At 38.1% G+C, this 64354-nt stretch overlaps 1 protein-coding gene across 4 annotated transcripts; it reads right to left on the bottom strand.

Moving 5' to 3' along the window:
• Positions 1-9434: 9434 nt before the first annotated feature.
• gng12.L (guanine nucleotide binding protein (G protein), gamma 12 L homeolog) lies at positions 9435-50066 on the bottom strand. Of its 4 annotated transcripts, XM_041589399.1 has the most exons (5): positions 49882-50064; positions 40639-40731; positions 30072-30134; positions 10948-11052; positions 9465-10743 (listed from the first exon to the last, which is right to left on the bottom strand). In XM_041589399.1, the coding sequence occupies exons 4-5, from the start codon at positions 11038-11040 to the stop codon at positions 10618-10620; spliced, it is 219 nt and encodes a 72-aa protein (XP_041445333.1). In that variant the 5' UTR covers positions 11041-11052; positions 30072-30134; positions 40639-40731; positions 49882-50064; the 3' UTR covers positions 9465-10617.
• Positions 50067-64354: the final 14288 nt, after the last annotated feature.

Raw genomic sequence — 64354 nt, 5'->3', positions numbered from 1 at the left:
CACTGTATATATTAGATTGAAAGCTATTCTGTATGATTATTATAATCTTTAAATCCATATGATATTTTTAACTCTCTTTTAAATAGATAAGTAGATGCATAATTAATTCTTTGACACTAAGTTCTCATTTATTATAAAGGGATATAAAACCGAACTCTGATTACATTTACTTGATATGAATTACCTCTCATAATATTCTCACTTATATTTAATTATCCTTATTGTATGACTTGATATCTATACGCTGTTTTAAATATTTATTTCAATCCATATAGTATTTAATTTCACACTCCTTATTTAGGCCCTGTGGGTTCACTGTATATAGAGTGAGTATCCGTTTAAATTCCTTTTTGGATAGTATCTTATCTATGTCACCTTTCCTCCTCCCCATTTTCACAGCCTCAATCACTTTGAAAGATACAAACTGTTCATTAGCATTATGTGTATTTACAACATGTTCAGCTATTGCTGAAGAGATATCTGATCTATTAATACATGCTATATGTTCCAACTCTCGACCTTTCAATCATCTTGTTGTTTAGCCAACGTATTGTTACCCACATCTACACGTGGCAAGATAAATAACATTTTGTGTTCTACAGTTCACATAAGTTCTACACTTGTATCTTCTATGTGTCACTGTTCTCTAGAATTGATCAGATATTTCTATAAACCTACAGCATTTATATATATTGGCTCCATATTCAGGGCTGCCATCAAGGGTGATGTCCCGAAGTGGTGAAAAGACCCGAAGTCACGGAAACATCCGAAGTTGAAGTCCTGAAGCGCCAAAAAGACCCAAAGTCACGAAAACAGCTGAAGTTGAAGTCCTGAAGCAGAGAAAAGACCCGAAGTCACAGACACAGCCAAAATTGAAGTCCTGAAGTGGCGGAAAGACCCGAAGTCAAGAAAACAGGCAACGTTGAAGTCCTGAATCGGCGAAAAGACCAGAAGTCACGGAAACAGCCGAAATTGAAGTCCTGAAGCAGCGAAAAGAATCAAAGATACGAAAATAGCCAAAGCCGAAGTCCCAAATCGGTGAAAAGACCCAAAGTCACGAAAACAGCTGAAGTTGAAGTCCTGAAGCAGAGAAAAGACCCGAAGTCACAGACACAGCCGAAATTGAAGTCCTGAAGTGGCGGAAAGACCCGAAGTCAAGTAAACAGGCAACGTTGAAGTCCTGAAGTGGCGAAAAGACCAGAAGTCACGGAAACAGCCGAAATTGAAGTCCTGAAGCAGCGAAAAGAATCAAAGATACGAAAATAGCCAAAGCCGAAGTCCCAAAGCGGCGAAAAGACCCGAAGTCACGGAAACAGCCGAAGCTGAAGTCCTGAAGCAGCGAAAAGACCCAAAGTCACGGATACAGCCAAAGTTGAAGTCCTGAAGCGACGAAAAGACCCGAAGTCACGGAAACAGCCGAAGCTGAAGTCCTGAAGCAGCGAAAAGACCCAAAGTCACGGATACAGCCAAAGTTGAAGTCCTGAAGCGACGAAAAGACCCGAAGTCACGGAAACAGCCGAAATTGAAGTCCTGAAGTGGCGAAAAGACCCGAAGTCACGAAAACAGCCGAAGTTGTAGTCCTGAAGCGGTGAAAAGAACCGAAGAAACTAAAATAGCCGAAGCGGCGAATAGACCCGAAGTTCAGAAAACAGCCGAAGTTGAAGTCCTGAAGCTGCAAAAAGACCTGAAGTCACGAAAACAGCCTAAATTGAAGTCCTGAAGCGGCGAAAAGACCCAAAATCACAAAAAGAGGCAAACCTCTGAACACCAATGTGTTTTTTTTTTGTTTTTTTTAATCCCCTGGCCACAAATGTATTATTTTAATACTCAGGCCACCAATGTTTTTTTTAAAAAATATTCTTTGAGGCCCTCATTTTTTTTTTAACTTGTAAGGTGGGCCCTGGCGCCATTGTTTTAAAAAAAAAAAAAAAAAAAAGTCTTCTTTGGGGCCCCAATTTTTATTTAACTTGTAAGGGGGGCCCTGGCACCAATGTTTCACCAAAGCTTTTTATAACTTGTGGGGGGGGGAATTATCTTTTTTAACGCGGATGTCTGTGTGGTCTTTTAACTGTGATGTGGAGTGGACTGGATCTGGGATTCAGTATTTGTATGTAAATTTGATATTATTATGATTAGTGCTACAATAGTCTACAAACCTCTGGAGTTGTGACTCTGTGCCCTTCCAAATTATGATTAAATCATCTATATAGCAATGATAGCTTTTAACATTGTTCCTAAATGGAGCACCATCTGCAAATATGTGGTTCTTTTTAAACCAACCCATGAATAGGTTGGCATACAAAGCTTGCCGCCATTGCTGTGCCACACCTCTGCAGATAATATTCACCTTTGAACATAAAATAATTACAGGTATGTCTCAAAAGCTAATCCACTGAATCTTCAATGTATTGATTCTGTTCAACAGTATATAGACTCATTTCCTGTAACCAAGAGGAGAGCATTTCCCATCTTCGTGTTTTATTGAAGATGTAACATAATTTATTGATTGCATCTCCACTATCACGTAAATAAGAGGCTAATTGGAACACAATTGGCTGTATCAACTCCATATCCACATATTCTCCAAATCTTTAATTTAGGGAGCCTATCCAGGCTACTATAGGTCTACTCTTAGGTCATTGGGGGTCTTTGTGTACTTTAGGGAATGTGTGGAATACAGGCAGCTTTCTGTAGCTTTTTCTGAAAACATACTGTGGGTCACTTGTCAATTTACAATAATAATTCATATCTCCTAACAGTTGAAATTCTAAATGTAAAAATCAAAACACGCCCATGTAGAGCAGGGATAAACCACTTTATTATATTCCCTGTAAAATCTATTTTGTCAATAGCTTTGCACATTGTTATTGGTATATATCCAACAAAACACACACAGAAAAGAAAGCGACATATTTGTATGGGTAGGTTAACAGATTCATAGGGGAGTCTGCAGGTACAATTCTATAAAGTTTGCCTGAGGCTGGTAAAAATGATTTTAAAAGAAAATTAAAATAAATCTACACACATTGATAAACTGAACAAAGCTTTGACGGCAATAATTCAGAAATGTTACACAGTTTGTCATCGCTGCTGAAGGACTGCGCAGCGGTTTTCTTTACAACACAGGATGAGATCTCTGCAGTCCTGAACAGGTTAAAAGTAAAAAGAAAACCAGGTTTAATCCTAAGTGTTATTCAGCATCCAGCGGGATTCCTACTAGGAACTATATAATCAGCAAGCACTTTCCATATGCCTGTCCGGTACATCAAGTGCTGGTACGCGGGAAACAAAATATAAATTCTTTTGAAAATGTTTTTCTTTGTAAATTGTTTTCATTTTAGAAAAACTATAATTTACAAAAATACTATAGCTGCAGAATTAAAAGGGGGAAAAGTTCTTAGATCAGCATATTTTAAGTGAAGTAATCCAAAAAGATTTGCTACATGTCATGCAGAGTAGTACATGAATTCCCTGCAGTGAGGCCATGCAATCACCTTCTTGTCCCACCAGCCTCCAACATGAAGAGGAAACTGCCAATAGTTTTATAAATCCCTCACAGGAAAAAGAGATACAACCAACAATTAACATTCAATATTGGAAAAATATCACATTCAACATTTTAATAAATCAAGGTTTCATTTTTTTCTATTTAAACGGCAAGGCTACTGTAAATGAGACAATACCCCACACCCAGTTAATAAATGGCTTGTTTCTGGAGTGTTTTCAAATACTTAGGAATTACAGAAAACCCCAATATTTCATTTTCTGAAGGGTTAATAAAAATGCCCCTTTTATTGGCAATCCATCATAGTATGCAAGAGATTTACACATAATGGGAGGTTTTCCCAAACATTTCTATGTTCACAGATTTGCCTGATGTTGAGAATGTCCATGACTTTGACAATCAATCAGTACGACATGTTTAACTACTTCCATTCCGTAGACAGAGTCATTTAGTGGCACATGGGCAAATTCGGCCAGATTTAGTCGCCTGGCGACTAATCGCCTCTTCTTTGGGGCGACAATCTCCCCAAATTGCCTGCTATAATGAGAAAACGCCAGCGCAATGGCACTCCAATTTCCAAAGTCAACCGAAGTTGCCTCACAAGGAAAATTCGGGCAACTTTGGGTAGTTTGGGGAGATTGTGGTCCTGAAGAAGAGGCGATTAGTCACCAGGAGACTAAATCTCCCGAATCTCTCTGTGTGCCCCTGCCCTTAGAGTACATTCTATCTAAAACAAGATAAAGGAAAACATCAAGGGAGCGGATTTGTAAGCATTTCTCCTTAATTTCTAAGAATCTCAGGAAGAACATTTCCCAGATCATTTCTTTTATTTATTGTAACGTTATTTCAGGAAAATGCAAAAGAACGCCAAAATTTGAGAGGAAAAAAAATGCAGGAAATGCTCCATGTGTGACATTACACAATTTTCTTACTAAAACAAGTATTTAGCATTCTAAAACGGTCCAATTTGGCACATTTTTAAAACAGTATTATTATAGCAATTGCTTTATAGATGGAAACAGGATCAAGACAATAATAAAGGAAAAGAAGACACACAAAACTTTGGTGCACTTAAATCCACTAGTAGCCATGAAATGTTACATAGCATTTATTCTAAATTCCTCTACCACTCTATCGTGGCATGAAAACAGCAAGTAGTGAATAAATACTCCGTTTACAAACATTTTTATTTTCCAAATGAATCATATAAGCCGATTAGCACTCCATCTATCATCAGTAAAATTGTACAGCAAACAGGATTCAGTATTTGTGTCTCATTTGCAAAATCAGCATAGCAGCAAATTTGCACCCCAGTATGTAAGAGGGAACAGTGGAATATATTTTACTCTGTAAGATTCTCCAACAAGGCCGGACAGCACACATAACTGTATATCTCTCAGGTCTGAGTACAGAATAAAGAGACAGGGCCACATGTAAGGCTGGAAGCAATAGTTGAATTTGACAAACGGAAATACTGTACACAATTCAGATCTGTAAGTGTCCTTCTATAAATCCTCAGCAGATGTAATGTTAAAGGATAAGTAATCCCCCTAAAGGGATCATTTTTAGTAAGCCTTTCAATTGAACGCACAAGTTAGGGCTCTTACAGACAAGTGTTACTTGTGTTTGCGGTAGTGGATCGTTCATGTATTACATTGCAAAGGAATGCAGAAATAAATGCAGCCTAGGCTATGGAATGTAATTTGGCATTCCACCTGCATTCAGTGTTTGCCTGCTTAACAATGAGTACAATCACAAATGAAATGCAGGCCTGTGGTTTTTTTCCTGCAATCCCCTACTCTGGAACACATGGACGATCCAGTGCTCTGTTAGGGGGTTATTTATCAAAATCCAAAAATATCGGAGTATTTTCGGAAAACTACTCCAACCAGATCCGCACAGGTTTTTTTCCCTCTTATTTTATCAATACATTTTTCCCCGAACATTTCCTGTGCGGGAAAAAATTTGAAAAACGAAATCATACAAATCTTCGGATTATTGCACTAAACCCAGCGCAGATCAGGATATCTTCAGGACTTCTCCCATTGACTTATATACGACATCTGAGATGCCTAATTTTCAGATTCAGACTTTTTCCATCCTCAGGGTATAAAAAATCCTGAAAAGTTTTTTTTTTTTTTTTTTTTCCCACAAAAAAAATTCAGATTTTATATAAAAACCAACAGAATTTTTTGGTGTTTTTGGTTTTAGTATGTTAATAAATAACCCCCTTATTCTGCAAAGGTAACGGTGTAGCCATGAGAACAGCTACTGAAGCTAAAATTCAACCAATGAGTATGTGTTTACACAGCAGCTAATAGACAAGCTCTGTAGGATACAATCATTTCAGTTCTTACACAGGAAGATAAATGTCATTCATGGCTCTTTATAGGACTATGAAATAACAACCTCTCTCACATATAAAATAAAATGTGTTGCCTATATGTACGTGATGAATAAACAAACTTTTAAAAATACTTTGTCTATGCTGTTAATGGTCCTTTAAATGTTATGTAGCCTGACTTCAAACCCAAAGAATATGTTTACATGAAGTTTACAGGTAGATGGGATATAGTAACTACTCAATGCACAGTGGTTATCTCCCCTTTCTATATTCAGAATTCTCAGTTTCCAGATTAATTGCAGTATTACAGGTCAATGTTATTAGTGTGACTGTTGCTGCATTATTGAAGAATGTTACCTTTATACCATGGATATATTTGTAGACCATAGTAAAAGCACTTGTGTCAGTTAACTTGTTGCCAAGAGGTATTAAATCCAAGGCTAGTCTGATCTCCAACAATTCTTACTTCAGTGGTGTTAAAAATATACTAAAAATAGTTGATTTGGATGGCTGTCCCCAATGTATATAGATAGGGTGCAAATGACAGTATATGAATGGAGCGCCAGGGCTTGGTTTGACACCTGTACACGATTCTTTCTTAAAAACATATAAATCCCCCCTAATATGGTAGTTATACATAAGTAGCCAATACAAAAATCACAGAAACAGACTTGTGCCCAGTTACATACTGTAACCAAAATTAAAGCTAAATTGAATATACATTCATATAGAATACATAAACCTGTCACTGCTGGATATAGTTGGTTGAATCTCTCCAGTCCAGGAATAAACCATACATAGCATAAACCTCTATGGCACATAGAGCGTAATCTAAAAAAAAAAAAATATATATATATATATATATATATATATATATATATATATATATATATATATATATATATATATAACAAAACCCCCTCTGCCCATTTAAGCAACTTGCTAAATATAAGCAAAAATGTGACTTTACCTGCCCAAGAGAGCTCTGCTACTTCTCTCTAGCTCCCAGGAGGGTCTAAACACCATATAGTACACGACTACAACCCCCCATCTTGACTTTGTACCTTAATAAAATAGAATTATTCTCATTTAGTGGCCATGCACAAATGAGGATATAGAATTCATTTGTATAGGAAAAATAAAATCTAAAAATAAACATTTTAGGAAACACAAGATATATATATATGGCATTGTGTCAGAGCACCACTATCAGAGCAGATTCGATTTGTAACAATTTTAGAAAAGAGAATTTATTGCCAAAGCTTCACAAAAGTATTATTTACTTGGCTGGTTTATGGTTCAGTAAATAAGCATACACTGGCAATAGTAAAAGTGCAATATTTGCCTTTTATAAAAATACTTATTAACACAATATCAATGGCATTTTCTGCTGACCATTACTGCAGATGCAGAGCTGAAAGGAAACGACAAACCTTCACGACTCAAAAGTTCCCTGTACAATTTATCTAATCCGCCATCTTTTTGTCAAACAATAATTAGCAGAAATTCCAATGTTATATTTATTACTTGGCATTGAAAGAGGTGTGAATACACAAATGGTTTTAGATCATCTGGAAGCCCCACAAGGGTGCCAAATACAGTGGTTTCTTAATGTAGTTTTAGAATGTTACTTTTCTGGGAATACCAGCTTTCATCTAGTAAATTAGATATTTTATCCAATCTCAGTGTTTATACTTCAGTGGTACACAATTATGTACAGTAAAAAGAAAAATATTAAGTTAAAAAAAAATCTTTGGTGGCAACCTTACTGTATTATTCTTTCCTATGGACCAGACAATAAACAGTGAACATATTCCTTAAACAAAAGACCATTATTATTTTTTTAAATGTTTACCCTATTCTGCTGCTTGTTTTATAATGAGATGCCCTAATTTGTATTTTAATATATATATATATATATATATATATATATATATATATATATATATATATATATATATATATATATATATATATATATATATATATATATATATATATATATATATATATATATATATAAAGTCAATTGTGGTGAGCGCACTCTTACCGGATTTTTTAGATGATGGGTGCGTTGGTCAAGTTTTTTGCATATGTAGTAAAGGATGGACCCGCACTCCATTGTGGATATATATATATATATATATATATATATATATATATATATATATATATATATATATATATATATATAAAAAATACAAATAAAAAAGGCATCACAATTTAAGAGGCTGTATTTTTGCATGGAGTAAAATGGCTGTGGCTGGTATCCCCTTGTACTATTGTAATTGGAATGTTTCTCAGCTGACTGCAAAGCTAAGCCATGAAAAAAAATCCTCATTTAACCCCTTTAACTTGAAACGAATCAAACCCAGCAACCCACTGATCCCCCATTAGCAATGGTGCTTATAATGTACTCTACTAGATGCTGCCTGAAGTGTTTGGCCATCAGACACACAACTGGACCTGTCTGCTGGAAGTTACTAATGTTGGTACAAGTTGGAAGCCAATCCAAGGCTGTTGTTGGTGGCTGGTTGTCTTTATTGGCTTTGTTAACCAGCATTGTTTTGGCAAAGCTTACAAACTTCTCCCAGGCTTGTATAAATTGCATGGCTGATGTCCCGTACACAACATTCAAGCATTGTGTCAATAAGTGAACTTATTCCTGTGTGCATAGGGCCTAGGGAAAGTGTGAGAAATGTACCACTTCTACTTATATGGCACCCAATGCCTTTTGTAAATTTAAATGTAGCTATTGTAGCACATGGTGTACAAAATGCTGGGAAACTCTGAACAAGACCTCAAAAAGATGGGTAAAAAAAAAAAGAAAAATCAAAACAATCACAAAAGGTAAATAATTAACATCATTTTGATGGACCCCCCTTTTTTATACATATGTTGCAGATTTTATAATGCTGTAAACAAACTGCACAAATCGTTTCTCTTTTTTGATTTGTTTTGGAAGTGAAGTTTGCCTTTGATTCAAAATTATATATCTTGAAAGGCAATTCTGTACAAAATAAACACTTATCATATACCTATGTGCAGTCAGTACTAAAGCATCCTCTTTATGCAGGATATTGTATAAAGGAACATCATCATTAGGAAATTCATTTTAACTGATGCAAAAAGAAATAGAAACTAGTTTTCATGTAGAAGGGTTTCTAGAAGGGTTTGTGTATCTCAGGCTGCAAGTTCGACCAGAATTACAAATACACCCCCTGTTTAAAGGGATGCTGTCATGATTTTCATGAGTGCTGTTCTTATATCCACCAGGGGGCTGTTATCTTGTGTTAGGGAACTGCTATCTGGTTACCTTCCCCATTGTTCTGTTGTGGCTGCTGGGTTGCTGGGGGAGGGGGGGGGGGGAAGAAGGGAGGAGGTGATATCACGCCAACTTGCAGTAGAGCAGTAAAGAGTGGCTGAAGTTTATCAGAGCACAAGTCACATGACTGGGGGCAGCTGGGAAATTGACAATATGTCTTGCCCCATGTCAAATTTCAAAATTAAATGTGAGAATTTGAGAAATGGATTTCAGTGCAGAATTCTGCTGGAGCAGCACTATTAACCTAATGCATTTTGAATTTTTTTTTCCCTTGACAGTATCCCTTTAAGTATAGCTAAGCTGAGGTGCCAATCACATAAATGACATCTAGGTTCAAAGGTTAACCCAACGCTTGGTCCTTAACTAACCTTAAAGTAGGTTATTTTGGCATTGTAGATTCTTGTTCTAAAATATGAATTTAGAGCATACATGTTCCGCTAACTTGGTCCAAAAAAATGTATTTAAAAAAAAAAAAAAAAAAAATAAGCAAACTTGTACACTCAATAATTCCCTCATGAAGTTGCTAGCTTGGTTTAGGTTATTATTTTGATTAGAATAACAAACTTGCTGCAGGGGCATGTGTAGATTCTATGTTTGTCATGCTTGGCCCCATTTGTTTTAGAACTGCTTGCTCCTGCACTCAACCCTAGGCACAGATGACAAATCAACCACTGCAACTGATGGTAATTCAACTTCGAAGATGCTCATAACTAAAGCAATGTAGGTCTAACATTCCTAATTTACCCACATCCATACCTGATAAAATGTGTGCCCTCCCTTTCCAGCAGCTCCATCTAAAAATATACTTCCTACCCCATGACATAAGATAAAATAGGGGTAAACAATTACAAATCTTACATATTATGGTTCTAAAATGATAAACCCAATAGCAACACAACAGAAATATCTTCTGAAAAATAAATGTTGCTGTTACATTCATTAAATTGGTACAAATACAATTTGGCTTTTGCAAGATCCTGAGAAGCAGCCCATAGTGTTCTAGGTTCAAAAGCTTAGAAAGAGGGACAAGTTAACAGTCCATGGCTGAGGCTTGCCAATTTGACTTTTGGGTTGAATTCAGCAGGAATGTGAGCTCATAATAAAACTACATCATTCCTTGCCTGCAATGATCAGACCTATGCAGCAAGTTGAGGCAACGTTGTCTTACTTCAATTTTCTAGAAAGGTTTAAAATGACAAGTAAACACTGCTGACAAATAAATATGTATCCGCCTCATTCTGGTCAGACATTTGGTAAAAAAAAAAATCTGTTGCCATGTGTAAGAAAGCTATAAAGGGAGAATATATAAAAGAATCATTGGTATATTTTTTTTTTCTACCCATTTTTTTCTCAAGTAAATAACAGATTTTAGTTGGGATCTGTTTTGCTTTGGAAAGAGATAAAAGTTAAAAAAAAAAAAAATGATGTTCACTAGTAATGAGACTACAATATAATGCAAGGCTTTTTATCCTTGAAGGGGTTTTCGGATGCCGGGATACCCATGAGCAAAGGATCATTCTTGGCATGTTCATCGCAGTAACGCATGAGATCAGCCGACGCTTTTGAAATCTAAAAGAAGAAGAGAAACAAGCTAATGCTAATGCTGCAACTCAGTACATACACGAAAACACATATTTTTGGTGAAGTACACAGAGTTTAATACAGAAGTAAAAGCACATTATGGGGTGAGGAATCAAATGCACCATTAGTGAAGAGCTGTCACGTTTTAACGGTTACAGAAAAGAAATCAATAATAATTGTACAGGTCTTTACCTTTATTCTTTCTATGGAGGCCTCTACTTTGAGTTGCTGTACAGTTCTTCGTGCCTGTGCTATGTTATTTGTGCTGGTTGTTTTTGCAGACATCTTTGGTGAGGTCTAAAAAGGTAAGAAAAAAAAGAACAGGTTGTCCTCAACCATTCCAAATAATCATAGCAGTCCATAGATACCAGCTTCTTGTACTCCACACACCCACCAGTCCTAGGAGAGCTACAATGCCTCTAGAAGCACGGTAAATACTTCAAATAAAAGATTTAAGTATTGCTCTGCTGAACTGCAAATTTATACATTAAGGGGGTTATTTATTAAATGCCAAAAACCAGAAAAATTCGAGTTTTTATAACTTTAAAACCCGAATTTTTAGTAGAAAAAAAAAACCTTGAATTTTTTGGGACTTATGCCCAGAGGATGGAAAACGTCAGAATCTGAAAATCCAGCATCTCAAGTCAATGGGAGAGGTCCCGAAGATATCCTGACCTGTGCTGGGTTTCGTGCAAAAATCCAAACATTTCTTGGTTTTTGGGCAAAAATCCGGAAAAAATCTAATTTTTCGGGCGGAAAATCCGAAAAATTTGTACGATTCGAATTTTCGGACGATTTTCAACATTTTTGCCCCCGGAACTGGAAATTTTTGGGAAAATTATAGATATAGATATAGAGCGCAATAGGTTTGATTCCAGCCAGGGTTGTATTTGCAAGGAATTTGTATGTTCACTTATTAATTGGTTCCCTATACTGTAAGTTCTACTAGGGCAGGGGCTTACATGAATGATGCCAATTCCTTGAACAGTGTTGCAGCCGTCCAGTAATGTAGATGGAGACTTTCATATATATGGCGTAAAATTACATTTCATTTGTCTTTAGTTAGTTGTGTGGTAAAAAGGAAAGTCACATGAGCACAGAAAAAGTAGTTTTATCATGAAAGAATAAAAGGGGACCACCCTTTTTCAAAACATTTTTTTATTCTGATAAAGTATCACTTTAAATCTATAGGCAAACTAGTTTTCACTATTTAAGTGTGATTTTCAAGTCACCTGGGGAGGAATGCACAAAATGCTGGTACAAAATTTTTTGTAAAACTGTCATTATTGAACTGTGGAACAGTGAAACATGTCATTATTGAACGGTGGAACAGTGAAACATCCCTGTAATACAGGTACAGTGTATTTCTGAATGGCAGAGGTGCTCACTTTTTAACACAGATGCGTATCTTGGCTCCCTCACCATAAATAATGTAACTTAAGAATAGAAGAACAGATTGGCAAACTTCATGTGGTGACAAGGAAATGTTACCAGAATCTAGGCTGGCAGGGAGGGAAACTTTCACAGCTGTCATTAAGAAACCCAGTGGAATGCAGTAACGTAGTTAGGATTTCACAGGAAAATGACACAGAAAACTCACCCAGACTTTTACTGAAATAGATAAGAATTGATCTTTCACTCAGCTGGATTATCTGTCACACCTGAAATCCATCATATCATACACTGGGCCAATGTGTGAGCCCTTTACAACAGCATATGTTAGAATATGAACCATATTACTAGTAAAAAATACTATTCCGCACACAGTACTCTTATGTTAATCCTACAGAAGAAAACACTGCCCTTTGCTTTTCCTGTTGAGCAACTATGGAAATAAACTCTGATGCTAAGCACTGCTTGGATTTCGGGAATCACTAGGGCACAGATCCAACACAGAGAAGTAGAGGAATTAAGCTGCAAACTTTCATAAAACAAACCACAAGCACTGTCAATTGCCATTGAGCACTGGATGCTTTATAAGAACTAATTATTAGAAATGTGTACTCGTACTAGAGTCCTGCAGCGGGCCGGGTACCTAGGGGATCAGATAATTGCGGGTCGGGTAGTGGATACAACCGGATAAGTATGCGGGTTGCAGGTGAGAGTTTAACAAATTGGTTCCATGCAGGACTCTAAGAGTAAGATTCTATTGTCAACACTTACTGAGGTGGTCAGAAGCTGTTCTGAATAACACACGCAAGGAATTCTAATAATGGTAACCTACACTGTGAAATAAACCGCATGCATTGCTTGTGTCTACGGGCAGCATGGGGGCTGTAGAGATGTAAACAACAAACAAAAGACCATGCCTTATTATGAATCTTCTGATTCATCTGAAAAGTTTGCTCCACTTGAGTAACTAATAGCAGCCTGTTAAAGCGGAATTCCCTTTTAGTATATTGTAGGAAGTGATATCATGAGACAATTTGCAATTGGTTTTCATTTTAATATTTGCCAGCAATCTGGTTGCTAGGGTCCAAATTACCCTAGCAACCATGCACTGATTTGAACAAGAGACTGGAATATGAATAAGGGAGGGCCAAAATAGAAAGATGGGTAAGGAAAAATAGCAATAACAATAAATTTGTAGCCTTACAGAGGATTGTTTTTTAAGATGGGGTCAGTGACCCCCCCATTGGAAAGCTGAAAAAAGTTATAAGAAGGCAAACAATTTAAAAATTATAAAAAATTAATGAAGACCAATTGAAAAGTTGCTTATAATTCTATAACATACTAAAAGTTAACTTAAAGGTGAAAAGGGATCCTAGTGCTTAAACCTGCCTTGAGCAGACAGTAAATACCAGCTACCTAATGTACTTTATAGGGATGCACCGAATCCAGGATTCGGTCTTTTTCAGCAGGATTATGATTCGGCCGAATCCTTCTGCCCGGTCGAACCGAATCCGAAACCCTAATTTGCATATGCAAATTATGGACGGGGAGGGAAATGACTGTCAGAAAACAAGGAAGTAAAAAAATTTCCCACCCCTAATTTGCATATGCAAATTAGGGTTCGGATTCGGTTCTCGGCCGAATCTTTCACAAAGGATTTGGGGGTTCAGCCGAATCCAAAATAGTGGATTCGGTGCATCCCTACTTTATAGCCACAGCTGTCCTCTTATGAATAAGCATCAAAAACAGGTCTAGATATTATATCGGAGCTCACCCTTCTTTGTGCAGCGTCTCTCCCTTCAGTCGCAGCTCTCGCGGGATCCTCCTCACCTCGTTGAGGAGGTAACTTCAGTGCACAGATTTACCCCGTTTCACGGCGCAGATCGAAGGAATCACAAGAGACGGTATTGCTCAATTTTCTTGCGGCTTTATTTGGCACATCTAGTGAGTTTCTAGCAGTGGGTTGGTGAGGAAAACCTACGCGTTTCGTGCCCTCTTTCCAGGCACTTCGTCAGGGGGGTTCAGCCGAATCCAAAAATAGTGGATTCGGTGCATCCCTACTTTATAGCCACAGCTGTCCTCTTGTGAATAAGCATCAAAAACAGGTCTAGATATTATATCGGAGCTCACCCTTCTTTGTGCAGCGTCTCTCCCTTCAGTCGCAGCTCTCGCGGGATCCTCCTCACCTCGTTGAGGAGGTAACTTCAGTGCACAGATTTACCCCGTTTCACGGCGCAGATCGAAGGAATCACAAGAGACGGTATTGCTCAATTTTCTTGCGGCTTTATTTGGCACATCTAGTGAGTTTCTAGCAGTGGGTTGGTGAGGAAAACCACTTCGTTTCGTGCCCTCTTTCCAGGGACCCTGACGAAGTGCCTGGAAAGAGGGCACGAAACGCATAGGTTTTCCTCACCAACCCACTGCTAGAAACTCACTAGATGTGCCAAATAAAGCCGCAAGAAAATTGAGCAATACCGTCTCTTGTGATTCCTTCGATCTGCGCCGTGAAGCAGGGTAAATCTGTGCACAGCTGTCCTCTTGTCAGGCCTGGATTTGTGGGGAGGTCACCAAGTCCCGGGCCTAGGACAGCAAGATTTTAGGGGACGGCATGCTGCCCAACCACACCCACATTGGTTCAGAAACACAGGGGATGCGCAGGAGATACAATAGTTTTTAATTCCTGTGCACCAATCCCCATAGTTGAAGTACCAATGATGAAAATTTGAGCGAATAAAAGGGAGGCAACAGGGGGCCTAGGGGTGCCCGCTATGTAAATCCGGCCCTGCCGCTTGTGACTCTTACAAAGCACCAAAAGCAGAGGCAATGTGCACGGAAGTCAAAAAAATTGGTGCTTTGCCCCTGCTTGAAACTAGTAAACACTTCAAGCAAAAATAGGAATTAGCATTTACAGCACCAGTTAAGTTATGCAATGTTTTGCATTGATATTTATAGTTAACAGGGAAGCTGCAATAAAAGTATCAAAATAGATGGAAAATAAAAGAGGCACAACAATAAAATAAAGGCAAGGTAAAAGAGAAGAGATCAATATCTATTAAGGTGTTCATGCTTTGGGAATGCAGGGTGTGCCAGATAGGCATACCTGGAAATGAGGGACATTAATAAGAGCTGGGAAGGATTGTTACATTTTATTGCCTACTAAACTCTACCAACACATACAAGTTAAAAAGAAAATCTGCAAACAAGTAAATACGAACGGATTGTGTCGGTTTTACTACTCCACTACTCCCTTCACAATATTGCAGATTTTATTTGCCCAAAATGTACATATCCCACCACACTGGAATTTCTTCATTTATGCTGTGTGGGATTAGGGAAATATACAGTACCAAGATATTCTTATATTACAGATAAAGAAGGGAATTTGGCATGACTGCAAACAGCACGTGAAAAGACTGACTGCAATATTTGTAATGGAGGTAAGCAACTTCTGATTTACCTCAGAAGAAGCCCTGCTACTGTTGGAAAGACCTTTATTTTTTATGCGACAATATCAGTGTGTTCTAAACTAGATATAAGGCTGTTCTTAAAACAAAACAAAAAAACAAAAGTATAATAGTTTACAGATAAACCATGTCGGCATTATAAAAGGCAAAAATATAAAAATGGGTCTCTGAGTTTCAGAGCCTGCCTGTCACTTGCAACTCTCAACATAAGACATTAAGGCTTACAGAGCAATGTAATCAGGTTACACAACAAGAACATCTCAAAACAACTTGACCTACAAAAACCAGTGACCTATTAACCCCCCCCCCTCAATATTATAATAAATAATTAATTTACTATCTTTAAACACTTTGATGCCTAAAAGACAAAAGGGGTCACTAGTCTCGGGAATGGAAGGAAGTACCACCAATATATATGTAAAGGCTTTGTTTGGCAGTCTGCAACAGTAAGATAAGGTTAATGCTCTCAGTAGCTAAAGAGTAATGAAATGCTGCAAAGAAGACAGCAGACTATCTTTAGTGTCAGACACCCAATGTGGCCCTTGCTGCCCGAAAGATGTCGTGTGGAATGCACAATAATAATGCACAATAAAGACTGAATAGCAGGTATTCTGCTCCTTGCTGTTTCTTGATTTGCCAATTTAATACATTGAGGCGATTAGTCGCCAGGCGACTAAATCTCCCCGAAACGCCCAGTGTGACCTTACCCTTAAAAGCATTAACTGAATCAGTCATCACAACATCAACCGGCAGTGCATTCCACAACCTCACTGTAAAGAACCACCAACATGCTTCAAATGAAAGCTCTTTTCTTCTAGTCTGAAGGGATGGCCTCTGATCCTCTTTATGGGTAAAAAGGTCCCCTACTATTTGTCTCTAATGTCCTCTAATGTACTTGTAAACTTCAGCTTTGTACTTTAAAACAATACAATAACAGAACAGAAAGGGATCAATACAAATCACAGAATACAGAGCAATACAAAATTACCATTACATTCAAGATTAACTGGCAAGTATTAAAGGGTGACTTCTTGCGCGTTTCAGGGTAACTTTGTAGACGCTAGCCAAACTTTTGCAATAGGAATGCTGCCCAATATAAATAATCTCACAACCATTATGTATCCGTTTTATAAAAAAAGGGCAACATTGGGTAAAAATTTTAACACAACAATAAAATGTAGTAATGCCTTTTAGTGTGTTTTCCCTGTCCTCTTTTCTTAACAGTCTTGAATTTGGAAACATTCAGACTTTCATGTATTTTAGCCTTTAACATACATTGTGGTTTTAGCTGTTAAATATGGCAGCAAGTTTGTTTTGGTATGGGATTGGTTGGATTACAGACAAGAAATAGAAAGCACATTTTGGCAGGGACTGTTCCACAACAATTGCACCTCATACAAACTAGTTGTACTAAGAACGTGGCACACACACAGTCAGACTGGCAGTATGGTCACAATTATCCAAACTGCCCAATTTAATCTCAACATGTTCGACCACTTAGCGTAAACAGGTTAATGATCTTATTATTTTTAGTTGACTAAATAATTTTATTTTCATCAAACGGCTTTGAACAATGAAGATGGGCATACCAGATTTAAGGAGCGTGAAAACTGACAGGTTCAGTAGGTAACAAATCAGTTCCAGTGTCCCTTTAATAAACCCCCTTGCCTGATCACTCAGAGTAAACAAATGCATGAATTAATCCTGTCCTTCATGCTGTGCCTTTTGACTTCACATTACCAAGGGTAATGGGACACAAGGGGCTTCTTGTGCATTTTATGGCATGACAAGGGGCAGAGCAACTGCCAGCGCATCTCACTGATATCCACAGGGAGTGATTAGCAACAAGTTACATGGATTTTGATGCCATTACTTATCAATGTGCTCTGACAGTAGAAGCACAGCAGAAATGTAAGTGTATGCCTGTTGTAGTGTATATCTGCAATTTTGGCAAAATTTGATCAGGTATGGAAGACAAAAAAATATATCTTTACAGCTCCTATTGAGACAATTAAAAGGTTAAATATTTAAAGGTTTAATATTTTTATTATGACATTAAAGGTAGTTGGGGGAAGTTCCAAAACAACTGTCTAACCTCCTGCTCCTCCCTAAAAGTCACTTAACACTACGGTGCCAAACAGATTTTGGGGGTGAGAAAAAAAGATTTGTCAAAGTGGCATTACTATTAGAACAAAAGGAAACGCTATGTCACACTTCAATTAAAGCTGCGTGAAAGAAGGGTGTGGGTGACTTAAAGTGATTAGAACCCTGCTATACACACACACACAATACAGCAAAAGTCTGTTAAGAGTTAAAAGGTATTTGCATATACTCTACTATATTTGAAGTGTCTAGTTAAAGTCCTAATCTTTAATGTTATATAAAGAGAGGATACGAACTATATGAACATTCTACCTAACTTATCTATGATGTATCCAGAAAGCAACGTGGTGGTGGTGGTGGTGGTGGTAGTAGTAGTAGTATTACCTGGAATGGGTGGGACATACAGCATTCAGATCCACTAATTTGATCTCCATACCTTAAAGCTGGCCATACAGTTAAAGATCTGCTTGCGTGGCAAGGTTGAGAAAGAAGCGTATTTGCCCCCCAATATGCCCAACGACTGGATCACAATGAAGAGAACCGACAAACCGTCAGTGCTTGCTCCAACCGCCTGTGTTCCCGTTGTGGCATTTTTAAACCTGTCCAATCAATAGCTAGACGATTTTCATCCAGGTATTGGTCAGGGAAGCCCATTAGAGGGTCCTGTACACTGGCCAATAAGCTGCTACTAAAAAGAACAAACCACAGAATTGTTTTGTCATCAGTATGGATTAATGCTAGCTTGGTTATCACAAAGTACAAAGGAACTATTCTATTACAAAAATACAAAATGTATTAAAAAGTATTGTTTACAGGGTATGTTAATTTTTAAATATAAAACAGTTTGCAGGATCAAGTTGGATTGCTTAGTTAGAAAGATACATATGCAGGGTGGCAGAGTGTTGTTCTATAAAATTACGAAAAACCTTTTTTCCCCGTATCCACGTTCCTTACAAGCAGAAGGAGGAACAGCAGTGAGATCTTCCAGACTGCCTCTGGAGTTTCACCAAGGTATGCAGCTATTTGTTTTCTTTAATGAGTTAAATATCCAAACTCTAAAAATAGTCACTTCAGTTTGTAGCTGGTATAGAAATGCAAATAGAAAAAAAGGAGCAGGCACACGGTCACACAATTATCACTTCTAAGCTAAGATTTATGCATAATCAGTTTATTCTAGAGTAAATTTTCAAAGAAATAGATCATGTAAATTGCACAAGACATGAGTAAGAAATAACGTTATGAACAGGAGCAATAGAATGATAGCAGGGGCAGATTCCTGTTTGTTGTGCAGTTAGGCATGCTATCCAATAGTGCCCACACTTTTGTCTTGAAATCATGACCCAACCTCACTTTTACCAACACAAATAAGGCCGCTGCGATGGCACTGGGCTGGCAGATCATTTCACAGCTGACTCTCCTGCCCAGTCCCAGTGACGCAATGTTAAGACGCTATAGTTGTTAAGATATTTTTGTAATCGTTGGACCTGAAACGATCATTCAAATGTACGATTTGTCCATCAACAAAAGCGATACGGTCTAGTTGAAGCTGGGAAACGGTGGGTAGCTGCCTGCTTAGCCCTGCAAACAATTGGACAATCCATGATTACCCAATGGCACGTAATACTAAAAAAGTATATTATTATGAAAATGGTTTATTTACATGAACAAGGATGTACAAAATAAAAAAGGTTTCTAATATAGTTAGTTAGCCAAAAACGTAATGTATAATGGCTGGAGTGACTGGATGTCTTAACAGAACAGAATACTACTGCCTGCTTTTCAGCTCTCCAACTCTGAGTTAGTCAGTGACTTTAAGGAGGGGCCACATGGGACATAACTCTTCATTGAGTTTGCAATTGATCCTCAGCATTCAGCTCAGATTCAAAAGCAACAGATATGACCCATGTCGTCCCCCCCCTCAAGTCACTGATTGGTTACTATCTGGTAAACAATCAGTGAAAACCAAGTGAGCTGCAAAGCAGGAAGTTGGGTTCTGTTCTTTTATATTAGACATCCAGTCACTCCAGCCTTTATAGACTACTTTTTTGACTAACGAACTTTATTAGAAACATTTTTTACTTTGCACAGCCTACCTATTTACCCAGTTTTTATTTTTACAAGGAACAATTCAGCAATTTCTCCACTGATGGCGAATCCGCCAATTTGGCCCCTAACACCCCAATTTTGTATGCAATCCACCTGTGCACATGGGTGGATTTCAGCCTGAATATGTAACAAAAACCTACATGTGACATTAACCTAAGGGTTATGCTGCCCCAACATATTTCCCACCCTAGGACTAGGCCTTTGTGTCCTGCCCACAAATCCAGTCTTCCATTGGCTTGGAAAAAACCTGCAGTTAATGACATCTATTTATGGTTGCTAAACTCTTTTTGCCCTTAGTTTTGTCAGTCCAGTTTTGGGCAAACAAAGTAAGTTTGTTACATCCCTTTTCTATTTGCATAGCTGTCCTGAATACACATCTTCACACAGGTGCTAAACCCCTGCTGTGCCCCCTACCTTTCACCAATGTATTTTAACTCAATGGGTGTTAGAAGGTTCTGTTGGTAGTCATTTATAGAAGCCAACACTCAGAGGAAAGATTTTATCGATTTTCAGCTGCATTTTAGTATACAGGTATGGGATCACTTATCCAGAATGCTTTGGACCTGTGGTTTTCCAGGTTACGGATCTTTTTCGTAATTTGGAATCTTCATACCTTGTCTACTAGAAAATCATGTAAACATGAAATAAATCTAACCTTAAAAAGGAAAATTTGGATTACTTGGATAAATTCATGGGAGACAGCATTTCCGTAAATCAGAGCTTTATCGATCGCAGGTTTTCAGATAACTGATCATGGGATTAGTTCTGTACTGTTCAGGCCTGTACTGTCAAAGTAAAGGAATAAAAACAGAAGGTTCTTTTGGTAGTCATCTATAGAACGTACATTTTTTTCTCCTTTGACAATATACTAAAATCAGCTTGGAGAATATAAAAAATATATATATATTTCTCCTATTTACTATGAGCAAAAGATGAAACTGGGGATATAAAAAAATCTCTTGTTATGTAACAAAAGGACATCACCGGGAGGGTTACTATGCCTAAACTAAGGAACACATACCAGTCCTTCTGACTAGTGCCCCAGGTCTTAATGCTTGAAATTTTAAAATTTTCAAGGGTATTTTCACTGACTTTCCTGCTTGTGTGGAACACACCATGATTTTCAGTGGATAGCAAAAAGTAATTCAGGCTATTCCTGAATTAATTTAAAGGTGAACACTCCTTTTACTATCACTGCTCCTTAAAGGAACAGTAATACCTAACAATATCAGAGCTTCTCTGCAGTAAGGACAGAATGACCCAGCTGAATTACCTGCACAGAGTATACTTTACTCCTTATAGGCTTAATAAAATGAACCCAACTATAAGGGATGAATGCCCCCGATGTTCAAACTCACCAGCAAACTTTATGCACATGATTTGGAACTGTCCGGTTATGCAGACATTTTGGAGGGAGGTAATACAAATAATCAGCACAAAAACGGGTATTCTAGTACCAATGGACCCCAAGGTGTTAATATTAAATCTAATGGAGGATATATCTCCAAAAAGATCACAGAGGACGATCCTAATCAGTTTATGCATGTACGCTAAAAAAGTTATAGAATTAAAATGGAAAACTAGAGGGGGACCAACGACACAGGGGTGGGAGCAACTAATTAACAAAGCGCTCCCCTTGCATAAACTTACATATATGAGAAGGGGCTGTCCGGAGAAATTCAATAAAGTTTGGGCAACCGGGACAGAGGAGGATTCAGATCTAGGCTAACTGCAGTAGGAGGAAATAAAATGTATGTAACGCTGGAATTGAATATATATGTAACTGGAATAAACCTGAGTTGTAATAATAATCTGGTTAATGTTTGTAAAGATTGTTTTATTTTGTTAAAAGGAAAAAAGATGCAATACTATCATAGAAAGTACCTTTTTTTTTGTCTGTATTGATACAAAATGCACAATAAAAGAATTGTTAAAAAAAAACAATGCCAGAGCTAATCACTGCTCCTTAAAGGAACAGTAATACCTAACAATAAAAGAATTTTAAAGCAATTAAAATATAATGTACCGTTACATACATTAGTAAAAGTTATGTGTTTGCTTTAGAGAGACAACTATAGTCAGCCATTTTTGTTAAGCCATTCAAGCTTAAAAAAAAAAAAAAAAAAGGCACAGGCTACTTAGAAGATAACAGATAAGCTCCTGCAGAGTGCATCCATTTTCTGCTATGTAACATGTGCTTTGAATGGTTGCCCCCATGGCTACACAGCAGCTTGTAGCAAACATACCGATTGTACCAGTGCAGGACAACACCGTATTATTTTTTAAATACTTTAAAACACTTTTTTGGAGTTACTGTTCTTAAGGGCAATGATACAAGCTATTTAAAGCACTTACTAAAGTCACCCCAGGTCGTTTTGCCCTAATAGAGATTCACAACCTAAAATGATAGCATATGGTACACAATGATACACTGTGGAGAAAAAAAGCCCATGACGCTCTGCTCCTGGTTTTTTGCACTTTGTACCTCGATTGCTTCATTGTATATTAATAATACCACTGTCTGCATGATGCTTAAAGGCAACAATGTGGATGTGAACCCCAAAAAGAAAATTTAATATTTTTAAAGTTATGTATAAATGGAATTGCTATGGAAAGCTGATGTTGGCCACTTTCTGCACTCATACAGTCAAGACAGTTGCATTTTCTTACATTGTTTCAATAGTCACAACTACCAAAGACACACACACACACACACACACTTAAATAGTATTAACATATTACTTTAAAACCACTGAACATTTTTATGTATATTTGAATTTGTTCAGAATACGAGTTTCTTTCATAAGGAAAAATTGTATTTTTGGGTCCCTTTTACAATAAACGTGTACTTTAACTGTATCCCATAAAAGGCAAGAATCCAGGGATGTGTGTGCAGCTAATGACATAACACATGCATCTGACTGTGAGTCACTGACACAGGATACCAATCTGATAGTGTAAAACTGCAGCAGGAAGTTAAATAATCATTGGAGAGTGGAGAATCATCACTTTTAAATGACTCAAGCAGAAGCCTGGACTAAGTGGGAGGCACACTGGGGTTAGGACAACAATATGCTGTGTTTTACAGTTATATATCTGCACACAGTTCAAACCCTCTCTGATCACTGTGCTGTCCTCTGTGTATGGTTTCCACTTCCAGACGTTACAGTTCCTTGGTAACTACACCTCCGCCCAACAGACTAGCAACCTGGATCATTAGAAAATGTTTAACCAAAAGTAATGTAGTACACTTAGAAACTGTAAAAAATCTTTGAGAAGTTATTTTAGGCAGGGTTTTTTTTTCCCACCCATGATATTTCCACACTGGAACATCTCACTACAGAACAAAACTGCAACTGTCCTACTTACAATCCACAACTGCAGGAAAGAGTTTCTATTCTCCCAAGCATGGCAGCCAACTGCCCATAAAGTTCTGCTTTCAACAGCCATAGAAATACAGTAAATAAAACTCTAAATAAAAGAAGGCTTCAGAGCTATGACATTTTTTTGAAGGCTTTCAAAGGGGACTGCAAGTTGTAGGACAGACGTTGTATATACATTGCATTTATAGGTCCCTTTTACTTCCAGGGCAAATCTGTTAAAGGTGCATAATCGCAGATACATAATGGACAACATAAATAGCTGGGCACTTGGTGAAACAGCAGAAAAGCTTAATTATTTCATAATACACATTTATCACAGTTATATACTGTATTTATACTGTTGCTTTGGTAGGAAGTCAATTATCCGTCATTGTTCTCTCCTCTGAAAAGCAAAACATTAGCCTGTGAATAGAACAGGGTGGTGCTGTACAAAACATCACATTTATGTATTTTAGCCATTATTCTACAGGTAAACATTTTGCAAAACTAGCCACTGCTTTGAATGAGACTACAATACTATTTTTCCATATGTTCGGAGGCCACTAAATTTCCCTTTTGCTGTATCAATTCTTCTGTTTAGGAAGGTTTGCAACCCACAAACATATATAACATTGGCACCACACACCAACAAGACAGCAACTTGCAAATTTGCTGCCCTTTCAGAAAACAATCTGCCTTGCAAAATCTGAGCTCGCATGCAAGTTAGCATGCGAGCATGTGGGAAAATTCTAGTGCTGCATAAAAGTTTCCCACAGTTATGTTAGCAGTACATACACTGGTTATCTAGGACTGCGGCAATTACAGTGAATAGGGAAGTGCAGGACAGAAACAAAGCCCTGCAGACAATAGGTCAGATCTAGAGATATGCTTTATGGTAGCTAGTAATAAAGGCATGAAACAGAAAGACCTTATAAGGTTGATAACCATTCACAATATTTAAATACCCCACTGTGCCTCCTGTCATGGTCATGAATGAAAACTTAATGATGGGTATTATTCAGGCCATATGTAAGTTACAGCTGGCCGTGGCATGGAGAAGTATGAAATATGCTGGTGGATAAATAGGACGTATGCCATAGGGCCTATGGCTGCAAATGTCAGCTCCATCTAGGATGAAAGAGAGAACATTTGTGCCTATAGGTTATCCACCCACTTAAACTGTAAGCTCTATGGGACACTGTGCTGCTTACTACACGGCACTTGCTGTACAAATTTTAAAACTGTACAGCGTTGCTTATCCATCTAGCACTTTTTTTGCTGGGTAAATATCAGCTGCCCTCTGCCAGAATAATGCACAGCGGGTATTATTCGCTGCTTATAAATAAAACTTGGTTGTCTGGTTAAAAAAAAAAGTTTTAGACAAAAAAAAAAAAAACAAACAAACAAACATGAGTGAGGCCTCAAACCACAACCCCTAAGTGGAAAGGTTATCACAGCTGTGACAGGCTGTAGTATCAATAAAAGGGCAGAAGTGTAAGTAAGGGGGGGGGGGGAACCTTTCACAACCAAATTGCTTGTGAGAAAAAACGGATGTTTTCCCACGACTTGCAGCAGTTGACTGTTCAGGCTAAAGGCACAGAGAGCTGTCCTCTCTGCATATGGAGAGAAGTTCCAACTGCTCCTTCAATACTATTTCACAGCTTTTAGTCCCTGAAATATTGTACCAAAAACAGTGTCAGTGTTTTATGTTTTATCTGTTGCTGTATACTACAACAGAACCAGAAGCGAGTGCAATGGACAGATATGGAAAATCAAATATTGCTTTGTGCATTACGCTAAAGAAAAAAAAATACATTTATATTTGAGAATATGTTGATGGCATAGTATACAGTAGCTTAATGTTTACATGCTAATTTTGCGCGCGCGTGTGTGTGTGCCACAAAACAGATTCATACAATTTTCAGACGCGGTTTGTAGTGCCCTTACATTTTTCATGCCATGGCGATCGATCAGTCAGTCGATCTGACAGGTTTAAAGATTTATATGGGCTACCAAAAATTTCGCAGCATGTATTGCCTATGTGACAATATCCGTGGGTGATTGTCACTACTATTTGTCCGACATTACTTTCTTACGATTGCTGCCTGTCAACGGATGGCCCGAGCATTGTGTGATTTCTTCTCTTTACTACTTTATTTTAATCTGAAAGGTTAGTTGCAGGTTGGAACGGTTGATACAACCTAATAATCTGCATGTCTATGGCCATTTGTAACTATATTTCCATTACCAGAAAGTAGCTTGCCTGAGTTCATTTTAGATATCCCCTTTACCTGTCTACAGAAAATTACAGACAAATCTAAACCGTCAGAGCCAATTCCTTAACTTTTATTGGATGAGCACACTGCACATAATGTATCTGCACTCACATTCAGGAGATAACCCGATTGCCTCATGTGATATTAAAAGTACAATCATCGTATTACAAGCACGTGTCCTTTGAAATGTCATTCTGTCCCAACAAGCAATGCTTGCTCTGCACTTGCATCACCTGCCACCGGCGCATCTCAGCAAACAAAGGTCATCTGGTGTATATCACATTCCCAGAACACAAGGTTCATACAGAGGGGTGAAGGCACAGGGCTAGTCCCAGACTTGCAATGAAACCAGGAAAGAATGAAATCCTTCTTGTGACCTGCATTATACATCTTGCATTGTATTCATTACATCAACTGAAGGCAAGTTTCACCTGGGGCTAGAAAGAGTACACGTATTGTTAAAAGGATCTTTTACATGCAAAGGTAGTATGTACTCGTCAGTTAATCCAGGTCTACTTGAAACTATTCACTCAGATGTGGTTAGTAAAACAATACACTACATTGCCAACACCCCTTATACTTTGTAACAGTGGCTATGAATGCTCCCACTTAACATATCAGCCCCTGTAAGGGTTACAGCACACAGGCAGATTCAGGGAAATTAGTCGGGCGGCAGGATGGCACTCGGAACTATTCATTTTCCATAGTTGCCTCACAACAAAACTTCGGGCGACTTCAGAAAATTAATCGCTTTTCCATATACAACACACACACACAAAAAAAAACATACTAACTTTAATTATGGGCGAAAAGGGTACGTCTTAATGCACAACTAGCAATATTTATCCTCTCTGAAGACAAGAGATTGTGTGGAATTTCACACGTCTATAATAAGCAACATTTGGTAAAACTATTGTCTGACCTTTTCTGGTGGAACTCATCTACGTGAGGCCTACGTGTAGGTGATAAATGCCCTTGTGCACTTTCAACTGACAAAACAATGCCATATTATAGGAAACCGATTTACTTTGTCATAAAATGTAGCCAATATGCATTTACAGAAGACGATATTCCTTTTAAAATCATGCAGAGCTTTGAGTCAAAATAGCAGTTATCAAATGACATTACAAATACTTTGTTTGGAAAATGACATCTGCAATATTTTTTTTAAAAAACAAACAATTGAACGCCTAAGCAACAACTGCCATGTTAATAGCCCTGCTTTAGGCAGACATACAATGCATGGTATCCAAATACTGTACATGGGGCGGTGCAAGGTATGATTGCCAGCCTGACATACACACTTTGTTTTGTATATTACCAGTATATTTATGAAAATCTTAAGGTGTCTCAAAATTTTCCATTTTAAAGTATTCGCATGCACTGCATTTTATAAACCCATGAGGTTTGATCACTGACCCCACCAGTGACCAGGCCGCTGAATTGACCTGAAACACAGTTTTTCTAGAATTCAATGTCAGCAGCTTCACCTCTCAATGTAACAACAAAGGCTGCTGCAGCTGCACTAGAAAAAGGACAATGTATACACTTTAATACTTTGTATGTGTTTCGAAGCACAAACTATAGGTGGTTGCGATTGTATGTGTTCTGCATTCGATGCAATTTTAGTCTAGCCAGGTGACTGAAAATAAAATAGGGATTTTTAGATTTTTTAACCTGGTTGATCAATTTTCTGACAGATGTCGGCCAAAAAATGGTAAGATGTACGATCGTTCGAATCCCACTAACCGCACGATAATTATGAACGATCGGTCGGACTTCGCTTAAATCGGTCGTCTATGGGGACCTTAACATTTAAAAAAAATTGGTCACTGAAGGCTCTTGGGGGGGGGGATTAGGCTATTGAGCTACCAAAATTTGCAACTGCCATCCCAAGTATGGCAAGCTGTAGGACTCCGAGCTTACTCCTCTTGACTTAGTTTTATAACCAACTATAAGAATAGTTAAGCAATTTAAAAGGAAACGTATACCTTGCAACGTTTAAGCATCCTAATAGGTGCTAGTTCACACTTTGGAGGCTCAATTTTTATTGTTTTTGCTTGGGCACAGGTCTCCTTAAAAATGAAAATATCCCACCTTTTTCTAAAAATTTCTTTTTGGGAGGGGTCTCTTTTGCACTTCTATCTATTCTTAATAAAGGATATCATTTCTAAGGCAGTTTACTTTCAACTATACAATTAATATAATAATAAATAGTATTCTGTAATTTTTATACATGTGCTGTATTTATTTTTTTAAATTAGCGAGAACATAACATTTAAAGAAGCCCATACCTCTTCATTAAATGTTATGTAATGAATACTTGTAAAATAAGCATGGAGCAACATCACGAAAAACAGATTAATGGCTCCCTCTACTGGACATATAAGAGACTGCATGTCCTCTGTCAGGCTATAAAAGCAAGCTTATGCACCTTTTACATACTATTGAATTGATTACCACCACCTACATAGTGAGAATTATTTTTAGACCAAAAACAAAATTTATTGAAAAAAAAAAAAAACAAAAGTAATGGGAAAGTAATGAAAGGTAATCAAACAGTTGATAAGCTGACTTATGACAGTAAAAAGCATCTTCTCTCTTTCTCTAGATGCATATGGGCATTGTAAGACTAAATACAGCAGAAACATGTTCCCATGAAACAATGTTGCATATTAGACGTTTTAGGAGAGCTAAAATGTACAGGGACATAGTTTCCCTTTAATTACTGTAGGGCAAACAATTTCATTTTCTCTCTCTCTCTTTATGAATTAAAGGAATCCTTCCTATATCTCCAGGGAATAATACTGAGTTTGTTAGCAGGCAAGTAAGACAGTAGTAATAAAATAACTCAAGACCTTTACAGTTTCAGTGACATCTTCCCCAAGCATCTAAGCATACAGTTCTAGAGTTTACATACACCTATACTAAACATGTTTTTTTTTTTAAATGCACACAATTATGTGATACAGGTCTAGACATTGTGATGGCCACTTTATGTGCTTTGTTGCCTTTAACCATTTTGTTACAATTTTAGAAGTATGCTTTAAATCAGGGTTGTCCAAACTTTTTGCAAAGAGGGCCAGATTTGGTGAGGTGAAAATGTGTGGGGGCCGACCATTCAGCCCGACATTCTTTGAACCATTAACATCATTTAACTCATTTAAACAAGATATCGCATAGCCGTAGCAGTAATATTTGGGCACATTAGTGAAATGATCTGCCACTTGGTCTATACTGCTGCCTGTGTACTGAAGGTACACACTTGAAAAAGGACCAGTGGGTCCGAAACATGTCGTGTGGATGCACAATAAAAAGCTAACTTGCAGGAAAATCTGCCTCTGTGAGTGATTCCCATTCTGTGGATAAAATGTGTACTGAAGGTGTTAGCAATAGACACATACTGGACATAGAGAAGCACTGCTCTTGCATACTTCTTGCAATTCCTGATTGCACTGTGCTGGTGGGCCGCATTATTATTAATTTCATTTTGGAGGCTGAGGGCCGGTGTAAATATGAAAAGGGGCCGCATTTGGCCCCCGGGCCTGACTTTTCCAGTCCAGGAGCTTCTTTCTTGTCTGACAGCCATTTAGGCCATAGCAATGAAGGACTCATTTGATGTTAGATGTTGACACTTTAGTAACAATGCCTCCATCTCCCCACCAGTTCCTTTGTTGTTGTCCTGGTGTTCACTTAAAACTTTCGGGGTAAAGTTCCATCCATCCATGGGAGTTAATTAGAGCCTGCTTCCTCAACGAAGCAGTGTCTGCGTGGGCTGAATATTTTTCTGAGGTACGGGCTTGGATTTTGCAATGGTATCAAAGAAGTGGATTTAATGTAGATCCTTAAAGGAACAGTAACACCAAAAAATGTAAGTGTTTTAAAGTAATGAAAATATCATGTAGTGTTGCCCTGCACTGATAAAAAAGATCTGTTTGCTTCAGAAACACTACTATAGTTCATATAAACAAGCTGCTGTGGAGCAATGGCGGAAATTGAAAAACGGCTATATGGCACAGGTTAACTAATGGATAACAGATAACACCATAAGACAGACAGAGCTTATCTGCTATCTGCTGTGTAACTTGAGCTTTTTCTCCTTTGAATGGCTGCCCCTATTGCTACACAGCAGCTTATTGATATAAACAATAGTAGTGTTTGTTAAGCAAACACAGCAGTTTTACCAGTGCAGGGCAACACTGCATTATATTTTCATTACTTTAAAACACTTATTTTTTGACGTTACTGTTCCTTTAAATACATTCACAGGTAAACTTTCCTTTAATTAATTTCTAAGACAATTTGGCAATCAGAAGCTGCTACAATCATTACACCACAATCTGGATTGAGAGTGCAAGTGGTTCTGAAAAAAAACCTTAGTTGAGACATCTCTAGCATAGGTGTATGTAAACTTTAAAACTGTAAACTTTACAGGCCCAGTATCCTTCATCTCAAGCAAGATAAAGTATATTGCCTTCCAGGACATGAGAAATAAAGAGTTCAACAGTTTGTTTTAATTGAGTTAGACTTTAAAATTGAACCATTATTAGCAAGCAGAGACCACAATGGGTAAAAATAAATAAATGAAAAAGGTTTTAAAAAGTGCTGCTTACCTAAGAAAATATTACTACTGTTGAAGACCAGTTCACTTAGATTTGGTGGTTCTTAGAATAAATCTGGAAAATTAAAAACATTCAATTTTTTAACTAAAAAGATATCGATAGCTAAATGCAGTAGTAGACCACAGCAACCAATAAGATTTTATTTTAAACAACAGACCATTACATTTTAGTCCACAGCAACCAATAAGATTTTAATTTTCAACAGACCATTACATTTTATCAGCTGCTTGGTTGCTATAGATGACTAAATCTGTAGCAACCATAGCTGCTTCTATTACACAACCCTTTAATATTGTTGAAAGTTGCTATAGCAAAAATCCATATAACCTTCTACAGGCATAGATACAGGAGTAAAAACTGGACATACACAAAAAGAAGCTTGTGAGCCAGAATGGGCTGATCTGAGCATTTGGCTTCTGGGCTAAGTAAAATGTTAATTTGCTCATTTGCTTCTAGTAGTAGGTGTGGGAATCATTATTATTATATTATTATTATACCGTATTAACCACCTGCAAAAAACATCTAGTAGTTGAAGTGAAAAACGCACTCTAAACATGATTAATAAAGTTAATGCAATGAAGCTCACACTTCACACTAAATCTCCCCGAATCTGCACCTACCCTAAAGCTAATATCAGATGGGGAAGGGGCTCTGAATACTTTTGTAAGACACTGTAAATAAGGTCAGGGCTGTATTGATGCTCTTAAGTATCAAAGTATTACTAATATATATCACAACCAAAATGGACCATTTTCACAGCTGGTGGTTAACATTTGTAAGTGGGAATGTATTTCTTTTACAGTCACACAGAAAAATTATAGGAATATCATGGACATATCTTAAAGGAGAACTAACTAAAGAAGTAAGCTAGAAATGTTGTACATTGTGTTTTGGGCTTCTGTACCTGCCCAAGGCAATCACAGCCAAAGATACCCCAGTAGCTCCCCATCTTATTTTCTGCTGATTCACTGCACATGCTCTGTGCTACTGTCACTTACTGAGCTTAGGGGACAACTCAGAATATACAGTACATACGGACTATACATGTAACGATATAAGGGCAATTGGTAATTAATTATGACTTGGCAGCACAGAAACCAGTGCAATTAGCATCAGAATTTAATAATCAGCCTTGTAGCATCAGCTCATATTACAGTCCAACCTCATTTTTTACTTGATAATTTGTGATGGCCCCTAAGCTTAGCTTCTCAGCAGCTGCTCAGAGCCCACTGAGCATGTGAGTGTCCCACTTTCCAAAATGGTGACCCCCCTGTGACACGTTGAAATCCTGGATCATTGCTGCTATTGGCAAGCTGAAACCTTAGGCTGGTGCAATAAGATCAGCATATAAAATATGGCCTTTTGGGCATATTCATTTTAAGGGCTTAGTTCTTCTTTAACTGTGCTGCTTGTGGACAGCCACAAAACATGGACTGTTGGAAAGCACCAATGGCAAGTTTGGTAGCCTTTGCTACTAGAGAGTTTCACTTCTTATGTGTTCACATATAAACTGCACAGTGGTACAGCTGCAACAGTAAAAAAACATCTGCAATTCTGACACCTTAAGACAAACCGATAAAATTGTGTCTGCACAACCTTTTAACTGCAGTGGGTCTAATATACAACAGAGTACATTTTACAGGACAATATAGCAATAGTAAAACCACAGTCGTATTATGGACTTTATATAGCCATTATTCAGCCTGCACCACGAAAGGGGTCCACAGGTCTCCAACTGTTTAAATGCATTCAGTAGTACAGCTGTTGAACATCTCTAAAGGAGCTGTAATTACTGCTATACTCTCATCCCAGCATGGAGGAGACTGCCTAAAATACTTAATTCTACATGCTCCATGATAGAACAGAAAAGAGAAGTGTCCTCTTCATTTAGAATTAAAGCCAGTGTTTTGGAGGTGATAGATTAATAAAGTTTGCCTTTAAGTGTTAGCAACAGTTGCACAGAAGAACAAAAACAACAACCACACGTGATCTTTGGCACAGAAGTAAAATACAGCTATTAGCACTAATTTGAATAAAATTTTCATATACCGTTTTCTTTGCAGCTTGTTTTGGTATTTGCCTACTGTTTAACAAAAAGAGAGCCAGTTTTATCTTTGTTTCTTGATATGCTAATTCTGTGGTTGGATTCCTCCTTTCAAAATATACAAATGGAAACTCAAAAACTGATATGGACCATATAGACTTGGTAAGGACATCAATGGACAACAACATATTTGAAGAACTAGACAACCCAGCCTGCAGACATAATCACATGGTACATATCTTATTCTGCATTCCTTATTTATCTTATTCTACAGAAAATGGCACTTCAAATTTTCTAATGAAGGAAAAACAATACTTATTTTTGTCTATCTTTTTTACTCTACAATAAAACAACACCTTCTACTTGATGGTAACTGAACTGTATATATCTATGATGGTGTCAAAACAACGGTTTTCTTATGTTTGAATATGTTGTCCCACATTATGTAAATAAATAAATATAAATAAATCCCCAGTCGCTGACAATCCAGATAACAGAACCCATAACTGTACACAAACCCCTACTCAATAAAAAAATTTGGGGCAAAAAAGTCTGGAGCCCACTGAGCATATCAGTGTTGCAGACACTTTCCAAGATGGCGACCCCGTCACAGGTTTCTGGACAATTGCGGCTATTGACAAGCTGAAACTTTAGGCTGTTGGAATAAGTTCAGTGTATGAAATATGGCATTTTTAGCCCTATTCATTTTTAGGGTTTAGTTCTCCTTTAACAGCAGTAGGAAGCAGTATCTTTTTCAAACAGTAAAATAATCAGTGTCATCTGTGTACAGCACTAGTAATTTATCTATGTTTAGAATTGATCCCAATGCTAAGCATAAGCAAGGGCAAAGCAGAGCAGGCAGACCGTTCCCTTGGCTTTTGCAAATTTTAGCCCCCTTACAGCTCTTGCTAATCCACATTATTACCCAAATAATATACATATAAACAGGGTTACCATCAATTTGCCTTTTAAAAGACTGTTAGGGTCATTGTTAAAGGGGTGGTTCACCTTTCAGTATGTTATAGAATGGCTTATTCTAGGAATTCTGACTGACTCTTCAAATGCATATGCCTGGGTCACTAATCCTAGCATGTCAAGATGATAGATGCTGACCCTGCTACAGAGTTTTGCCTCCGTTGACATAATTTGGAAGGGGGGGACCTTTAAGGGGCTAAAATGTAGGGGGGAAAAAAACACGTGTAATAGCATAAAATCATAATACAAAATCACACACATACATTTAAGAGGTACTTTGATGTTGGTATTTAGGACAATATGTATTTGGTCTCAGTATTTATTTTTCTGGTGGTTTGTCTATTCTGCCACTTAAATGTTTCACAGCTCTCTGGTTGTCAGGGTTACTATACTTGTTACATAACCCCCAACTGTCCCATTTTTGCGGGACAGTACAGATTTTGACCGCTCAACCCGCAGTCCCGGATTGTTACGGAAATGTCACAACTTTCTCTTTGTAGCTTTTTCTGGCTGTTCAGTGCAGGAGATCAAAGTTTCTAAAACTTAAATTGGTTTTTGGCAGAGAGCCCAGAAAATGTGGCAAGCGCACTTGGATACTTTTGTAACAATTTGAGATCAGCAAAGAAAAAATTGTAACAATTTTTTGATGAGCAAATCTCTTGGGGAAACTGTGACTTGCAGTTTAAAGGGTAATTCACCTTCTTTAGCAAAACTGTAATAACACATAGAAATGTGTTCAAACTTTCATAACTTGCCAAATTTTGTAAAATGAACATGATAATTAGAGGGTGTGGTCACAAAATGGGCATGGTCAAAAATGTTCTGTCACGCTACGTGAGGCAAATCTTTTTGTCCCACTTTCCATTTCCAAAATGTTGGGAGGTATATTGTTTCAACAATTAGAGGGAATTACAGTTAATTGTAATTTCCAACTTTGGAATTGGAGAGCAAAACAGTTAAAGGCAACAGCAACAAATTTAAAACAAAAAGTTGGGGCAATATTAACACGTTTATAATAAAGGAAAAATAAAGGCAAGTTCCTCTTTGGCCTAAATAACTCCGGTGCACCAATTAAGAAAACTTGCTGCCAAAAATATACACCTCAGTGGACATGGCAAAGTCCACTGAAGCAAGCGGGAACCAAGCACATATTGTCTTAGTTATCTCAGTTATTGGTAAGAGTAAAACACTTCTGAGACCATATTACTGAATTCTCAAAAGTTCAGGTTTTGAAATATTACAACAGATTCATGCAACGTTGCATATTGACAAGTTTCAAATTAATAGTTTCAGGGGGATATTTATAAAGTGGTGTAGAAATACCATTTTCTGTGACATTTTCTACACAGACAATTACTGTGCAAAAAGCAGTGTATTTATAAAGCTGAGAAGCTGCTGGCTTATCTACTCCAACAGAGAAAATAATGTACTGTATGAGCCATTGGCCTAATAATCACTGATTGGTGGCAAAAAAAAAAATGGTTTGCTGTAAACACAAATGCAAAATTCTGTTGGCAAAAATAGATTAGTAAAAATAAGCAACATCATAACTGTTTGGTCCACCAATAATTTCCAGAATGTATTTACATGAATGAATGTTGGTAAATTAACAATCTGCTTTATAGTGTCTGCTAGCCAGGTCATTAATTATTTTAACACATATTTATAAAGAGCCAACTTATTTTGCAGCTCTGTACAACATAAATTGGTGTATACACTGAACATACAGATTACATAAAAAAAAATATATATATATATATATATATATATATATATATATATATATATATATATATATATATATATATATATATATATATATATATATATATATATATATATATATATATGATAAAGGATCAGCACACTCATTTGTAGATCAATCAAATGTGTTTTTATTCAACACAGCATTGTGTCCAACGTTTCGGTCCCACTTGGGGACCTTTATCCCAAGTGGGACCGAAACGTTGGACACAATGCTGTGTTGAATAAAAACACATTTGATTGATCTACAAATGAGTGTGCTGATCCTTTATCATATATATAATACAACATTTGAACGTGCACCTCAGCAAACCAAGAGGAAAGAGTGCGGACACCCATGAGACTTGTATATATATATATATATATATATATATATATATATATATATATATATATATATATATATATATATATATATATATATACACATACATACATACACACACACGGTAAAGCGGCCCCTACCCAAAGGAGCTTACATTCATTTTTAATAAACAGACAACACAGAACTGGAAACTGCAATAACAAACAAAAAAAAACCAAATCAAATGTTTCCTGGTAGGTTAAAAAAATGAATTCAGTTGGCGGAATAAAAAAACAAAAAAACAAAGCTGTGTCTGTAGCTGGCATTTCCAGTGAATACTATCATCCATTTACGGTGGAAAATATATACAAAGTCGAGCCCCACACTAACTTGACTTTTTGTAATTGACATTTACTAGTATGACAAGTGGTAAAGAGCAGTCACAGACTGTAGTTTTGCCTGTCACTGCCCCCTGTACTGCTACAGCAGGTTAACCTACAACAACCCCTTGCCCTTCTTTGGAAAAGTCAATGGGGTCATTTATAAACACTGGGCAAATTTGCTCCTGGGAAGTAACCCATAGCAACCAATCATTGATTAGATTTTTTCAGTCAGCTGCAGGTTGAACACTAAAAGCAATCTGATTGGTTGCTATAGGTTACTTGCCAGGAGCAAATTTGCCCAGTGTTTATAAATGAGCCCCAATATTTTACCTTTGAAATGATCATAAAGCTAACATTGAGTATAATAATAATATTAAAAAAAGCAATGTATTTTCTCATCATCCAAGGGTCAAATGGTCACACTGCATTGACTTGTGTTAGTGATCACCAACCAGCGGCTCGTGGGCTGTGGGCTGCCAGTCCACATAGGGACTTCCAAATAGCAAATCACAGCCCTTATTTGACACCCCAGGGACTTTTTTTCATGCTTGTGTTGTTCCCCAACTCTTTTTTACATTTGAGTTTGGCTCACTGTTAAAAAAGTTTTAACTTATATGACATACCTAGTTTCAGTTAGCTCTCTATTATGAAGTGAAAGAACAGGTGATATCAGAGTTCCCTGACCTGAATTGAAGTGCAATGCTGTGAAGCCATAAAGAAAAATTTACAGGATAAGCATTAAAAACAAACTCAGCAATTAGCTGTTCCTCGTATCAAACCAGCTGCTTAAAGAGGCTCTTCACCCAAAATCTGTTTTTTGTATAATGAAAAAATTGAATTTCCAATACACATTAATGTTACATAGTTTTAACAGGCCCTCTTCTATCATTTAAAGGGCATGTAAAGATAAAAAAAATAAAATCCCATTTTTACTTTCTTTAATGGATAAGAAACCCATCTTCAATATATTTTAAATTAAAAAATGTGTACCGTTTTTATAAGAAACCTGACTGTATGCAGTGAGATTCCCCCTTCATTTACTGCTGTGGATAGGAATTGTCAGACGGTCCCCAACTGCTGGGCAGGGAAACAATAATACTTATGAACAGCAGGGGGAGCCCCCGCCTTACTTCCCAGCCATGCAGAACTCAAGCAGCTTAGTTTGTTTCCTGTAGAGCAGTCGTAGTGTAGTGATTTGTATTAGATTTTATTTTTACATCCCCTTTAATGTGTCCAACTCTAACTGCAGGGACAAAGATCATGGAGCCAGATTTAAACAGATAAACTGGGATTCTATCTGGAGGATTTTTTTTTGCTGCAGCCACTGGTTCTGCAGAGTTGGAGAAAGTTTGTAATAAACAATACAAAAACTATAAAATCCACATTAGATTACATGACAACACAGGACCCAGTGTAGTCTGCATATTCTGATTATTGATCAGTCTTTCTGATTCGGCTTCCGGCAGATATTATTTGACTTGTGCTGTTTTGATCATTTAGGACAATCCCTAAGCAGACCACACTGAACATGTCCACAGTCTTGGTCTTGCCAAGATGTTTAACAAAGTTACAAGATGGTGACGCCCTGTGGCCAACTTTAAAAGCATAAATAATTTGTTTAAATAGGCTTCTGCTGCAGTAAGCTCATGTTTAGTATACAAAATACAGCATTTCTAGCCTTATTCTATTTTAGACTTTACTTCCCCTTTAAAGGGGTTATTTATCAAAGGTCAAATTTTAGAGCTTTGTGAAGTTTTATTTTATACCTTGAATAAACTCAACTCGAATGCCTTCTTATTTATGAAAAAACTTGAATTGGAAAAAACTTGAATCAGTGAATTCGGAGGGAAAACCTGAAAACTCAAGTTTATCGAGTTTTCTGCAAAGAAAACCCTGAATTGCTTGAATTTATCGAGTTTTCAAGCGAAACCCACCGAAAAAACCTGAACATCATGAGGGCTACAACCACCTTCAAATGGTTCAAGTGACCTCTGTCATGGACTTCTACATGACCTCGACAGGTTTTAGACGGATTCAAGCTATTTCCAACTTCTGGGCATAATAAATCTCGGAAAAAAAATTAGTTTTTGGGTTTTACCTGAAAATTTGGAGTTTTAATTGAAAACTACCCTAGAAAACTTTTTTCAGATACAGCACAACTCGACCTTTTATAAATCTGCCCCTAAATGTATATACCTTTTATAATACAGTGCGGCAGAAAATGTTGTTGCTTTATAAATATTTATGATGAATTGAAATGTTGCTGTAATGGAAACAGCAATGTTTATCCCTTTCTGTAACAGAAGTCAGGTCTCCAAAAAATCTCAATCAGCTGGCAACATTGTTTCAGGAGTGAGAGGAGAAACGCAGAGAGAAAGTATAGCCAGACAGATACTGCTTTCAACAGCAATTACAAATAAACTGAAAGTTGAATTTTCATTTCCTGAAAAGCAACTAATCCCACTGGATTGCTATGAAGAAACTAGTTAAATATAACATATCAAAAAACACTTCTAAGGCCAACTTTAGCGGTTTAACATTATAACTTAAAACTTTCGCAGCACTTCATTTTTGTCACCCAAAGCTTCTATAGGAGACAATTTTGGAATACTGAAGCTCCACATGTGTTTTACCATCATCAATTTAAATTATTGATGGTCGGGAGGCATTTGGAGGAGATTAGTGACCTGCAGAAGAATAGTTTTATCGAAGGCAACAAGTCTCCTCATGTGCCATTGTCCTTAGAGCAGGGCCCTCTTTACCTCTTGTATTGCTTAAACTTGATTAAAGGCATGTTCAATGTATACACATATTTACTGCACAGTGCTGTGGAATTCGTTGCTGCTCTTTAAATAGGTGTTAATAATTGTTTCTGCCCTCTAATGTCACACAGCTGCAGAACAAAGAATTTAGGCAAAAATAGTAAAAAAAAACAAACATGGCCAATAGAGTTTAGGTTACTGTAAGTAATATATGGGCATGACTTATTGCTTTAGCACAGTGATCCCCAACCAGTAGCTCGTGAGCAACAAGTTGCTCCCCAACCCCTTGGATGTTGCTCCCAGTGGCCTCAAAGCAGATGCTCATTTTTCAATTCCAGGCTTGGAGGAACTTTTGGTTGCATAAAAAAACAGTTGCATTGCCAAACAGAGCTTTCTGTAGGCTTCTAGTCCATATAGGGGCTACCAAATAGCCAATCACAGCCCTTCGTTGGCATCCTCATGAACTATTTTCATGCTTACGTTGCTCCCCAACCCTTCTTACATTTGAAAGTGGCTCATGGGTGAAAAAGGTTGGGGATCCCTGCTTTAGCAGGTGTCTGGTTCTGTGATGCCTCCTGTACCATCCATTTGGCCTTCTCTACTAATACTTATCATACTAAAAAGTTCTAAAATACATTTATATGTGCAGGTTATTACCTGGGTAATTTTTAACTCAAACAGCATAATTGTGGTAAAAAACAAATTGTCTAAGTGATGGATGCTTTACATACTATAACAACAGTGCTTGGCCACTATTACTCACATATATGAATGATTTAACAGCTAAATACGAACCTGAGGCCCCGCAATTCCCTATGATTTCAACTCTCCCACACTGGTAGCCTGTTTATAATGTACTCCTCTTTCCCACATTCACACAATCAGAACGTGCACTCACACTACACACATTCTTACCGTTTTATGACAAAAAAAGCCCCTCAAATATAAACAGACTTCAAACAAGATCATACCAAGAGAAGACTCTACGCAGACAACATTTTCCTACATTATGAGCTGCTATCTGGTTACCTTCCCATTATTCTGTTGTGAGGCTGCTGGGGGGAAAGGGAGGGGGGTGAGATCAATCCAACTTGCAGTACAGTAGTAAAGAGTTACTGATGTTTATCAGAGCACAAGGCACATGACTTTATCAGAGCACAAGTCACATGACTGGGGCAGCTGGGAAACTGGCAATAGGTCTAGCTTTCAATATGAAATATAAAAAATCTGTTTGCTCTTTTGAGAAACGGATTTCAGTGCAGAAGTCTGCTGAAGCAGCACTATTAAGTGATGCATTAAAAAATGTCAGTATCTCTTTAATATAAACCTAAAGAAAGTACTACAATAGCAGGTGGGTGGTTTTAATAGAGCTGGGCCACCTGAGGCAAGGACACAGGCTCCTCTTCCCCACCACACTTTATCAAACCCCAATTCTTCACTTTTTCCCTGTATCCCACGACCAAATCCCCTTTGGTCGCTTACCTAATCAGTATATGTTAGATAGGCTGTTTACCTTCACAATTTGTTATCACTTTGAAACTTTCACAAATGGATGAATGATTCAAAAGGTATATACTTTCTATTTTGTGTTTAAAAATTAAATATAAAATTAATTTATTGTCAAAAATGTATAGATTTGTTGAAAATGCAGCTTCACAGAAATGATGGCAACTAATGGATCCGTTATTTTCTCTCTGGAGGGAAACTCCACCACAAAAAATGTTATGAAAGATTCTTTCAATTTACACAGATGAAACACTTTGTGATTTTAAAGGTATTTGTAAATGTAATTGAAAGCCTTTTATGCTATTGGCCATCAATATAAATGAAATTTAAGGAATAAAAAAAAACAAAGATGTGCAAGAAATGCCTGTAACATCCATAAAGAAAGTCCCTCAGTTGACACTTGCAGGAACAGGTTTCTTAAGCACCATGTGCATCACAAAAAAAGCTTACATGCGTGTATATAGAATGTGTTAAATTTCTAACTCTAGATACAAGTAAGGGACATGATATCCAGAATGCTTGGGACCTGGGGTTTTCCAGATAAGGGATCTTTCTGTAATTTGGATCTCCATACATTAAGTTTATTTAAAATTAATTTAACATGAAATACATCCTGTAATTGTGAGCTTTCTGGATAACGGGTCTCCTGATAACAAACATGCTCTTTACTATATTTTTTCAGAAGAATATGTACTTATACATGCATCTTAAGACATATATGAATCGCTCCCAAATCCCGAAATCAGGGTAACAAGTCAAGTCTCCCGTCAGCCCCCTTGTCCATGGAGGGCTCACACTACCAACTTTTATATCTACTTGCCTGATAAGTACTGCCCAAGTTGGTTTCTCACTCCTTCCAAGCTCTCTTGTGACGTCAATGGTAGGTAGGGTTTTCCTAAGATCAGTCACAGCTCTAGTGCGGAAGTAAAATGAAAACAAAATAAATAAATAAAAATATGGAATCTTTTGCACAGTATCAGGAAAGCATATGTGGGAAGAAACGTGTTAACTTTCTTGATTAAGGAGCACTGCCTATGTCAGTGGTGCTAAATTTTTATTGTGAGAAAATATAATACCACAGTTAATTATAAATCACAAGGCCCCACACAAATGGACCGATAACATAAAACAATTTACATACAAGAATAATTATAAAAGAAACATATCTTCCTTTTTCCTGCCACAAAACTAACAAGCTGATGCAGAGCACTGTGAAAGACACTACGGTACCGCCGCCACCTTTGAGGCAGCATTAACTCCTGGGCTCACCTGTGTCAATTCACACACTTCCGCAAAATTGGGATTTTTGGGAAAATTGGTGGGAAGAAGGCAGTGAAGTGAAAGGAATGGCATTGGACACGCGTAACTTCAACAAATGGAAAGAATACACAATGACCATGCCAAAAGTTGCTTAAACACAATTGTGGCTTTCTTCATAAATGACCGCTTAAAGGCATCCATCCATGGTCCAAACATGTACTGTCTCCAACTGATTGGCCATGGGCTGAAAACATAGTTTATGAGGGGGGCCCTAGAAGATAAAACCACCTTTCCAGCAGTAAGCAAACTGGACCTGCACCTCCTCTCAGATCAAGTCTTATTCTCATGGAGATATTCTCTTGTATTCACTGGCCTTGCCTGGTGTTAAATCTAAAACAACAACCTTCATGTTACTGTAAAACTGCTCTTAGCATGCTTTAACCATTGATAATAGAAAATCAGGAGTATGGTGCAATTTGTAGTTCCCTTGCCTTTTAAAGTGGAAGTCAGAACTTGGCTGGCAAGCTGTATAATGCAGGCTGCCACAATATATGTACTGCTGGAGCTTTCAGGTGATTAATAATAATTCCTATGCAACACAATGGGAAGTGTCCGTTCGCAAGTTTTTTTAAAGCCAAGCCAAAAGATGCAATACAAAACATGCCAAATCAGCCCTGTATAGAATTGTTTTTAATGCAATAGATTGTTTTTTTTTCTCCAAAGAAAATATATATTCTAAACAAAATACACAGCAGTAATTAAAAAAGGATATTTAATTAAACCTAAACCAAGTTTTGGGTATGCATCTTAATCACAATCCGATATGGGCCCCATTTGAAAAAGACTAAACAAACACTGTACTTGCAAGAATTCATTTGACATTGACTGGTTGATTGGTCACATCAGTCTTCTGCATGGACGGTTAAGCTTTCAATAATGCTATGTGTTTTACAATAGCTTTGCAATACGATTCCCAGAGCAAGTTCTGGTCTTAAAGGGGTTGTTCATAAAAACATAAAATGGGGGTTCTGCTGTAGATCTAAATCCATGTACACACGCAAACTTGGCCGTAGAAGGAGAATATATCCCATCCCCCCCACCCTACTTATGTTCTGCTCTGTACTTTATTAGTACCTTTCCCCCACATCTTGTTCCCAGTCTTCTTTCATGGGCTTATAAAATATATTAAACACAGTGTCAATATTACCATGGATTTAGTATTAAATGTGTACCTTTCTATTCCCTTTGCCCTTTCTCTTCTGCTATCCATGTGTTTTGCATTTTTGGTTTTAGTTTTGTAAGGAAGTAGAAGCCACAGCCTGAACCTGGCCAACTACTGACTGAACTGAAAAACTGAACTAGTCATTTGCTTTATCTTTCCTTGCTATGGGTTTTTACATACAACTGGTTGATCATGCATTTCACTTCATGGGTTACCGGAACCTTTTCATTACAATAGAGGCTGTACACATGGGGCCACACTGAACCACCAAATGCAAGTGAGAAGCAGCATGTAGCAATGTGTTGTACCCTTGTGGTGCATTTGTTTAAAAAAAGCCAGAAAATGTGCTGTGCATTTATGGTACATTGGAATGCAGAGTGTTCATGGTAACTGTTAACTTTATCACATGTAAATTGAATATTTTTTTCCATTATTGATTTATAATCACTGAACATCATGGTCATTTGTTTGAATACGTATTTATGTTAAAGCTACAGAAGCTCACCCCCTGTATTCACCAGAGAACATTTTGCTAATCAGCAGGACTGGAAAAAGCTTGCTACTTTGTTGCTTTTAATCAACATGAAGGTAATTAATAATAATAATATGCAACTTGAATAAAATACTACTTTATAAAGAAGAAAATTCTCATACTTGAGCAGAGAATATAGCCAAATTAATCTGCAAAATATATTCTTATTGTTCTCCGATACCTTGACAATTATGCTATAATTGTGTTATGTTTTACTTATTCTAATTTATGCAAAGTAATACGCAGGAGTTTCATCAACACCAAAATGGATGTATTAACGAAATAAAAAAATAAATAAAAATACACCCCAGATTCCTTTTATCAAAACAGTTGGCTTTTAGACTCATGCTATAAAATAGCCACAAAACTGCAAAATAAAAAGCAGCTCTTCAAGTCATTTTATCTTTGGAAAGACTTTTGTCTGCAAGTACTGAACAAGGGATCATGTGCACTATGGGTAATCCTATAATACCTTTACTTGGAGGCATACAAACACTAAACACTACAAGACAACTTCAAGGGCAATTGCCCGCATATTTAAAAAAACCTCATTAGACAATGCTCCTACATTTAGGGGATTATTTATCAATGGTTGAGTTGTTTTTTATTTAAAAAAAAATGGGTTTGTTAGGGTATTATTCAGTCAAAACTCAAATATTGTTTTTTTGCCAAAAACTCGATTAATTCAAGTTTTTAATTTTTAAATTCACAGATTCAAGTTTTTTTCTTAAATCAGAAAACATGTGAGTTGAGAATTAATTTGAGGTATAAAAAAAAAAAAAAAAAACCCACAAATCTCGGAAACTCGACCTTAAATAAACCCCTTAAAGTAGCTGTAACAAGTTCCAAAAACAAAATATTTTGCCCGTATTGGCTTCTTTTTTGCATTGTATAACATATTTAGTCCCACTGGGAAAGCTAGAAAAATTATTTAAATTGTTTGATAGCCCAGTCACAGGTGCTGAACAACTCCTATAACCAAAAAAAAAAAAAAAAAAAAAAAAAGTGAGATTTTTTTTATTTTATTTACACATCTTTAAAACACCAGAATTTACATTTTACAAAAACAGTATGATATAAAGACATGCACAGTTTTCTACATTGGTATAGAGACACCACTGGAGAAAAATTGCCTGCTCTCATCCAGCCCATCTTTTGTTCAAACTGACAACTGCAACATAGACCACCAATGAGCACATGGGATGGCTTTTAGCAGGAAAATAAATAGATTAGGTCTGCAAAAAAATGTCCTGTGCATGCACATATGGGCCCTAAAAAACAAAAAAAAACCATTGGAATAAGTCAATTTTATGTATCCATTTTGCTGATTTTGGAGCAACCTGGCAGCACTAACAAGTTGCAGTTTTATTGATTTCTAAAAAGAGGCTTTAAAATCGGAATGAAAGTTGGGTCATATGGAAATCATGTTAGCATCTGCTGAGCCACCTAACCCAAAGCCAAAAATGGTTTTATCAAGAAGTTTTCAGAAAGAAATACATTCAAATCAAACCTCTGTCAATTCCATACTGATCGGTTTATGATCAATTTCAGAGAACCATAAGTGGTTCAATCCGACAAAGGGTTTTATATGCTGAAATGTAATTTTATTTAAACTTGATATTGTACAAGAAATGCAAAAATACAAGCCAATGTAAAAAATAGGTGCGATTATATCATAGTTCAGCATTTGCCTGACTCCTAGTTTAGCTGAAGTTCACGGATTACATTGACATGGAGAACATGAGGAGAACATATGAAGTGTATTACAGAGGATGGAAATACTGAGAACAAAATACCAATATCCATTTAAAAGGCACATAGGACATATTACAATATAAGTAATTCATTTTAAATCTCTGGTCCTCATTCATAGCACTGTAAGCAAACACAAATATAGACCAAGTTGACCCTGTTAATTATAATTGGAGGTTCACATATGACAAACTGTGGAAGGAGCAGGTTTATGGGAACAACAAAGGATAATGGCACAAACCAGAAAAAAATGCAGACACAAAAGATCAAAATTAATGGTAAAAAAAAGAATAATGATAATAAATAGGAATTCTTATTTGTAGATCCTGGATGGACAGAAATAAAAGGTTGCCATACACTCCCAGATAAATTAGGGCAGTTGGGAAAATTCCTAGTTTACTGCCCCAAACCACCTGGACACCTAAGGCACACGGAGGCGTCAGATTATTTATTTATTTTTTAAAACATCAGTTTTTATTGGTTTTCATTTGCAAAACAGGGGGGGGGAGGAAAGAAAAGGGGGGGGTAGTGGTCCCACCTGGGGAGACATGTACAGTTCCCAAGTTGCACAGATAATTCTCAAGCTATCTCATACATTCCCACTTTTGCCCATTTGGTAGAGTTGATTCCCCCATGAGAGTTAGTCCTTCAGCCTAAGTCCATGGCTGCCAAAATCAAATTTGTCGGGACATCCCCGTGCTAAGTATGTGAGTTTAATCATAGGGAGCAGGGCCAGGCCAAGGTAGTTTGGCACCCTAGGCAAGAGCTTCAATTAGCGCTCCCCCCCCCATCGAGCATTACCATTTCCCACCTTACCATGACAATGTTTAAATGAAAGCAAGAAAGTGTACAACACATTAATGAATGAAACTTTTCATTTATATAAATATGTAATGTTAACAAAAATAAGGTAAGGGTCAAATGAAGGGTTCACTTAACACCAGTACTGGAATGTCCACAACATTTTCCTTTTAACACAACTCCTATGAAAATAATGCAATAAGCTAAAACCTTCTCAGCGATGAGGTAGTCCTTCCACTACCAGCCCTCCCACCTTTGAGGTAGCTTAATATGTAGCTTCAGAGTTTTCAACCAATCCTTCTGCCACATCCATTAAAGGGGTGGTTCACCTTCAAACAACTAGTTGGTTTCAGATAGATCACCAGAAATAACGACTTTTTCCAATTACTTTCTATTTTCTATGTGTGACCGTTTTTCTAATATTGAAGTGTAAAATGTAATTTCTCTCCTTCTGAAGCCGCTCTGGGGGGGGGGGGAGTCGCCGATCCTGTAAACTGTTCTAAATTGATACATTTAGTTGATACATTTCTTATCTTTGTCCCTGCTGAGCAGAATCTCTGGGTTTCATTACAGGCAGCTGTTAGAATTGATACAATAGTTGCTAATACTCCAGAGATGCTGCTGAGAATATGTATCAACTAAATGTTGCAACATTGTAACAGTTTAGAGTCTGCACCTGAATTACTGAGCTGTCAGACTCAAACACCAGAGACAGGAACATTCAACTTTACACTTAGATTTTGGAAAAATGTAAAAAATAAATAATGGAAAGTAATTGAAAAAAGTCTTTATTTCTGGGGAACAATCTAAAAACAACTGAATTGAAAAAAGTGTTTGGAAGGTGAACAACCCCTTTAAACTGCCCCCCTGTACCAGCAGCCAATCATACTGCCCCCCTGTGCCAGCAGCCAATCATACTGCCCCCTGTGACAGCAGCCATCCATCATACTGCCCCCCCTGTACCTGTGCCAGCAGCCAACCACAAGCCCTAAAAAAAACACTGAATGATATAAGGAAAACATGTTAAATGAGAACCATAGTATCAGTGGAGTAAATCTGAATTTGACACTTTTGTGCTTAGCTAAATGCAGCACTTCCAACCATTCCAAGGCATAAAGTAGATTTATTATGAGCACCACTGGGCACATACAGTATAACAAGCTTGGAGAAACATGGGAGCAGTACCTGTACTGGGAGAAGCAGGGCATATGCTCCCCATGTTTTACCAAGAAAACTATCTGCTGCGTGATTGCATCGACGTCACTGACTTGCGCACGCTACGCAAGACGCGCTGCGCCACCGGAGTCTGGACAGCTCTTAAGCTGTAGTGCTAAGTGGCCGGCAAGAGGGAGAGGGTGGGTGGAAGTGAGGGGGAGGCGGGAGGTTATGCCCAGCGGCCAGAGTGCCATGAATACCATAAATAAAATAAATAATGAAAAGAAAAACTGAAAAAAAACCTGAACAAATCTTTTTTAAAGTGCGCCCCTCACTGATGGCGCCCTAAGCAGCTTGCCTACTCCTAGTTCCAGCCCTGATAGGGAGCATATTATTGACCTGCTTTTGCCACATTTTCAGTGTGGGAGCTCTGGGCCCCATCCGGAGGTGTCAGATTCAACAGACCATTTTGCTGTGGTATGGACTTTGAGCTGGTCTGTCCATCATAGCTGTCAATGCAGTGGGTAAGAGAGGACACAGTTCCTGCTCATTTCCATTCAATCAGGGCATGGTTTAACCAAGCAAATCATAGGTATTAATAGTTGTGTGTGAATGGCCACATCATATCCTGTGTCCTTAGAAAGTGCATGGGAATCGATATTTTTACAGGTATGGGGCCTGTTATCTAGGGACCCATACCTGTTTATCATATTTTCACTTTCTTGTGTTAGTGGCCCTTTAACAAAGCTTCAAGTCTCTCTGTATGAAAAATATATGAAATACAACGCAAGAGTATGGAAGGATGAGATGGATCAATCAACTGGAAGCGTACCATATGGGTACCTTTCAAATGACAGGTATTTCTTATTTTTTGCTGGAACATAAACATGTGAAATTTTCCTGAACGTATCAGAATAGGTATAGCCGATATTTGTCATTTTACATTTGCCAACATTAAATTAAATTTAAACTAGATTAGATATGCTCCGACAGTTTAGGAATTTGTATTTTTTTTTTTTTAAATATGGCCAAAATAGATTTAAAATAGTTTACTACTGGCTCATAAACAGTAATTATATAAACATTGCTCCGATATAAAAAAAAAATGTGAGAATATATCTATATACTTTTCTACAATAAAACCCTTCATGTCAACCATCAATAAGATGAAAAGGAAATGTGTAGGACTTGGAAGAGCCCAAGCATGAACCCCAGGGCAATGGAACATGACAGGCTTTTTAATACTTTCATTTAAGACTCTTAACGTCATTGTAATTTAGTATTTTACACTTGTTAAATATTAAGTAATACTAATATTCGCAGTTAACGGTCGCGAAGCATGGCTCCCCACTATCATTGCTTTTAAGTGAAAACTTACTACACCTAAAGGTAGAATTTATTTGTATATACTGGCAAAAATATGAAGTGAACAACATTGAACTGGTTATTCTTTATTTATGCAGCACTATATGAATATTACACAGTGCTTTACAAACATAATAGAACATTCATATTAGTTGCTACCCCAGTGAACCCCAATCTAAGCCCCTATTATATTGACATTGTGGGCGATTTCAACATGAGCCAAGTAACCTGCCTGTATATATTTGGAACATGGGAAGAAACTGGACTACACGATAAGCAAATTTAAATTTTGTGTCAGTCCTTACAGCACAGATCAGCTACAACAAGCCTGCATGATATAATTCAAGGTTAAAAACTTGCAATCCGTGGAACAACCTTCACTTCAAGACAGCATGAAGGGAGAAAAACATTACAAAACAAACAAAACAGTCTATGAAAGCAGTTCCTGATTTTCCCTATTGAAGCTTTGTTAGCTCTGCCAGTGACACCAGCCACATAAATATTACTTGATTAAAGGGTCGTTAAGTAACAACACTTTAAAAGCTCCTGGTTTAATTAGACGTTTCTAAAAGTACTACAACTATTCTACTGTAGGCATTACATTTTACATTTCTAGTTTCTTGCTGCAATATACATTACTCCTCTTCTGCAAAACAACAATCTATAAAACCGAGCGGAAGATGAGTTATGCTAAGGAGAACACTCTAGAGACTCTTAATAACAATCAACAGGGCAGTGCTTACGGTTGTGATAGTGCTCTTAGATAAAATACATACACAAATTTTATTGCATTTAAAGGAAAAGCAATAATACTGACAACAAAGAGTGCTGGCCATGGCCAATAATCTGCTTGTAATTAAACCTCCCAGTATAAGACTTGACTAATTCCAGAAGGATAGAGTTAACCATTTGGGTGCTCAGAGAACATGCGATGGAGAGTTATCTGGCGAGACAGATATGACCGATCATGGTCACCTAATTATGATTATAAGACAGACAAAAAAGTAAATAAAAAGAATCAATGCTGACACCAATAGGTTAATATATTCAGTGACTGAAGGGGTATGTACATCGATAAACTGCTGAACAGAAGATTTGGATAAAATACAACACTGGCACTGAATAAGAATCTTCAACACAAACACAGGCACCTGCAATTTCAAGTTTGAAGGAAAAAATATCAGATACTTATTACTTAGTACCATATGACATTATAGCAGATGAATATATTGTTACTTTAAAGGGCATAGAAAAGAAAGGGGGCATGAAAGAAACAAAGCCGCTTCTCTATTAGCCGTCACCCAGGTGTCAATGAAAGCGTTCATTATAGTTGAAGAATTTCAATAAATGAGATGTATGGCAGCTACCAGTGAGGCTGCAGTGCAGTTCAGGTCACACAGTACTACTATACATGTGCGCACAGAGATGTCCTGCCAGTGGCCCTACAGCTGTTCAACTACAAAGCCCTGCTTCCCATACAAGTAAGGCAATTGCTGTACATGATCATGTGAAGAGGCTGCAGGCTGGACATCCTTGGTTTCCACGTTTCTTCAAATTGTAGCTCCTCAACTACAGCTCTCAGCATTTCCAGACAGATACATTCTAGTGCAGCTTTAAGTATCACTTGGTTGGAGATTCCTGCACATACGTACAAGGGCAGGAGAAGAACAATGTGGCCCCCACAGTAAATAAAAGTCACATTCAGCCCTTAAGAAAGGAGTAAAAGTAGCCACTTCCTATTTCCCATTGGTTTATCTCCCGCACTGTGAAATGTAAAGTAACCTGTTTGCCTACAAGTAAGAAAGTCAGCCTTGTCCCCAAATGGTGTGTCTCTGTGTGACAGCTGCCAGCGCTCACACACCCTCAGAAACCCGCACACCTTTCCTCCATAGGCAGTTCCAGAGTTTCTCAGAGCCTCCCCTCCCTTCTTCATGAGGAGCAAAGCCGAAAAGCAATGCTGGGTCCCATCTCCTTACCTCGCTCTGTTCCCGCACTATTAGCTCGAGACACCACCGCACCACCCTCCGGTTTCCCCTGGGTTCGAATCTCTCCGCTGACCTCTCACCCGGCCGCGCCTCGGTCTCACTCCGCCGTTGCTAAGGCAGTGAAAACCCCTGGAATGCTGGGATGGATCGTGACGTCAGAAGAATCCTCCAGGGAGTCCCGCCTTCTTGTCTCGACAGAGTGGGCGGGATTAACAAATAGGTGCTCTGGATCGGCAGGGACAGGGGATTATTAGTGGGTCCTGATTATTTAGTTCTTGTTAAACTGCCTCATCCCCTAGGAGTTATATTGACACCTGTGGATTGGACTGGATCCTTGGTATTTAGACGTGGGAGTAGCAGATCTTTAAAGTATTTTTAGTTGAAAACTTTAAATTAGCGCAGCAATGTAGAGGGAACAGCCTGGCAGCAACTTCTCCTTCCTTAAGAGACAATGGCGGAGGAGTGAGCTAGTTCTTCAATTTATAGAGCATTGACTTGAAAAATACTTATCTCTGCTGTTTAGTCTCATAATCCGATGTATGTCCCTTTAATGACCCATATTCACAGTGGGTTTGTGGGGCAGTTGAGTGCACTTCAGGTTTAGGTACTGAAGTGTGTCATGTTTTCTAATGCTGTAGTGCACATATTTTGCACTGTATTCAAATGAACAATTCTTTTTTGTTTTCCCTTTTGAAAGAGAGTCTAGGAAAACACAATTCAAAACACTGATAAAATCAAACCCTTTTTTTGATTGCTTATAGTGTATTTTGAAGCGTCATTAAATGCATATTTCTCAATTGTGTGACATCCCACTGTCCTTTTATACACAGAAAGGAAATTTTGGTCAAACTTACTCTCAATTCATCATCTGTTAAAAATCACATGGCAATGCCAATGTCAATAATGCTTGAACTACACTAAAATACAACATAAAATCACATAAAGCTTTATTTAGACTTAGGGTTGCCACCTGGCCGGTATTTTACAGGTAAAAATGATGGTTGAGCCCAATGTTATTAATAGGGAAAAAATATAAATATATAGGAAAGCTGGTATTTTTTCCAGAAAAGGTGGCAACCCTAGTTAGACTACACCTTGAAAAAACGCTTGAAGCTAGGCAAACTTTTGGGAATTCTTCTTGGAAAAATTACACAGAAGAAGTAAACGGAATTACTTATACCAAAGAATGCAGTGGTGAAATTACCCATCAGCAGGGGGTGGCCTGGTAAGGACCCACATTGCCCTGGCACCTTTGCTGCAGCCTGCACTCGTACCATCAAGCCATGTATTTGCAGGTGCTATGGGAAGGGGTATATAGTGAATAAAGTACCCCCTATTGTAAAATATAAGGCTATTATAAGTTACCGAGGAGTTTCATGACCATATAAAAACACGAGGCCGAAGGCCGAGTGTTTTTATACAGGTCATGGAACTCCGAGGTAACTTCTAATATCCTTATATTTTACAATAGGGGGTACTTTATTTATTATAATACACAAGTTTCAGTGAGTCATGTGACAGAAATGACATCAGAACTCACCGTTTATAACTGATGACTTCAGAACTCACCGTTTATAAGGATATAATTTACAGGATATTCAAGGCTTTTGTGTATTATATGGTAATACATCATGGAGGGGGGGGAGCAAAAATCTTTGAAAGTTAAGTCATGCCACTGAAAGGATGATCTGTTAAGTAGGACTGGCATTCCCATGTTTACTTTAGAACCCATAGAACGGATACAATTATGTGCAAATATATACAAGGTCAATAAAACACTGAAAGTTCGTAGGAAAGTTTTTCCACTGTATCCGAACAAAAAGATTGCCTTGACAAACTGCAAGGAGTTTTTCTGAAAACTCATTACTGAATGATGAACCAAGACTAAGCAGAATAACAGACAAGCAGCAATAGGTAGTATAGGGATATCTAAGGAGCCTGGTTTCCACAGTCGGGGTATAGCATTCTGTATCATAAGAGGCTGTAAATTATGATCTATTTATTATTCATTTTCAAAACAGGTTTCTTTTAGCAAGGTATTTAGGATGGTATTGGCATAGGATTACACATGTCATTTGGATATCTGTTTGTAATCTATACCTACAGCAATTATGTAAATGGAAAATGGTGCATGCCTTAAGCAGGGCCAGTTAGAGATAGGGATCTTGATGTAAGATATTAAAGGAGTGGTTCACTTTTAAGTTAACTCTCAGTATGTTATCGAAATGCTCATTCTAAGCAACTTTTAAATTGGTCTTAATTTTTTCTTTTTTATGAATAGATTTTGAATTATTTGCCTTCTCCTTCTGACCATGTCCAGCTTCCAAATGGGGGGTCACCGACCCCATCCATAAAACAAATGCTAGTTTCTATATGACTCATCTTTCTATTCAGGCTCTCTCCTATTTATAATCCCGTCTCTTATTCAAATCAATGCATGGTTGCTAGGGTAATTTGGACCCTAGCAACCAGATTGTTAAAACTGCAAACTGGAGAGCTGCTGAATGAAAAGCTAAATAACTCAAAACCACAAATAATAAAAAAAAAGGAAAACCACTTGTAACGTCTCAGAATACTACTCTCTACATCATACTAAAAGTGAATTTAAAAGTGAACAGCTCTGCTCTATTTATGTGCAAATTTCTATCAGTGTGTTAAAAACTTTTTTTTTATATTTTGGGATGGTTGCATGATACAAGTTAGTTGAGTATGCACTCATAAAACTAAGTACTTTATCACATATCAATGATGCTCATAGGGACATGTTCATTATCTGGACAGGTATAGATGTTTTTTTTTATCTCAGTGTAAAGTTATGATGATAGCATCTCTGCAGAGGTAGCTAAGTCAAATAGTCCCAACCATGGGATGTTTTGTCCCCATCCTTAAGGGATATGTTTGTAACCTTATAATGTTGTGTACAGGTATAGAATCCGTTATCAGGAAATACGTTATCCAGAAAGCTCAGAATTATTGATGAATGTATCCCATAGACTCCATATTATACAAATTATCCAACTTTTTAAACATGATTTGCTTTTTACCTGTAATAATAAAATAGTACATTGTACTTGATCCAATCTAAAATAGCATTAATCCTTATTGGAAACAATCAGTGACAAATAGAAGATTTCAGATAGTAAATTTTTTCACTTTTCTTATACAAAAAAGTGAAATTTACCTCCCCTGAATTTGTTTTCCTCCATTTTACATAATGTTTTGTGGTCCCACCTATATATTATGCATAATAGATTTCCCTGATTTTAAATTATTTTCTGGTCCCCTGAAAAACAAAATAATGCTTGTTCTGCTGTACTTTTGTATGAGTTTTTTTGTCTCTTACTCCCTCTCTATATTTGCCCTGCATGCTGGATCTATTTAGTTTATATAGTTAAAAACAAATTATAAGTAGGCATAATCTTTAAAAAGGAATAGTTAACATTATTATACTGCAAGCATATTATTTAAGCAAATAAAGTGTAAAATGCAGTGTGGGCTGTTATACTTCTTGCTGCAGTTAAGGCATTTTTGTAGATCAGCACAGTTCCCACTTCTAAGTTCTGTACAAATGCAAACATTTAAAGCAGGAATATTCGATAAACACAGAAGTCATTGCACTTATACTTAACTTTATACTTATGGGAAAACAAACATAAGATAAACCCTAATTATAAACAAGCTAGACTTTCTCTTTCAGCTTATGTTCAGAAATCCCTATAATCAGTAAGATATATATGTAATGCTTTCTTTGATGTAGCATTTTTCGAATGGTTGCTGTGCAAACACTTTAATGAGGGAAAAGGCATTTAGTAAACAAATTTCTTACTATTTGCAAAGAAAATATCAGCTCTCTGAAATTGTAACCCTACTCTATATTTCTCAAGAAAATGTGAATAATTAAATTCTGCAAATCAAAAGGCCTATTGCACATAGGGTGTTTTGCAGCTGAAGGATAAACAGTAAGCAGTCTTTGAGCCTCTAATTTACATCAAAGCACTCCACCTGTCATGGCTAGTGACCTGCAAATTCCACTGAAGTAAACAACAGGCTGAATGACTGAAATTAGTTGCTTCACCACTGGTGTCATACTCCTAAGGGTTAGGCCACACTGGGCGTTTTGGGGAGATTTGGCCGCCTGGCGATTAATCACCTCGTCTTTGCGGGACCAATCTCCCCAATCGCCTTCCCTGACTCTGCGCCGGCTAAAATGAAAAAAACGCCGGCGCTAATCACACGACTTCGGGCAACGAATTGTCGTGTGTGATTAGCGCCAGCATTTTTTCATTTTAACCGGCACAGAGTCAGGGAAGGCGTTTGGGGAGATTGGTCGCTGCAAAGACGAGGCGAATAATCGCCAGGTGACCAAATCTCTCCAAAACGCCCAGTGTGGCCTTACCCTATAAGACTGTAACAGAAAAAGCTATAAATATGCACATCTAAGCTCACATGTTACTACAAAAATGCACAGTACAGTATATGCCCAAAAGTCTTCAGCTGGAACCAGTTTATGGCCACACACAAGCGTCACCATACGCAATGCCAAGTATCAGAAGGAGTGGTGTGAAAATCACTCTTGTTGAACTCTGAAGAAGTTAAAGCATGTGAAGTGGAGTGATGAATTGCCCCTTCCCATCTGGCACTCTGACAGACAAGTCTCGATTTGATGAAGGAAAATGGTACCAGCCTCAATGTGTAAAGGTGGTCATACACGGCTCGATAAAAGCTGCAGACAGACCAAGTCAACAGCTTATTGGCCTGTGTATGGGCCCTCCGACAGGCTTCCCCCGAAAGTTGGGCGGATGTCGATCAGGCAGGATTAAAAATCCCATCGGATCGCGGACCAAATCGGTTAGTTGATGCAGTCCAACGATCTGACCGCCCCTATTTGCAATGCTGACTGTGTAGCATGCCTGATCCCCACCATCACTGCCTCACCTCATTAACACTCCTGTAGCAGCAAATCCCATGAAAAAATGTTCCAAATCTAGTGTTAGGATATGGTCTATCATGGGGCTGAACTTGGCCTGCTGAAAATGCAGGCTGAGAATCAGTCCCTTCCCTGGCATGCACCTAGAAGTCGACCCATTGCCATGGGCTGGGTGCAGGCATACAGGAGAGTTTGTATTTTGGCATCAAAATCCCCTGCACACAATGCAATGGTTCTGGGTTCCCTTGGTTTCAGAATTAGATGTTGGACAAGCAGGTGCCCAAACGCTTTTGTTAATATATTGAATTTGTCACTGGAGATGGTAAAATTAAGATTGTATTCGATATCTATAAAAAAAATCATCATTTAGAGTACAAAATCTGGTATGTTATATCTAACAACTTTCTCCAGTACATTGCAGAATAAGTTGTGGTTCAATTAAAAAATTGTCTTTGTTCCCTTGTAGGAAAGCAAGGACCTGACCAATGAGAATACTTCAGCACTGACCATGATCCAGAGGGACTCAAAGTTAACTGAAAATGTCAAATGAGCACATTCTGCTGAACAATATCAGCATTGTATTAATGAGACAGGTCTTCAGCAAGTAGGGCTTTATTGAATTGAAGACCTTTGATGGCATAAATCAATCAGATGCTAGAAAAGCAATCTACAGTCAGATCAAGGCTGAGGAGAAGCATAGTAACTTTTATTACTGCAATTTTTTTGACAAAAAAAGATAATTATAAAATACTAAATTACCTGTGGTAATTTATAAGACATTTTAGTGAAGCATGCATATTTCTTAGAGATGCAACATGTGGTTTAGCCATAAGATAATTTTAGTTCACTAATGTGATAACATTGCAGTTACAGTACGTTCTAGGCTAGCTTGGCAGAACTAGATATTGATATCAATAGGGACAGAATTATTATTATTACTTCAGGCATAGTGTCTCTCACACAGAGTGTCTGATGAGGCAGTGCAGGAATGTTGTGGGCCCTATTTATAAATAAATTAAAACAAAATATTTACACTGGCGCTATCATCACATAATTACACATTTTTATTATTTTATTTAAACGGAAACTGGCTCTGATATAATCAGGCAACTAATTGGTAGTGTTTATAATATTGATTTTTATAATATTTATAGTTCCCCTTGAATTTTCAACACAAGCTTTAATAGTATTGTTATTTTCTGCCACATTAGAGGTTTAGGTCTCATATATTTATATAGTTAATGAGTTTACTGCATCTGCTTACTTTTCTCTTAATTAAAGCCCACGCCGTATGTGGCATATTGGTGGCAGGTAAATATTTAAAGGCAAAATCTGCCTAACAACACAAATGCCAGGCTCATTTATGCAGCTTCTGAAAAAATTAGCCTATGACTATGTACTTTTATTTAGATTATAATATCACTTTAAATTGGATCTAAATTCCCAATATATGTTGTAGATTTGTTCACATCTGTCCCTATGTCAGATAAAGTAAAAGTGCTAAACATAAACCAGATTTACCAGTCACCATTTTCTTAAAGGAGAATTAAACCCTGAAAATGGTGGTCTTGGACTGGTATGGAATGCCAAAACATAATGTGCAGCATTTTCTAACCTACTTTGTTAAATTTTTGTTCTCATTTTTAAATGCAATCAGCGCGAGCCTTATACCTCTGTTTTATGGACTTTTCTCCTTTGCCTATGTTATGGTAACCACATCGAAATGTCAAAAACATGCACTCAGATGTTATTTCCTAGTAATGATGTATGTAAATGGAAGATACACCATACAGATAAATAAAACCTATTTTCCTTTTTCCGTTTACAAAGAGACTATCATCAAAACCAAATATTTCTCTTGTCCAGACTATCTATTGATATAGCTAAATATAATGTAATATATATAAGGCCAACTATAGGAAATTTACTTAATGGAAATATGGATACTAGAAAATGAAAACAGTAATAAGCTGATAAGACTGTAACATAGTAACATAGTAACATAGTAAGTAAGGTTGAAAAAAGACACATGTCCATCGAGTTCAACCTTTTTTTTTTTTTTTTTTTATTAACTACCTATCTGCCAGTTGATCCAGAGGAAGGCAAAAAAACCCATCTGAAGCCTCTCCAATTTGCCTTAGAGGGGGAAAAATTCCTTCCTGACTCCAAAATGGCAATCGGACTAGTCCCTGGATCAACTTGGACTATGAGCTATCTCCCATAACCCTGTATTCCCTTACTTGCTAAAAAGCCATCCAATCCCTTCTTAAAGCTATCTAATGTATCAGCCAGTACAACTGATTCAGGGAGAGAATTCCACATCTTCACAGCTCTCACTGTAAAAAACCCCTTCCGAATATTTAGGCGGAACCTCTTTTCTTCTAATCGGAATGGGTGACCTCGTGTCAGCTGGAAAGACCTACTGGTAAATAAAGCATTAGAGAGATTGTTATATGATCCCCTTATATATTTATACATAGTCATCATATCACCCCTTAAGCGCCTCTTCTCCAGCGTGAACATCCCCAATTTGGCCAGTCTTTCCTCATAGCTAAGATTTTCAATACCTTTTACCAGCTTAGTTGCCCTTCTCTGTAACCTCTCTAATACAATAATGTCCTGTTTGAGTGATGGAGACCAAAACTGTACAGCATATTCTAGATGGGGCCTTACAAGTGCTCTATACAGTGGAAGAATGACCCCCTCCTCCCGTGACTCTATGCCCCTTTTAATACAGCTCAAGACCTTATTTGCCCTTGATGCTGCTGACTGGCATTGCTTGCTACAGCCAAGTTTATCATCTACAAGGACTCCAAGGTCCTTTTCCATAATGGATTTGCCTAGTGCAGTCCCATTAAGGGTATAAGTGGCTTGGATATTTTTACATCCCAGGTGCATGACTTTACATTTATCAACATTGAATCTCATTTGCCACTTAGCTGCCCAGATTGCCAGTTTGTCAAGATCCTGTTGCAAGGATGCCACATCCTGGATGGAATGAATTGGGCTGGATAATTTTGTGTCATCTGCAAACACTGATACATTACTTACAACACCCTCCCCTAAGTCATTAATGAACAAGTTAAATAAAAGTGGACCCAATACTGAGCCCTGGGGGACCCCACTAAGAACCTTACTCCAAGTAGAGAATGTCCCATTAACAACCACCCTCTGTACCCGATCCTGTAGCCAGTTTCCTATCCATGTGCAAACGACTTCATTAAGCCCAACAGACCTTAGTTTAGAAAGCAGTCGTTTGTGGGGCACAGTATCAAACGCTTTGGCAAAATCCAAATAGATCACATCTACTGCCCCCCCACTATCCAGAATCTTACTTACCACATCATAAAATGCAATCAAATTCGTCTGACATGACCTATCCTTCATAAAGCCATGCTGATTGTTGCTCATAATGCCATTCATTAGGACAAAATTTTGAATGTGATCCCTTAACAAGCCTTCAAATAATTTGCCCACCACAGATGTCAAGCTTACTGGCCTATAATTGCCAGGCTGAGATCGTAATCCCTTTTTAAATATTGGAATAACATCAGCTTTTCTCCAATCCATAGGCACCATACCAGATGACAGTGAATCTGAGAAAATCAGAAATAAGGGCTGGTCTAAAACTGAACTAAGCTCTCTTAGAACCCGGGGGTGTATGCCATCAGGCCCTGGAGCCTTGTTTACATTAATTTGTATTAAAGCTTGTTGAATCATATCCTGAGTCAGCCACTGACTAGATTGAGCTGAACCATTCGTGCAGTTATTAAGTGAGCCTGTGAACCCAGACTCCTCTATTGTATACACTGAAGAAAAGAACTGATTTAACACATTTGCCTTATCTGTATCTGTTACAACCATACTGGTACCATTATTTAATGGAGCAACACTCTCAACCTGCATCTTTTTACTATTAATATATTTAAAAAACTTTTTAGGGTTAGTTTTCACCTCCACCGCAATTAACTCTTCATTTCTTTTCTTAGCCTTCCGGATTGCTGATTTACAACATTTATTACAGTGTTTATATTCATTAAATGCAGCTTCTGTCCCTACAGATTTGTAGTTTTTAAATGCCTTTCTCTTCTTTCCCATTAACATCTTTACCTCTGTATTAAGCCACACAGGATGATTCTTAGAGCTTCTACGTTTAGTCCTTAAGGGAATAAATTGAGAACAGTAATGATTTAATATCATTTTAAAGGACAACCATTTCTGTTCTGTGTTTTTAGCTGAAAACCTAATGCCCCAATCAATGCTCTGTAGGGCAGCCCTCAAGGCACTAAAATTAGCTTTGGCAAAATTCATGGTTTTTGTTGCCCCAGTATATTTTTGTTTTTTGCACCAGACATTAAAGGATATAACATTATGGTCACTATTACCCAGGGGTTCAATGACTTGCACATTTGCTATAAGTTCTGGGTCATTTGAGATCACTAAATCAAGAATAGCATTTTTTCTGGTAGGCTCCTCAACAACCTGTGCTAAAAAATTGTCGTGCAATAAGTTTATAAACTTGTTCCCATTAACTGATCTAGCAGTACCGTTGCTCCAGTCAATATCTGGGCAATTAAAATCCCCCATTATCATTACTTTACCTAAACTAGCAGCCTTTTCTATTTGCATTAGGAGCTTTGTCTCTTCCTCCTCACTTACATTAGGGGGTCTATAGCATACTCCTACAATTAATTTGCTGGATTCTTTACAATTGGTGAAGAACTCCACCGATATGACTTCTGGCCCCTCATTTTCTAACACAACCTCCTCCTTTATATGAGCTTTTAAATCCTGCCTAACATACAGACATACCCCTCCTCCTTTTCTATTGCCTCTGTCCCTCCGAAACAAAGTATAGCCACTGATATTTACTGCCCAGTCATGCGACTCATTCAGCCATGTTTCGGCCACACCAATCACATCATATTTTCCTTCCATCACCAGCAGCTCCAGCTCTCCCATTTTACCAGTCAGACTTCTTGCATTTGTAAACATACATTTAATACTGGCACCATATTGAACATATGACATGTGGTCCTCCCTATCCTTAACAGTATCCCTAGCCAAATCTCCTCCCCCATTTTCCCTTTCTTTGCCCACTATCTCATCTAACCTGTCTACCACTGAATCTTTTACTGAACCCTCCCCCCCCACACCTAGTTTAAAATCTCCTCCAACCCTCTAGCCATCTTCTCTCCCAAAACAGCTGCCCCATCATCATTGAGGTGCAGCCCATCCCTAGCAAAGAGCCTGTAGCCGACTGAAAAATCAGCCCAGTTCTCCAAAAACCCAAAACCCTCCTCCCTACACCAATCTTTTAGCCACACATTAATCTCCCTACGCTCCCGCTGTCTCCTTAGCGTTGCTCGTGGCTCAGGTAATATCTCTGAGAAAATTACCTTGGAAGTCCTCGCCCTCAACTTTGAACCTAGTTTTTTAAAATCATTTTTGAGGACTTCACCACCTCCTCTAACTGTGTCATTGGTACCTATGTGTACCAAGACCGCTGGGTCTTCCCCAGCCCCTCCCAATAATCTGTCAACTCGTTCCACCACATGCCGAACCCTAGCACCAGGCAAGCAGCAGACTGTTCGGCATGTAGGGGCCTTGCGACAGATTACCCTATCCACCTTTCTAATAATTGAATCCCCTATAACCTGCCTTTCCTTCCTTGCACTCCCCCCACCACCCGTATTAGAGCCACTGCCTCCTGGGGTGCTCCGAGAGTCAGCCTGCTCCATACACGCCAGTTCGGAGTTTTCCTCCCCAGCATCTTCAGCCAAAACGGCGAATTTGCTGTTTTGGACAAACTGTGGACCAGCCCCCCTACTCTTCTGTCCCCTACTTCCCCTCTTGACTGTCACAAACCTTCCTCCCTCATTAGCCTCCACTGCCCCTTCTCCTCCCCCCACTCCACTAGCCCCTGCCAGTGGTTGCTCTGCGAGCCTCCTTTCCTCCCCCTCGTTTGCCGATGCTCTCAGTGCTGCAAGTTCACCCCTTAGAGTCTGCAGCTCAGATTCCAAGATGAAAACCCACCGACATCTCTCACATGTAAATACTGCATGGAACTGCTGCTCCAACACCACATACATGTGACAAGACACACACTGAGTAATACCAGCAAACCCACTCATATTTACACTGGGTACTTACAGTCTCCCAAATGTAATTCCTCACCAACACCTTTTCAGTTTTAAACGCCTTAAGGTTTTTAACGCTGCTTAACACTTAATTCACATGCAACACTTCGATCACATGCAACACTCGCTAAGCAGCTCCCACACTCGCTTTGCCTTCACAAGTGTAAGGTTTCAACCAGAGCACTCAAAGCCTGTTCAGAATTTACCTGATTAACCCCTCCCCCTTAATTAGAAGAAAGAGGGAAAGGAGAAAAAAAAAAATGCTATTTGCTACCAGCAGTAAATAAAAACCCTTATTAACTTTTTTTTTTTTTTATGTTCCCCTTAGACCTCTAAAGCTAAAACACAAAAAGAAAGTAAATGCACTTAATGTATCAACTAGTTTACCCCAAAGCAGGGAACTTCTCCATCTTCCATTCCCTTTTTTTCTGTTTATTTTACTTAAGCTTGATATGATGAAGTTGAGAGAAGTTTCAGTTCTTATATAAACTATTAAATGTTGAGGGAACATTAAATATCATGCAAGGGCTATCAGTTTGATTCATTGTTTCTTCCAAGACAAACATTATCTATTTTTTTCCATAAAAATACAATTTCAAAAAGGTTACCATTGTTATTGTAGGGTAATGGCTGTGTTTTTGTAAAGACCAAATTCAAGGTACCAAACCTTCCAAAAGCTTATTGCTTGAAAAGCAACTTTTATTGTGGTCTATTGGGTTCTTTTGGGGGTGCTCCGGTGCCACATTTTTGGGCTATTTAAAAGAGTGCTATTCAAAGTCCCCAAAAAAGCTTAAAATGTATTGTCTTACAATTTTAGTTTTACTTTGCAACTTCTTTCTTCTTTTTATTTGTTAAATGTAAAGGGATAAAGTAAAGTAAAAAATCATATTTATACCTAAACACAATGTTAACATTTCAAGAACTTATATGTCTGTGTGGCCCTGACCTAAATCAGTTCAAGACTGGTGCTTTCTGAGAGGAGCAGGCAGAAATGAATCAATATGCAGCAGAAAATTCACTATTTTAACACAAAAGTGATGTCACGGTCGGCACCCAACACCAGAACAAATGCCAAGCACCCTGGTCTCGGCTCGTGCTTCAGCTGTAGTGTGACCCCCTTTGGCCTCGGGAGAAGCCCTCAGCTACTTGGATGCCACCAGGACTTAAAGGAGAAGGAAACCTCCTCGGCGCTAACCCCCCACCCCCCTCCCGTGTATTGCCCCCCCTCCCTCCTCCCCCTGGCCTACCCCTCCCGCTGGGCAAATGCCCCTAACTTGTTACTTACCCTTCTGCGCAGGTCCAGTCCAGGGAGTTCACAGGCGACATCTTCTTCCACGCGATCTTCTTCCTCCTTTGACCAGCGTTTTGGCGCATGCGCAGTAGGAGCAATTCGCCGGTACGGATCTACTGCGCATGCGCCAAAAGTCACGCGCATGCGCAGTAGATCGTACCGGCGAAACGATCCTACTGCGCATGCGCCGGTCAAAGCAGGAAGAAGATCGCGTGGAAGAAGATGTCGCCTGTGAACTCCCTGGACTGGACCTGCGCAGAAGGGTAAGTAACAAGTTAGGGGCATTTGCCCAGCGGGAGGGGTAGGCCAGGGGGGAGGAGGGAGGGGGGGCAATACACGGGAGGGGGGAGGGGGGTTAGCGCCGACGAGGTTTCCTTCCCCTTTAAACGAGAGGTGCAAGGCTAGAGGTTCTGGATAGGCAGAGGGGCACGACTGTTAGCTAGAGTCTTTTAGGCCGAAGGTCGCGGTACAAGAAGTTAGGCAATAGAGTAGTCAGATCAGGCCGGGTTGGGGCAGGCAGAGAATAAACATAGTCAGGCAGGCAAGGGTCAACAGGAAGTCAATCAGAAGGATTAAGCAGAAGAGGTAGTCGGTATTCAGACAAGGGTCAGGATCCAGAGGTCAGAATAGTCAAAAGCCAGGCAGGGGTCACAACAGGAATCAAACAGGTTCAAAACAGTTTAGGAAAAGCTCAGATAGCACCAGGAACAAACTCTTATAACGGGCAGCGTGGAAATTTTATAATGTACCTTTAAGTACATTTAAATTTAACGCCATTGCCAACGCGCCTGCGCCTATAAGTAAAGAAGAGGCGCACGGCGCACGCCCTAAAGAACTGGCACCATAGAAGATTTTCGGCGTGGCGGGCGTTCCCGCCGAGGGGGCAGCAGCCGTCCCTGCCGTCCCCCCACTAGACTACCAGGGTGAGTTATTACAAGTGGTACTGGAACAAGATAGAGCAGGCGCACACCCACGGCAACCTCCTGAAGATAATGCCTGGTGCTCTGTAATAGAGGGTACGGCAACCTCCAACCTGCCGGTATCTTTGTTTCTTGAGTTATTACAAGTGACATGACGTACATGCTGAACTTCTTTTTTTTTTCTTGTAATCTTTTTTATTGCTTTTATAAAACAGAAAATCAAATAAAAATTAAATAAAAACAAAATACAAATCAGCACTTTGTGGGTGTTCTTATTACAACACTTTTGCTTGGCAGTTTTAACATTTTATACAGTCCTTAGTGGAATTACATCATTCAAATGTACAACATAGCGGGTTCAATGCATATCGGCAAAGTTAAGGGTTACAGTCCTTATGATCTGGTGAGTCCAGCCAGGGTTGCTGGCGTCCATTGCGGCGCATGTCGACGCTCTGATGTTGTGCCGCGTGGGGAGGCTGGGCGCCTGCATTAGTCCTGTAAGGTTTCCTTACAAATCCCCAGCCAACCTTTTTCAAAGCTATACACTTTATGCAAGAAACAATGCTTCTTATATAAGAACATAGTGGGATTTAGTAATGGAAGTTATCACCCCCAGCAAACATGTTTTCGGAGAGGGATTAACATGCATTGTAGTAATCCCGGTAAGTACCTCACAAATATTTGTCCAAAATGTTACTATATTAGGACATGTCCACATTAAATGAAAGAAATCTGCACCAGGCATTTGACACTTTGGGGAATGGTCATTAGGCCTTAATTTAGCTTTATGCATACGTGTGGGGGTAATGAATGCCTGATGGAGAATGAGTATCTGTGAGAATTTATTCCTAGCATTAAAGGACACCATGCCAGGGGCCTCTACCGCCTCCCCCCACTCCTCTTCCTCCAGATCGGGAATGTTAAGCTCCCATTTACCTCTAACTTTACTGACCTTTTGCTCCTTGTTTTTCAGTAAGATGCATTCTACATATAGTTACCAGATAATCCAGTATTTTTTCCACAGGTGATTTAGCAATTATAACAGGTGACTTTGGCCATTGTGACCTTGTTTGTGTTGCCTGCCACACCTTAAAAAGTGTTTTAATCATTGGAAGCGGGAGAGCAAAGTTTTCCGGTGCTTCCAGAAAGATCAGGGGGGTACTGCCACTCTGCCCCAACAGGTGCT

This window comes from Xenopus laevis, chromosome 4L (assembly GCF_017654675.1).
Source record: "Xenopus laevis strain J_2021 chromosome 4L, Xenopus_laevis_v10.1, whole genome shotgun sequence".
NCBI classification, from domain to species: domain Eukaryota; kingdom Metazoa; phylum Chordata; class Amphibia; order Anura; family Pipidae; genus Xenopus; species Xenopus laevis.
Note: the sequence above shows the minus strand (reverse complement) of the source record. Positions and strands in the feature narration are given on the sequence as shown.

Excerpts from the sequence above, each read along its gene's own strand:
- gng12.L (XM_018256907.2), bottom strand. The coding sequence starts at position 11,040 with ATGTCTGCAAAAACAACCAGCACAAATAACATAGCACAGGCACGAAGA. Across the intron at positions 10,744-10,947 it reads CCTCCATAGAAAGAATAAAG|ATTTCAAAAGCGTCGGCTGA; the intron begins GTAAAGACCTGT and ends TTCTTCTTTTAG.